The sequence below is a fragment of the Centroberyx affinis genome, unplaced genomic scaffold (assembly GCF_046629955.1).
Source record: "Centroberyx affinis isolate AG114_WGS23_722 - 3 ecotype Tasmania unplaced genomic scaffold, CSIRO-AGI_Caff_v1 ptg001951l_1, whole genome shotgun sequence".
NCBI classification, from domain to species: Eukaryota; Metazoa; Chordata; class Actinopteri; order Beryciformes; family Berycidae; genus Centroberyx; species Centroberyx affinis.
In genome coordinates, this window is record NW_027280308.1 from 72,536 (window position 1) to 133,483 (window position 60,948).

Sequence of the window (60,948 nt, forward strand, 5' to 3'; positions counted from 1 at the left end):
CTATAGCGTGGCGGGCTTCTATTTGCAACCCAGTCGCCAAAATGATACGCTCCACAAAGTTTCAATTTGGGGCTGGTGCCGCCTTCATTGCTTTCAACAACTCTTCAATGACTTTGTGGCTTCACAAAAAATATCTGGTCAATAGTGTCACATTATACAATGTCTTTTTACACTTTTGAATCATTTGTGTGCCACAGACATGAAATTTATAGCTTTACTGGCCATATTTCATAACCAGGAAACAGTCCGCTGTCTGCAGGAACCTCCACAGTACCACACGCAGATACTGTGCTAGGTAGATCACACTATTATACTTTGAAATGCAACGTAATTGGTAAACAACAAGACTAAGAGTCTAACAGCCCCATGACACTGAATTTTCTTCCTGCCGGGAATCAAACTCAGGTCTCCTGATTGAGAGTCTGCAGTCTAACTCCCTGCGGCACACTTTCACCCACTTGACCCATAAAGTGGTGAACAGAGCAACCGACTGACTGACTGACCGATGAAATCCATAGAGCCACTGCTGTCGTGGGGCTAAAAACGTACAATGTGAATGTATCATTATGGTACTAGGATGCAATTTAGGTCTGCAAATTAGTGTTCCATTAAAATACAGTGTCAAAGGTTTTTGTGTGTATATCAGGGTTTTTCCTCACCAGTTTCAGTGAGTTTCCCATGTTCTATTTTTGGTTGCTAGTGGAAACAACAAGCAATGTTCAGCAAGATGCACGAAACAAACCGCTTCAAAACGAGATGCGAGCAAAACAAAAATGTTACTCAACTTTGGACTAAAGTTAAATAGCAGACTCATCTGCAAAATGATGTTCTTACAAGAGGAAAGAATAGTTATCAGCTAACTGCTGGTCTGTTTGCTAAATACCTGCACAGAGCCTGTGTGTGTGTGTATGACTTAAGTCACTTTCAGGGACACAAACCAGACTTAAGACCAGTTGATTGGGGACGGCTTGTGCAATTGGGGACAAAAGCCGTGTCCCCAATTGGTAAAAAGCTGATTTTTGGGTCAGTGGTTAAGGTTAGGGTTAGGTTAAGGTTAGGGTTAGGTTAAGGTTAGGGTAAGGGTTAGGTTTAGGCAAGTAGTGGTTATGGTTATGGTTAGGGTAAGTCTCCAGGAAATTAATGTAAGTCTATGTAAATACCCCAAAAGTGACATAAGTAAGACTGTGTGTGTGTGTGTGTGTGTGTGTGTGTGTGTGTGTGTGTGTGTGTGTGTGTGTGTGTGTGTGTGTGTGTGTGTGTGTGCGCGTGTGTGTGTCCAGGTCTGAATTATTATCCCGTAATTTATAGGCAGTGTTCCAACACTAAATGTCAACCGAATATTTATCAAAACTTCTGTCCATTAAACCACTTAAAATACAATCGGTAGCATAATGATACAGTTAATCAACAAAAAACTGTCAAATCAATTGCTTACAGTCCAAATTATTCATATATTCTTTTATGCATTTAATTCAACATTCATTTTTTGTATATTTGTTAAACACCTGTAAACTATTTTCCTAGACCTTTTTCACAAACATGGCTGACATACTTCCGCAGGCATAGATCGGTTCCCACTGTTGCAGAATATGAAGAAGCTGACTTTATGTCTAAAGTTGTGTCCAAGTGTCTAAGTTCATGTATAGAGGGTCGACTGATTGAGTTGGCTGGCCCACACAAGTACCACCAAAGCCTTTTCCTGAGCCAGAGAAAACCCTGTATATATGTTTATGCGTGTATACATGTGAGTGGGGGTTTCAGTGCACATGTACAGGTGTGTGTTTGTGCGTGTGTGCGTGCGTAGGTGTGTGCTCCTGTTTGCACACATGCATGCACGTGGTTGCTTTTGTGAATGCATACATAATGCAAGCCGACTGGAGTGCCAATTACAACAACATTGTTATCCTGTTAGAGCTTGAAGGATGAAAGTTCAAGCTCTAGGCGCAGCTTGCCAAGCTAAATGTTACTGTTGTCTGTCTCTGTGTTTTTTTCACCAACTCTGTGTCTTCACTCCCTGACAAAACTACCTGCCTTCAACAGCCTCTATAAATTTGCTATTGGCAAATCAAGTGTTTCATTCTAAACTGAGACCCACCAATTTTACTTTGTAAATGATTCATTATGTTTTAAAGTAAAAGTCACTTTGTGTTATTATGAAGTTATTACCCAACTAAAAATGTGGTTTTAAAGGTGCATTAAGTCAGATTTTTACTGCCCCATAGCACAAAATGACCATAATATGGTCATTTTGGTATGGTGACAGTTTGATAGGGTTGTTGATCACTACCAATGACTCAACGATTACTTCAATTACGGTGCTATGAGCGAGCGAGCGGTGTCACAACATATTTCATTTATTTTTTTTTGCCATTTTTTGCCTTTATTAGATAATTTTAAGTAGAGAGAGACAAGACTGGGAGAGAGAAAGGGGGATGACATGCAACAAAGGTGCATTTACATGGTACGTGCCTGAGACAGCTGAACCACCAGGACGCCCCAACATATTTCATTTGCAAAAAAAAGCATACAAATCAGTATTATAACCTCTTCACAAGACATTCCTGATGGATCTCTGGATCTAATTAAACTAGCTTACTCATCTCCACTGGGAAAATGTGACTTCTATATTTCTGTCCATTATAGGCTACCGTAAAAGAGGTTGATTAAAGTCATAAATTACTCAATGCATATACAGTAAAAATACTCATATAGCGAAAACACCTTATATGATAACATCGGTTGTCTTCTTTTTAAACTGTAAGTAGTGAAAATAAGATGATTCTCTATTTTTTGTTTCCCCAAATTGTGTTTAGAAGTGAAACTCTTCAGTTGTGTAAAGGACCACTTCGCCAATTTTCAACCTGATCTCTATGTATTTGTCATAATGACATGCCTATACACCATTACGCTTGTTAATACTATCTGTATCTTATAGGCAGACTCTATTAACCCTCCCCCAAATCCTGCACCTGATGATGCAATCATGGGCCAAGCAATAGCAAGAAAGATTCATTTTGGCCCCAAGACTCTAGTAGTAACTCTAATGGTTCTCTTTACCAGATAAGAAACCAGGAAAACTAAAGCTGAAGTCTTTCTTGCTACTGCTCGGCCCATGACTGCATCATCAGTTGCAGGATTTGGGGGGATGAATAAAGTCTGCCAACGAGATCATACAATAATCAAATATTCATTCATTAATGTGATTTTACTTGTTTGCTTTACAAGTTATTGAAGGTGGAAAGATGAATATCCACAGAATATCCAATATCCCGTGTCAAGCTAACTTTAATCCGGTTACGCACAACCCACAGCTGAAATGCAACAAGTTCACGCTTGTTTAGAGCTGCCGCGATATTGATTTTTTCCTTACCGCACAAATTAGCGAAGCCATTCAAACGGTCGCGGTAACCGCCATAAAAAAAAAAAATTTAAACCTCAGAATGTGTTACAGTTGTTGTAAGTGCTCGACACTTGTTGCTGTCCCGGTTGTATTTAGTCACTCTGGCAAATGCCTCGGAGACTCCTAACTGACGTAGTGCCGAGCCGGTTCCTCCCGAGGTAGATGGGGTGCCTTTCATTGCATCGTGTAACGGGTGATGAGTGGTCCTAAGATGCTATGCTAGATTTGTCGTGTTTCCTCGCATGACGTTGATTTTCTTGCTGCAAATGCAGCACACTGCCTCATCCAAATTCTTTGGCTTTCCCTCTTCATCGGGCTCAAAGCCAAAATGTTCCCAAACAGGAGAAGTAAGGTTGGGTTTCGCTACAAGATCCATGTTTTTAGCCTAATTTGATGCGAAAACTTTCCGTAGCCAACAGTTGCAAAGCACGTTCTGGGTGGCATGTTCTCCGATCAGAATGTTAACCGCACAACTGTGAGTGGAAACTTTCGAACACATGGCGTGAAGAAAATAGGTTACACAATTATAATAATTATTATTATAATTTTTAAAAATAGTACTGCATTTATTTCAGATCACATAACTTTTACAAGCAAAAATTGGAACATAAACAATAGGCCTAAAATAAACGAAAAAAACCCAGCGATGAAGCAGTGATCAGCTTGACTCTGCGGTGGGCGTGACGTGATTGCGTTACCGCGGCAATGTGGTAACCGCGGCAGCTCTACGCTCGTTCTTTCAAAAGTCATCCTGGGAAATTTAGGAAATCATTAACTGAAGTAGAAGTAGATGAGGCAGGTTGAGGGATAGTTGGTATAACAAAAAGGTAAATTACAACACTAGACAAGGGTGTAATTTTCCTTTAAATGCTCAGTAACAATGTATGAAATAGAAATATACTAGGCCTGGCATGATTTCATTTGTCCAGATCTAGTGCACCAGTTAAAACTAGTCTCCAATAGGAAGCATCAAATCTAACACAATCTTCATGTCTGAAAGGGAGAAAAGGGGCTTAATCTTGTCAAACACTGCACAAAGCAATCAGTGGGGCTGATCTTCGATGAGGGAGATGGATTATAATCAAATAGAGGCTCGGAGCCTGGCTATCATCCTGTGGGATTAACTGTGGCACATCCCCGGACCACAGGAGGGTTACGGAAGAGAACGACGACTATAATATAGTCATTGTTCTGATGGTTTGATGCTTTCTCATATTATGAGAAAGCTTTGGTTGTGTATGAGATATCATTTTATTTTTAAGGACCCCTTTATGTGTTTCAGAAAAAATGCCAGGACTCCTTTCAATTATACCATTTTATAGGAGCAGCAGTAGCAGTTGAGGTTAGAGAAAGGTCACAGCTGAAAGGTCACTGGTTTGAATGCTGAGGCCAGCTGGGAAATTGTAGGTGGGGAAAGTGAATGAGTAACACATTCTCCTCCCTCAAAAACTACTGCTGAGCTGTCCTTTGGCAAGGCATCTATCCCTCAAATGCTCCAGTGGAGCTGCTCATTGGCCAAAACTGAGCAGTAGAAAATCTGTCTTCATCTGACTTTCCCTCAATCGACTTGCCCTGGATAAATAAAGGTTAACAAATACTTCTCAATATTTACCATAGCTTACAATGTGAATGCATGATGAACAATTTTCTATATAATAGTAGCATTGGTAAATGAAGAATCATAGAAAGAGTCACACACACAAAAAAAACCCAAAAGACACTCACCATATGTACTGTATCGTCCATCAACCAGGATAGAGCTGAGGAAAATGCTTTAGCTGCACATTGGAAAGACATGCAGAGAATCTCAGCACCGTGGATCAATCAGCATGGTTACACAGCAGGCAGTTTGATCGAGTTAAGCCCCTTGATAAGGCGTGTTGCATTATTTATGGTTACCTGTAGAAGCCATTCATTACACACCTCTCAATAGCTGAGAAAGATTGATGGATAGTTATCTTGTTAAAGGAAAAATTATTCAATGGGCACATTACACAACTTTAATGGATGGTTAGATAGTGCTGAGGAGCTGACTTGTTAGCTAGAAGCCCACTAATTAACATCAATATCAATCTGATGTGTCCGCAAACGGGGGAGGGGTGTGAGATCGTGTGCTGACAGAGGAGGGATGGAGAGATGGGTAATTCAACTGTCTCCCCATGTCATTCATATATGAAAATAAAAATACTATAGTGAGGACAAATTCCAAATATTCAGTATACCTGAACAGCATGTAAATCCAGTGCATGCATCTGACTGTATGTTTGCGTGCATATATCTGTATGTGTATATGTATGTATGTGTGCAGGGTGTGTGCCTTTATGTATACATATATTCCAAACTTCATTTGCATCCTTGCCTGTGTGTTTGTGGGTCCTTTCCCTGAGGCTTAAAGTAATTGTCACGGATGTCACGCTAAGAGACTGAGGCAAAGCAAAGAAACAGAGAACCGTGTCCAGGGAGGACACAGAGGACAAAGGCCCAGTCAGGAGCTGCCTTCTGGGGTTATGCCCACGATGGCTGGGCCCTTCTCCTCCACCAGCGATGAAGAGGATAGACCCTCAGTTTTCAGAGGGTGGTTCTCCGAGGCCTCTGGGTTTAAAGAACAAGCTGCAGGGGAAGCAAACACATTCTCTCCTTTTCTCCCACTTTCTCCTGGTCCTTCATGCAGAAAAGAGATGGGTATGGAGCTAGACATTGCCAGAGAGAATCACTGCACTGATCAGCCAGTGGAGAGGAAATGCTTACGTCTGCTCTGACTCAATCTGGGGAGAAAGGGACCACAGGATATAGGTCTAACCAAAGGTACTTGATTTTGTCTTCTGTTTTATGTGAGGCAAGCAAAAACTCCCCAGGTGCACATATATACATAACCATGCACACGCAACTGAATGCAGGACCCAGTACTGTTGCACAGGCGCGCACACGCACACAAACACAAACACAAACTCACTCACATACACTACAGTAAAGCCCTCTTTTCTCTCTTCAGTGCGCACACCTATGAGTAAATAGGAGATGGAGGACATGTTTGTGAAATTGGCTTTGAGCTTTGAGTCCCTCAATAAGTCATGGGTCGAGTCAAGGAATTTGGGGTCTTGGCTGCAGAGACGCGGGGAAAAAGATAAACATGCTCAGCGCTTTCCTTTTAGGGTTCATTACTCTGCCGATCCCGGGTGAGCCAGAGTTGAGAAGAGGAGTTAATTCCTAGCCGAGTGAGAAAAAACACATTAACTGAGACCTATCCATCTTCCCAGTGCTGACACCTCCATTTAAATCTCTTATTTCTAAAAGGATGCAGAGGGAGAATCGTCCTCTCTGTGTGTAAGCCCATGGTTGTGTGCACACAAGTGTGTGTGTGTGATGTCTTTTGCAGTAAAAATCTTTCATTATGATATTTTCAATTTAAAAAAGGCCAACATATCCTGCTCTTTTGAAAAATTAAGTGGCGTTTTCTGCGGATTAATTTTTGAGGTCTGAGAGTATATTCATAATGCGGGGTGTTGTGTTTTCATTTGCTCCAGGGGGGAAAATTGAATTTTGGGGGTGGTTCTTTATTAATCTATCCAAAGCCAATATTTTATACATGGTCCACATTAAAATTACACTTGACATTTCATCAACAAGAGGTCTATAATACCTTAAGGGCAAACTATAAGTAAAGATGAAAAATGACATTAATAGTTGCTAAGTCTTGAACATGAGACCAATCTTCTTGTGAAATCCATCAATGAGATAAGTTTTTATCTCTCTCCAACTTCTCACCCCCCGCCAATGCACACACACACAATTATTGTTCACTTAATCTCCCGCTACCTGGCTATTATATATGCTAAGTGGTCCTGTCATTGGGTCCCTGGTTGCCCAGTGTAATGAGCAGCCTTAGAGAAGGATCTGCTGGCTTTAATCAAATCAGCCCCGGGTCTCACCGGCTCCCCAACGAGGCCAGCTTTGTGCCAGGGCTGCCAATATTATGCCCCATTATGAAACAATGGCCAGCACACACAAACACACACACAGCACTAATCAGAGAAAGACTTAGAGAGCTGTGGGGCCCTGGGTCTACATCACAGGAGTGTTATTTGAAGTGAGGCAGAGTGATTGATGCTATTGGACATATGTCACATTTGGCAGGCTTGAATGAACTACAATCTATTGTGGCTTTGGTGTTTTGCGGGACAAAATAAAAGTTGAAGTACACCATGAAATACATTAAAAGCATACACTAACTCTATTGCCAAAACTTTCCCTTCTGTGTGTCCAGTATATAGTTAGTATGTTACATTGCGTGCCAATGCTTTACCGCACTGACAGTGGAGGGCACAAGCCAGCAGCATCTCTAAGCAGTGGACACATTAACAAAATGATTTGCTAAAGAATTAGTTTGCCAAAACAGTGTATTCCTTTATGGCATATATTAACAACAGTATAATTTGGTACTACATTTTTTTTTATAAATTTCTGAGTCTAATCTTCAGTCTAGGATGAAGCTTCACTGTCAGTGAAGTCATCATTTCTGACCCAGCAGCTACTCCGGAAATATCAAACCTAAAGGAATGCTAATGTAATTACCCAAGTTCTTGGGTTCCTAACAATAGAGAAAACATGATCAACGTGCTATCAAGTAACAAGTAGCATAATCTCCTTTTCCCTTTCTGCTGAGCCAGAAAACACCCACGGTACTTTTATTACTACAAATCTACTGTATATGGTGCAGCTCAAACTATACACACATGCACACACACATGCCCACACACACCCAGTAGACCTAACCTTCAGAGGAGTAAGACTTGCCTTAACAAAGTGGAAAATAATTTCCAATACATATTAATGAAGCGGAGTTGAATCGATGCCCTTGGAACTTTATGGGAGTGTGTGCCAATGCAATGCTGCGACAGCAACATAGTGTGTGTATGTGTGTGTGTCTTGGATGGCGGGGGGGTGTTTCTAGCTGGGCTCGACAATAAGAGCCCTCATCTATCATGCTGGGCTCAGAGTGTGATGGGGCCTCACAGGTCTGTGTGAGTGACCCTGACTGTGAAAAAGCCTATCAAGTCTGGATAGAAGGACTACCAATGTATGAGCACAGCACTATGTGTAAGCAATTTTAGATGATGGGTTAATGACTCAAAACATTGTGAAAGATTCCATGGGCGATTGTGTTTGGATGTGCACTTGCACATAATTACATATCAACTAGTAAATGTGCGTGCTGGCACACGCACACAAACAATAAAATCCTGCTTCTGCAGCAAATCCTCCAGCCCAGCTTGTTCATCACGGGGCGAGTGTGTGTGTATCGAACAGAGAGCGAATTACAACCCCTCCAGCACTAGTGGATGACACAGCCACTTACAGCTTGACCAATAGGCCATTTGCACTCAATGAATTACATATTTAAACACATTAATAACTAAGGCCACTGGCTACTGTACAGAGGAGAACAATAAACAACCAGCAGACAGGCAAGCGTGAACATGCACACAACTGTAATATAAGCTTGTGCATGTAGTCAGAAAAGCACAAATGCAAGCTTTTGTGAGCTCTCTGTAAGCTTCTTAGTAATTACACATTCAGATTTTGACACACAGCCATGTTTACACACACAGAATGCATTTTGAATCAGTTTAATGGGTCCCACGGTCATGTAATTTAGAGGATCATCAATTCTCATTCTATGTAAGAAAAGAAAGACACCAGAATTGGACCTGCAAAGTTCATGCTTCAGTAACGATAAGTCTCTCACACACACACACACACACACACACACACACACACACCGTGCAGCATGGTTAAGCTTGTTGGTATTCCTGTGCTGCGTTGTCATTGCATGACGAGGCCAATACCCTCGGGCTATTTTTTATGGACATGAAAGGAGTGGCGAAGGTCACAACGGAGACAAAGTGGCCAGCCGGCCTATCATCATCACCGCTGATTCAGCAGTTTAACACATATCACCTGCCGACACTGAGGAGCGAAAGGGACAGAAAAGATGACAAGTCAGGGTCAGAGTGATGACAAGACAGAGGTAAAATAGGCAAAAGGGGGGAAAATAAGGCAGGATGGTGGTCAAGACCATCTTACTTCAGTATGAGTCAAGACCAAGTCCAGATTGGTTTAAATTTTTAGTAGCGGCCAAGACAAGTCTAGGCCATAGAAATCTCAATTTGAGTCTATAAGACTGGACTCACTTGACCTACTACAGTCCAGGAAAGAGGAGTGAAGGAGCGTATAACGGCAATAAAAATCTTGACTCTAATTTCAGTATATGAACTCCAGGGTTTATTCAGCAGATGAATAATTTAAAATAGAAAAACAGAGAAGATTTGGGGCAAAACTCCTGTTTAACTCCTGCCATGACCCTGGCAAGAGCCAATCAGAAAATTCCTCAATTCAATAAATTCATTGCAATTACCCATAAAGCCCGATCATATATCTTTAAAATAATCAAGTGGTATTTTGCACAATCCACATCTCAATTGTCTCAAAGCTTAGAAATCATTCTCTAACTCGTCTGCTTCTCTATCTACATCTCCTCCTTTGTGATTGGTAGAGATTTAATAAGGAAAATCAATAAGGATAATGGCTTTTACCTGGATTCACCTCATCAGTGCACTTCATGAAAAGAGTGACCATCCCTAATTTGTTGTATATTCAGTGTAAAATATGTATTACAGACAAAAGTCCCTTTATTAACTTCATTTCATTTCATATGCAGTACTTGTAGTGCATGTTGTACCACTTAAAGCCAGGAAACGCACTAAACAAACTAGTGGATCATTATTGGTCTAAAGCATAGACCAGACATTTCTGACTGAATCAGGATATGAAGGATTATGGTATCTGCACACGCTGTGGCCCCTTTATCATTCTTAATTAATACACACAGAGGTGTCGCAACCCCTAAGTACCACTTCAACAGTCAGCCAAAGCTGGACAGATATGCCATGCTGCGATAACATTTCTCTGAAGTGGGATTAAATTAGCCCATCTTGTCATAAACTTGATATTCTGACCACAAAAACCCAATGGAAAGTTAAGCACAGGTGAATTGTTAAAACGTTTGACAGGGATAGAGTGACCTCTAAAAGGCCTTGGATGAAGTGCTAGGCTAATTGAAGCTCTTCAAGACAAGAGGGTAGGAGGGGATGGAGAGAGAGAGAGAGAGAGAGATTCTGAAGTTTGAAGAGAAAATGAAAGAAATGGAAAGACAGAGAAGGGGTGAGACTCCGAAAGAATCTGAGAGAGGGAAGATGGAGGGAGAGGAAGAGAGAGGAGGTATTTAGGTCTCTTTAGTGCTGAGTTGCAGCCACTACTTGATTGGGTGCTTTGGGAGGAAATGGAAAAGCTCTCCAGCCAGGTGCTTATCTCTGACCAGAGCTTACAGAGTCAACCGACCGCCAAACTGCTTCACCCTGACAGGCAGAGACTCGCAGGGTAAGTTCCAATCAGCCTGTATAGGGACCTGCGAAGAGCACTGTCCAGGAAAGATATTTCCACCAAGCTAGTGTAACTTTTCTGTTCCAGATATGTGCCTCCAAAGTTTTATATGAGTTCTATCCGAGTTCAAAATATTGACATTTGTGTTTCGAGCACCAAGAACTCCTTGGTTCTTGTTTTTCCCAAGTTAGCCACAGTGCTGGAAGGTATACAGGTGATATACTGATTGTAAAACATCACAGGGACCCATGGGAGGCTTCAGACAAAGATGTAGTACCAGAAATGGCCTCCGGAGGGCCACAGCCTGTTCACTTCACTCAATGATAATGCAGCCTAGGTTCAGGGGCGCAGCAAGCAGGGAGAGACGTGATAATTGTTCAAAGGTTCCCAAGCTGGATGAGAGAGATTTTGAATTAGTAGGGCTTTCTTATAGTCCTATCCTCTTACGTGCCTGTCATATCTTGTTGGGCAGACTGCAGCATCCTCAGCGTCAATAGCAGAGGAACTAATTAATAATGAATAAACATGAAAAAATAAGGCTTTCTTGCTTTGATATGGAACATCAAAGTGGTAAAGACAGGTGTGGTTAATATGCTCATTAATGATCAAACAGCTAAAGGGTAATGTGTAGTCCACATCTGCACTGGCGGAAGATGACTCATTGGAGCGTTTAGTGAAGCATGACATATTATTTAGCGACAAACAACAATGCTCAGCACCGGTGCATCAGAGTTGTGGCTGTGGATCTCGGCCTTATGTCTCTTTTCTGCTGTGGATACCTGTGTTGAGTCTTCGGTGCTCGACAAAGCCATTATCCCGGCATGTATGAGATGTGTTGACAATGGGGAGGACAGGGGAGGGAGGAGTGAGCCAGAGAGAAAGAGCTGCTGATAGTGAAGAAGAAAGAAAAAAAGAGAAAGAGTCCTGAGAGAGCAGAGGGAAAGAAAGACAGAAAGAGAGTGAGATAGAGGGGTAGTGTGTGGGGCTACGGGCCTCTGTGTCCTGCAGGGGATTACAGATGGCCCTCAGAATTAAATCAAAACTGTGCTGCCTGCCAAGGAATGGGCTCTGCGACACGTCAGGTGCCCACAAGAGAGGTGGGTACGACTGGCACCGAGGGAGGTGGGAGGGGCCTGGGGGGGGGGGGGGGGGGGGGGGGGGGGGGGGGGGGGGATGCTGCCGCAGAGTGAAAATCGCCTTCAAATGAGTTTTTGAAATATCTAAAAATAAATTGCCTTTGAAAAAGCTCGACGGACAGCTAATATAAAGGCTGGATGGGGGCCAAGTGAAAAGTTGCCCTCTCCCTCTATTTCTCCACCTCTCAGTCTCCTCCATACCTTAGCGTCCCTCTCATTCCCTCCCTCTCTCTCTCACACACACACATACACACACAGAAAAGCATGCATGCAGGTACTGTCCACACACACACATGTGGGTTTAAATAAAGGTCAAGCCTCTCATTTGGTTACCAATTAAAGACATGGTTGGATTATTTAATAAACAAAACACCTTCTCTTGGCTCATGTTATTTATGAAAGAAATATCATACATGGGGATTCCTTCATTCCAAGGGCTCAACAGATGGTAAGGTCTATTTTTAGAGGCAGAGATTGAATGATGTATAATTGCCTGTGTCTGCCCATCATTTCCTTTGCGCATGCTGCATATCATACACAGAGAAACATTGTTAGCAATGTACCTGGCACACAGACAGAGGTAACCGCTCCTGTAACTAACCCCAGGAATGACATCATGAAAAGACTTCAGAGGCAGAGATGTGGCATCATAATGTCTTGATCTCGCCCTTGATCTCACATGTCTATTTTCTATGGCAAAGTACAACCTGGAAAGTGATGGTCTAGCTTGATTTTGACAGTCTTGCAACTGACATCTTGCCTCATTCAGGTAGCCACACTACAGAATGCCATCTTCGAAGTGAGCCTGCTGTAGCCATTTCATTCCCAACCCCGCGGAGATTAACTCCCAAGCACAGTGTGACAATGAAAATGTGGCATCTATAAAATGCAAATGAGCAGACTTTAGGGACATAATAAGATTGACTTTTTAAACTCTGCAGCTCCCAACCTTCATAAAAGCAGACATACTATCATGGTTGATGATCCAGGTTGGTAAACACCGGCAGTTAATGTCTGCATTAAACTGTTGAGACCGGCTGAAATGTCAAGTGTACTGTAATATTCCCGCTTGGTATGAAATATTGTCATCATCTGACCATCATTTGTCTATGATTATTGCCAATAATATATGCATGAAAGGATACATTTGCGGTTCTTCCAAACATATTATGCTTTATTTCCTTCAGAGGAAACACATTAAAGATTTGACAATGGGTGCAGCAATTCCTCACATGGTAACTATGGTAATGGTAATTATGGTAACTTTAACTAGCTGCCATGGAAGGCAGTCATATTTGGAAACATGAAATTGGATCAGTATTGCGTCCTCTCCTGTGTTTAGCAGTGAGGCGATTGTTATTACATAACCACATAATGACACCTAAAGAATTGAGGCTCGGCTAGATGAAAGTGAAAGAAGAGGGCACACTATGCTTATTCTCATATATTGCATTACACCTACGGAAATTGCAGCCAATCTGCCAGTTTAAGTGGTCACTTAATGACTCACCCTTAGTTCATCTCTTACTTACAGTCCAATTTGGTCCATTTACTACATAGTGGTCAATTGTAAGGAGGTTGGGGTGGGTGCAAGAGGGACTGGAACAGCATAATACAGAAATTCTGGGGTGCGTTGCAACCTAAAGCTCCGCACCCAGAATGATTAGCGGAAAACACCCTAACTTTCCTCCGCCAATGAAAAACAAAGAACAGGTGATGCCCTCCACTGCTTATTTCCTGGTGTGCTTTTATAGGATAGAGAACTTCATTGGTACCAAGCCATCTTATTAACCTCAGGGAGATCTCCATTCTTTGGAAGTCTCTATCTCACCAACATCGCCCCTTCCCACTCCAATAGCCGCTTCTATCTGAGAACTAAATCTGTTCCAGCGATGCAGCAGCAGGGGGGCGGCAAACAATGTCTCAGCTTTCTCCCACCTCTGGCCTGACAAATGGCGATGCTTCATTATTTATTATTCACATGACTTCTTTTGCTGCTTCTGTATAAGCCGAGGAGAGATTGTTGAAGAGGATAACACGAAGGAACATGTCTCTGCATAGAGAGAGAGAGAAAGAACGAGGGGCTTTTGTGGAATCTGCAGTCCTTGGAAAGAAGTGAATGATAGAGCATTTCTGAGTAGGTGTAGGTGTAGAAAGATGCTGCATTTTTGGCATGTAGGCCTGAATCAGGTTTGCGATGCTGTTGTCCAATAATTTGCTAAAGGCTATTAAAAGGCAGCCCTGCATCAACCAAGTAGGAGAAGCTCCATTTTGAGCACTTGGACAATAACCTGAAAAGCACTTAAATATTCCAATTTGGAGACCTATAAATCTGTTGCCTGACATCAGACAGAATTGTCAACTCGTTACACTCCATTTCCATCTTCAGTCTGACATTGCCTCCACTCTAACCGATTTACGTGGGGGAGGGGGATTCGATTTTCCCTAACCAATCACTAGAGACCAACGTATCCGCCTGAATCTAACGTTATTTTAAGTCGACACTGATGCGTAGCCAACAACAACACGGAGCAAAGTAAAAACAAAGTACGATGTCGGGCGATATTGAGAAGACATGCCGTCTATGCCGTCTAAGCAGCGTCTATCTTGTCTATAGCGGTCGCCATTGTTGTTATTACTCCTCCTTGGTTCCAGCACACAGCTTCACAACGCTTGACAACAGCTTGACAATGGCGTTAGTCCCGCCCGTGGCACTGATTGGCTAATCGTTAGTCCCCCCCGGCGCTCACTGGACCGATCATTTTTCAACCGAGAAAGTTGGCGGATTCAAAGGTCTGGACCCAGGCAAATAAATCTGTGAAGAAATGGCGAGTCAGTTGACAAAGCTGCATTGTTCCAGAAAAATAAACTAACACTGTGATGGTTGACTTTGCACAGAAATGGTTATATGTGCTTTATAATTGGCCAACAGAAAACCGCAGCCGTCCTCAGCTTCAGTGTGGCTCGGTGCATCTTGGGCCTGAACAGCCAAGGCATTTACAACAACACAAATGAGGCTTTGATTTTTCTGGAAGATGGATTCACATTACTTACGGAGAGGGTGACTAGAGAACACTCAGAATGCCTTTCAGTCTGGTCTTCAATTAGAGTCGAGCATAGAGAGACCACGTCTCCCATGGCTGAGAGCAGGCTAATTCCCCAAGGGCACGTTTTTTTTTTAAGCGAGACAGACAAAAAACATTTAGATCCGTTAACGCACTTACCAGATCATCATCGCTCCCAACTTCAGAAATATAAAAAGGGGGGAGGGGGGCGGGTGGGGGGACAGAAAATACTCACAAATGGAATGCTTTTTATCTGTCTGGGATGATGATGACAGCGAGCGTCGGAGGATCCAAGCCGTTTATGAGCCACTTTGAGTTGTTTCTTAATGTGCTTCACTTCGATGCAGCTCCCCAGTAAAATAGCCTATTAAAGCTGATCATGAAGGCATGTCTGCCATCAAAATGGTCTCTTTTTGTGGTATTTGCCTGTGAGGGAGTCCCCCCCCCCTTCATTAAAATGACAACAACGATTCATCCTTTGCATATGCAAATAGCAATGCAAATCTGGATGAAAATGCAGCAGGCTTCCTTACACCGCTCTGTGTCTGGTTGCATTAAACAGACCTGGGAGAGACAAAAGGTGGGATTTGGGACAGAGGCCTTTGCTCTCAATCCTTTTGACAGTCCAGATGTACTTGAGATACTCTGACTTGAACCAAACAGAAATAAGATTTATTCAGGACTGAGCCTCCTTCTGGGGACCAATCCCAACTTGCAATAGTGTGAAGACAGATGCCTTGGCAGGGACAAAAAGCAGATTCGCAATGACCTCAAAGGAGACAGTGATCAAGACAATAGTGTAAAAACTAATGTACACTGTTGAAGGGCAGCACACAATTGCTCCAAATCCCTCCGGCTCCATTCGGCTCCACTGATAAACATAAAGCAGGGAGGGAGAGGGGAAAGAGAAAGAAAAGGAGAGGGGGAGAGACGGATGCTTAGAAGTGCACGTGGCCCAACAGGGCAGGCCTAATAACAAGATTAGCCATTTTAATTTAGATTATGTGAGACTTGTTGGCATGTAGAGGGCCCACTGTCGCTCCGACTAGTACAAAGGCGTAGTGAGAACATCAAAAAGATGAGAGAGTGACACGCTGTTCGCCAATGGCACTTCATTAAGCCCAACAGCTGGGGAAAACGCTTGGAGCTGGCGCAGCCCCCTCCGACGAAGACAAACAGAAAAAGGTCACTCATTTGGCGCCTGATCACACATGCTTTGGGGGGGTTACATGAAAGCAAACAAACCCAGCTACCAGCTCCACGCATTAAGATACAAATCTTAGCATTTGAGATGAGGTGCGATGGTGGTAAGTACACAGCCTCCACAGGGTGGCATGAGGGCCAAGGCGAGACATGGGGTTGGTTTTATGCACAGGCACACTCATTAACTTTTTTAGTCACCCTAAGCAGACGGTGTCGAGTCGGCCAAGGCTCAGCTGTAGCAGTGCAAAATCAACACACTGCTCATCAGTCTGTTGGAGCCACTGTGCGGCAGATGAGATCCTGCACAACTCATCACACGTTCAAGTGGCACAATTCATTCAGAAAGACTTTTGCCCTCACAGGAGAAGACATTGGGGCTTTAACGATATGTCTGTAATAAGAGATTATTCCATAGAGAACAGGTGAGGTGAAATCACTCACACAAGATTAAGAGTGAGGTACCAGCACAAATCTACTTGTAGCAGACTGCCATTCATTTTTACACTTTCACCATTTTAACTCATTTTATCATTACATCTTATTCTGTGAGCCTCAATTCATATGCTAACATGTCACAACCTATTCCACTCTCGTATCACAGCTGCTGAACAGTGAATTTTCATCTCTCACACACAAAATGTGGAAAGATTGGTTATCCCAGGGTGATAATCAATCTAACATGACCTTAGGCCTTGTCATAACATTGCCACAATATCCAACCAACACAGGGGCCATTGTCTATGAGTTATGAAAGCTGACACCATCTCAATTTCTCCAATTACACACACACACACACCACCTCTGGCAGGGCAGTAGCAACATTAATACCACATTACAACTGCATTTCTGAGACATTATGAATAAGCAGCGATTCACAGCAGCTGCCTTCATTACGCAAACGTGATTAAAGTGGCGGGCCCCTCAGGCGTCCGGGGGCCTAATGATCCCACTCTGCCTTTTGTTATTCAAGTCGGGTGAGGGCACGCCACTAAGCAGCAGCCCTGGGTGCCTGCTTGCGCCGAGTGAGGCCCCATTAATAACAGCCCATTCACAACCCTCCTGTTCGTACTCAGTGCCCTAGCATGGTAAATGAGAGAGAGAGAGCCCCCCGGATGCCTGCTTCTGCCCCTGCCGCAGATGGGTCCACCCGCCCTCCTCCGTGATGGCGTTGATGTCCACTTGTGTGTGTGACAAGCTGACATATGTTGGAGGGCATTCATCGCTAGCCGTTAAATTGCCCTCTTCGGATGCTCTATTGAGCCCCATCGGTGCACTCTCCCTCCGGAGACTGGCAATGCACATATTTACATAATGCTCTAATGCAATAAAACAAATGAATACAGTCCTGGCTGTGTGTGTTGGGCGGGGGGATTGAGTCAGACTGAGAAAATAAACAAGCCCATAGTGTTTGTATACTGTAGCAGCTTATTCCATGCGTTACAGTTGCACAGCACTGAAAGCAGTTGTGTTAAGAGGCAGGATCACACCGTGCCTGGATCAACCACTGGATCAACGATAATTATTGAGCTTTGAAATAGGTTCGGTCTGTAGCTCTCTGTCACTTATCTTATGAGACTTGGAGATAAGATAACACAAAATTAGGCTGAATAAGATCATTTCTGATGCCCGCCATGTACACATTGTTATCTCTGATAATCATTGGGGGATTTAGTCAAATCCAACATGTGGAATTGTAGAGAGGTAAACATTGCTATCCATCAGATTTAATCTAAAATCTATAGGTAACAAAAGGGATGTATTTAATGAGTTTTGTTGGCAAAGGTGTTGCACTCTCCCCTTCATCCCTTCCCAGAGCCACAACCTATTGACAGTGCCACTGTGGCACAGCATCTAACAGATGACACAAGCCAGTTGGATGCTAAAGTTATGGTCCTCAGCCCAGGTGTTAGACCATGTGATATCAGTGCCTGATTCTCATGCTCAAACAAAGCAGAACCATTGAGAAGTTGATGGTTGACATTTTACTCATTGCTCAAGACTTGCCCATGCCCATGACTATACTGCCATGCCTCCTGCTATATGTCCAGACCCAAAGTCCAAAAACCTGCCACTGTTGAGTCAAACATCCATGTAGTGCATTTCCATGCCCTTCCAAACTTCCTGAGTTGGATATACCCCCTGTGCTCTTTTTGCCCATCAGATGGATTCTGGATCACCCCTGCTGCTGACCGTGCACTAAATTATTCAGTTGAAAATAAGTCCACATTAAAAATGCATTGACTCGCAGTAAGACTCTGTAGAACAAACTGCAGTGCTAAGTATGTAAGAAGGGGATCAATGCACATGGATGTTTTCATCATTTGCATTTCGGACACGTTTTGATCAAGTGCTTTTAGAATACAGGTGGCAGAGGAAGATTTACAGTATATGACCTACTGTAAGTCAAACTTATGAATGTGCACTACAAAGAGAATGAGTGAGGTGTCAAGCCATACAATACTTCCTTCTGTGGAAGTTATGGTTCTATGAATGCAGATGGCTTTACAATTGGTGCATAAGTCAAGTGTATATACAGATGCAAATATAAAGCTGTATACAGGAGAGTGGTTACAGCCACATCCATAAACGTGAGAGGTGGAGAAATGCACACATGCAGTGCATTCTCTGCAAGAGCGTGTTGCACAATAGAAAGGCTACACTCTCATACAGTAAAAAAGACAAAGTTTATCCCAAATAAACTTCAGGCATATATGTATGGTAAAATAAAGACTCACACACCATGAGTGAAAGAGCTCATGAAACTGGGTTCTGAGTCATTATTTCTGACTCCTACATGCACATCACATCGAGGGAGATGCATGCACTCATACAAGACACATGCAGTCAACAAACTCTCTACACCGAAGTTAACTGACATACCAATAATTGAATACACAGCCACTACTAAGGCTCTCATCTGGTGTATAGGCCTGCTCATGAAGGGGTATGACACCTTTATTTATTCTCAATACAGTAGTACCCACCCGTCCGCCGTCTTAGCTGGGCAAAGATACAATAGCTGTCTGGGGCAGATTGCACATATTGCATGTTCCAAATGATGATCACATTTGTTCCTCAGTTGCCATCTAAATAAACCAATGTTACTGCATTTCTAAAGTCAGTCAACGCTCTTCCACAAATTCACAAATAATCATTGCCTGACAGAAATGCTGCATTTGCAAACTGTCCACTCTTCAAGATTTCAGAAATAACCTGTTTATTTTCCTTAGAGGCAATTAAATATGTCTGACATATTACAACGCATTGTCAATGGTTTGACTTGGCACGAGAATCATGCAACATTTTCTACAAGTAACAGAGAACATCAGCTTTTTTCAACTTCAGTGAAAATATAACCCGAAATTGGATAAACAAAGTTGCTTCAAGTCTGTGACTATACATTGTTAGGGATCAGCGTAGCAAGTATCATACATGATGAGGACGATAACTGTAATGATGAAGGTGCTACAGTGACACACTCACCCAACTGTCTCTGAAGGTTGCTGACAGGACCAGACTCTGACTTTGCTGACTCCGGACCTTTGGACCTCCCATAGACCCGTGGGGTGGGGTGTGGTGTGGCTCAGCAGCCTATTAAGCCAGGTTTAATGGCCTTGACCCCGGCCTCCAACCAGGAGAAGAATCCTGGAGGAAGAGAGGTCAAAGTTCGTATAACATTAGAGAGGAAGACGACCTCAGAGGTCTAGTATGCGTCTGGCTGCGTTCCAGCTTTTCAAGGACTATAAAACAGAATGCGAATTCTGTTAACGGAGTACTAAAAGATAAAGTTTTTTTTTTCTTGAAATTGTGCTTAAGCTTGCATTCCAAGCCAGCCAAGTTTGAAACTACCATATTGCGTGACCTTAGCTCACAGCTACAAGCAATTACAGATTTTTGAGGAGAACATCTAATTATGAGTAAACATTCATATAGTCCACCTGCGCCTATATTGTAGTCACTGAATTTGACATTCAAGAAACTCTGGGCATTTTCCATTTTAATACATGTCAACTGTGGGTAGAGCAACATTTTCTCGCATACTGCTTTTTTCATTGGAAATCTTTACCATTTCATTACAGCAATACATGTACGCCGGTATCGATCCCTGCACACTGTATGAAGTAGGTTCCCGGGGCAGAATGTGGTCCGTATGGTATCACATTTGATCTATAATGTAAACAGTTTTCATTGACTCTCCTTCAGAGAGAGAGGGGGAGAGTGCATCACAAAGTGCCAAAATACACACTCATCTCACCCTTCCCTCGCATCCAACACATCCATCCTCTGGCTTACTTTCTGCTCCCCTCAGTATCTCCCTCTCTTTCTTCTCCATCCATCTCTCTCCTCCACTTCCCTCCCTCTTTCATTGCCCTTCTCCTTCTATTCCCCCCCCTACCCACAAAACCCACGTCTTCCTCCACTCCTCCTCTTCAGAGGTGTTACGGACGGCTGGAACGGAAGGTACCAGCGAAGCAATAAGCCTGTTGTGAAACGGCCATGGGATCAATGGGGGTTTTAGGGAAGCAGAACACGTAGCCACAGCCAGTCAATTAGAGAAAGGACAGCACAAGCACAAGCGCACGCACACACACATACACACAGCAGAGTGGCTGGCCTTTAAAAACAGAGTTACTTTTCCCTCCTCGTCAGCTCTTTTTCTCCAGCTTCAAATGGATCAGCATCAGGGAATCTTGGCTGAGATAATGCCATTGCTTCTGGCGTGAAGCAGACTTGACTGTAGGTCAAATGGCTTGGGAGATACTGTATATTCAAGAAAGACAATTTTGATGCCAAGATTTGCTCCGTCATGTCAGTGCAGAGGAGAGTGCTGAATCGTATCGTGACAATATGCAGCAGAATATGAAAAAGGTAAGTCTCTATGCGGTATACACATTCATGGAGAATCTTAAACACTGCTTCGTAGCACTAGCCTATTCTACCTGCAGCATAACAACAAGAAAAACAGGAGTGTCCGTTACTGAATTTGCATCGAAACAAACCCCCCCCCCAAAAAAGACCCAAAACTCCAAAGACCGGTGAGTCAGGACTTAATGAAGCTCATTAAGTCAAAAAGAAAACACTGTGCCATTAAGTGTGACGAGAGTGAGTCACTGGCGTCAAAATATGCACTTCTTCCAAGCATTTAACCGTGCTCATTTGAGTCAAAATAGGAGCTGGCAGGTGAATCTATTACCACTTGTTTTGTATTACAGCTTGACAAGAATTAAGGTCATGGTGCTAGTGCACAGTTTGTAACTAATAGAATTTCATGCTGAGTATCTGGAAAATAAATGGAAATCCAACTAGGCTCACTAGGCTCCCGGAGCAAGTGAAAAACCTAACTGGTGGAGGGAGTCAGTGAAGCACCGCTCAAGGTCAGCAGACTCTTGAGAGGATGATGTGGATGTGATGTCAGGCCCTACAGCTCAGGTGTGGCCACAGTAGAGCTGAGCAATACATCGAAAAAAATCGAAATTGCAACATGAACTTCTGCAATCTCCAAACTGCAAAGACTGTAATTAATTTAAACAAGTCTAAACAAGGAGTTTTAGTGCTGCAGGTAGTCTTTAGTCCATCAATCAAGTACAATATTGGTCAAAACCTTTCATCACACTCAAACTCAGTAAATCCTGCACACACTGACATCTATTTTTTTTAACGAAATCACTTTTTCTTTAAACAATTTTAAAGTTCAAACAAATGTATAACAAGAAAAACATGATGTGAATTGCAGCTTAAATCACAATTGCAATATTCTGTCAAATAATCGCAATTACATTTTTTGTCAATGTCGTTGAGCCCTGGGCCACAGACAATAAAGACTTAAAATATGGAAGGGAGACAGAAACATTTGTAGAGATGGACCTTTTTTCTGGCAGCACAGGTCGTTTCTGTCTCTCTTCCTCTTCCCTGCCCACCAGGGTCTCTGGCTAGTTTCTCTCTCGTGGCCGTTGCCTGCAGTGCAGCTGAAATGTCACCTTTCTCCAATGCTAGCGGTTTGTTTCACAAGGTGTCCCGCTCCCCTCTATCCCAGCTGTGAAATCAAGCATTCATGGCAGAAGACGGGCAGACAGCGGTAACCAATTATCTTGGTCACAACAATCACCATGCACAGAAGAGACACCGAGGTACACCTGTGACATTTTTCTTTTTCTATCAAACTATATAGATTCATAACAGTGTTTTTTTCCCCCATCCACTTATCTCCATTGCCCTTCCTCGTGCATTCATTTGCTTCTGTTCTCCTCTCTCCTTTCTACTGCTCTTGTCCTGGTCCTCTGCATAATACCTTTTGCATGTGCTGAATGTTGTAATGATGAGTCTGTAAGCAGGTTCATTCCCTGCGCTACATTTCCAATTAGGCATGGGAACAAAGCCTGAAGGGTATGAAAGAGGGAAGGACAGAGGCAATTGATAGAGACACAGCGCACTGATAGTTGTTTCACTCCGTCTTGCCTTTGCTCTTTCCCCTTGCTTCTTTCTCTTTTTTCTGTCCTCCTTTACTACCTTCCTCTCTAAACTCCTGTTTCTATTGACAACAGGCTGTAGTTGGAGAGTAAAGGCAGAGCCTTGACTTGATGATGTATAATGAAAACACCTCTCTCTCCTACTCATATAACCTACTCACTCTTCTCCAACATTTCTTATTTACTCTGTTTTGAAGCACTGCAATGTATTCACCTTGTGTTCGTGCACAAACGACCACTGATTGATGAAGGGCCAAATGATGCAGGAAAAGACGGAGGGAGAGTGGGAAGGAGAGAGGGAGAGCGGGAGACTGGAGTGAGACTGAAAGACAGAAAGAATGTGACACCGTGAAGGAACAGATAAGTCTGGGCAGCAGGTTACCACAGAAAAATGGAGCCAAAATATGATATATCAATACTATACGTCTCACTGCTGTCCATCTATGTGAGACACTCCTGCTGTTCTCCATCTATTCACATTCCCTTCCAATAGAATGATAGGTTACAGAGAAACAACAGGAGCACTTCCGCTCCCAGATCAAGTTAAATTAAGGAGAGTATTCATCAGTGACAACATCCTCCACTGAATCCTCCAGGGAGGGGAATCTATACGGGGCAGCGTGACTTTGGCTCTGACTGAACCAATGACAGCAGCACTTTGAAGCTGTGTGATCACCTGGAAACTCTAGTCTGCTACATCAAAGTGGGTGATGGATGTCCTATCAATGCACCTATATCTATAAACCTAATAATTCTCTCTATTCATTCGGACTATTGAACCATTGCGCCCATTCTACTGAATCGCACACCTTTGGACGGACTTCTATATGCTCTTCAGAGAGGAATCAGAGGTTCTTTGTGGGCTAAATGATGTTTGGTAAAGTCTAAAAAACTTTCTGACATTACATAGAAGCTTTCTCTTATAAAGTGTGTAGGAAAAATGCTGTTCAGTCATGCAATCAGTTCTGTATTATGAAACTCGTTCTTATATCCCAATTTCTATTGAAGCAAAACGAACACTATTTCCTCAATCTTAGAACTCACACTTAGAGTATAACACTACAATGTATTTTGTACAGTACACACATAGTATCTTGTGCAGTGTACACACACAGACACACACACACGCACAAGTGGTCATGTCCCACACAACACAGATATGCCATGATTTGGTAGCTTTCACTGGTTTCACTTGATGCACCTTTCATTAAATTATTCAGTAACACCAAATAAATGCAGATGTAGGCTAACAGACAGTAAATTCAACTGCAAGATATACCTCTATTTCAGATATATCCACAGTAAGATAACACAGCATACATCTTGGGCGTATTTTGCTCCAAGCTCCTAGATGGAAATAATCTCTGACTATTCTTGGAGTGAAATATGAATGAATGTGTCATATCATTCAGCGAGCATGACTCTGCAGAGTTGCCATAAAGTTTCTACATCAGTTTGGTTTTGGTTGAATGCGTGGTGCTGCAGTGCCCCCTGCTGATCACAGAGAATACTGCACCCTAGCTGCTCCTCAAAAGCCTGGTAAAAAAAAAAAAAAACTACCAAGAGAGACAGCAGGCTTTGAACTCAGAGACCATCATGGGTTTTGGAAGCTTCTTCAGAGGAATGGGTAGAAATCAGTATTCTTTGTATTCTTCGAAATATCACCTGTTCACTGCGCGCACAGTACGGACCTAAGGCAGGTATGGATATCAAAGGAATGCTCACCAGGCCAGTTATCCAGTTACTGTTAACATCTTCACAGCAGCTCACACAACAACAACCGGCTTGCTTTTAAGTGGTAGTACCCTAGTGGTTAGGAGAGTGGACAGAGAGTCGGCTGTTTAAATCCTGACTGACTGGGAAGGATTTGGACGGAGAAATTGAATGGGTAAAGCTGCTCCCTCTCTTATTTACTACTGTTGCTCCTCAGTGGCCAACAGTAGAAGGCTGTGGTTCTACTGTTGTGAATGTGTGAGTGAATGAGAAGCAGGCTGGTACTGCATTGAGTTTTTTTTAAAAATGTGGACAGTTTGAGGATGATGGAGGTCGCTCAGAAAAATATTGCATACATGAAGGTTGATTTAAGATTTACGGCAAACTCTAGAGAGTTAACACAGACACAATTACAGCAACAGACCATCAGATAAATAAACTACAGACCAGAATCTACATTTAAAGCTGCACAAGGTAACTTTGTACATCGGCGGCTCCAAACTGTAGCGAGACGTAACCGTTTGAAAAGTTTTAACTTCAACACCATAGAAATCATCATTTTGTGGTTTTTACATAAAAGATGTTTACATAAACATCTTGCCTAGTGCAGCTTTAAACAGTAAGACAGACCAAGACACAGAGTGGTTGTGAGAAGAAATGTTCTACTCCACCCCCACCAGTTCTCCATCCTTCTCTCCTTTGTCCTGACCTCTATCCGAGGCTTGTGACTGTCCAGACAATTACCTTCAATTATCCTCACTTCCACCTCACCAATTACAGACATTATTGATTCCAGACCCCCAGGCTGTAAGCCTTATCTATACCCAACCATAGCCTGTGGAGGAGAAAGCAGAAAAGGAACAAATAATAGGACCTTGGTTCATTAACAGTCTCAAGCCTTTCACTCTGGCTGCATCACACCGGCACCTGTCGGCTACAAAACACTGAGAAAATACTGACAAGACTGAGATGTTACACAACCACTGTAATGCCCTTGAGCAAGACACTTAAAAATACTAAATCTAGCAGTGCCTACTATGTGGCTAATACTGTGCCAAAAACAACCTACACATCTGGATGTGAGGCAGCTATACCAATACATCCATCCTCCATGAATCTGTCAAGAATGGGTCACCACTATCAGCCAAAAATGCCAAACGCATGTCCCTCAAAAGGTAAATCCTGGCATTCTGTATGACTGCTTATATCAGTTCATGCCAATATCAAGCCTGGTAAAATACTGTTCTCCCAAAATCGGATTTAAGCAAAGCAAATCCAACAAATTCCTCTCAAACCCTCAACAGCATTCTGTCAGTAATGTGGATAGCAAGCATGAAGAACACCCATCTGCTTCTCTGAACATATAGGGCGCACCATGTAGCATTACAGCCACCATTACACCACTTATAATAACAACATCCCCTCTTCACATGTCCCACAGGGAGACAGAGGCAGGGTGTGAGACAGTGGAGTGAAGGTCAGTTACACAGTATGGAAGCTGTAAAATGCAGAGTCACACTCTGCAGCTCTCCTGCCAGCTTTTTGAATATGATACTTGCTGACATTTAGTGAGACACAAACATAAGCTGCTGTCACCACACACTAATGTAAAACATCCATCATCTTGAATACACGCCAGGGCACCTGCAGAGAGCCGCCATCAATGATGCTTTACTGCCATCTCCTGTTATGACAAACTTGAGAGGCTGAGCTCCAAGAGTGATTTGTAATGCAAGGCTGCCCCCTTAAGGCATGTTACCTTTGTGGTGGCCTGTGCTACGGCATTTAAACTTGTGACTCCCAATAAGGTTCATACTCCAGTAGTGCTGCTATCCATTCTTAACTGTAAGGTGTAGGTCTACACCATATCATGAGAAACGTACCTTTTCACCCTTTCGGTCTTCAGTCAGTTTTTCCATGTTATTGCAATTGACCATTGAGCTTTTCACCAGTATGGTATCATCAGTAGTTGCAAATAATCCTTAACTTTCTTTTTACCTGTTTGGAGTACAAAGATAGTAAGTAACAGGTAATCTGTCAATCACAGGAAAAACAAATACTAAATTTACTTTCAAATACTTTTCACCCAGGTCTATGTATGTGTGTTTGGGGGCAGAGGGGAGGTGTCCCTCTTTTTTGCTTACAGCAATGTTTATTAAAATTGTAAATTGTAATACAGATCAAAATGACCTAAGAGAGAGGGATAATTGATGAATGCTGAAATTGAGTGGTATTCCCCTTTAAAGGCAGTATATACAGTACAGAGTAGCCTAAATTGGCTCAGATTGTAAGCAAATTGCAGTGATATGCTGAGATTGTTAGGCTACTAACTTTCAAACTGCCCCTGACACCTCTTGCACAAATTTTGGCCTCAGAAATATTAACCTATAAACGAAGAGACAGATTTAGACAGTTCAAAGAGCTGAAGGCCAACAGGAGGCTTTTATCTTTTAGTGGTTGCGTGTTTATGCTACAAACAAGGTCACTGCCCTAACCTACTGTAGCTGCTGCCCCACACAGGTCATGCTAGGTCTGCCTAGCCTTGTTGCCTGATGGTCCCTACTGAACATGGCCTATCCATGGTTTGTTTGCACAATGTTAACTTTTTGATCAGTAATGCTAAAAGGAAAATTGATGCAGCTATGGTCTACCACACCAAGTAAAACATGTAAAAATCATTTTACAGTCCACTAACCTCTTAGTTGTAGTGGGAAGCAGCCCAGTGAGCCCATACGACACAGGTGTTACTAATTGAGGTAACTTGGAAAGCTTGTTCTGATCTAGGATCAGTTGGGGTTTCCAGGCACCAAAGTGAGGATGTCCCATTAAATAAACGTATCAAAAGCAAAGCACTAGCATAACAAATTAACTTCAGAACAGAAAAACAGAACCAAAAAATGCTCTTAATTCTCTAACTGAACAGGTCTATTCAGTTTGATTACATTTTGAAGAATTGTTGTCCTTTACTGTCATTGCATAAATACCCTTAAACTATTTTGTTGCTTTTGATGGATGTAACCCATTAGAGAGAAAACTTGAGGTTGGCAGATTTAGAAGAACTGTGTAACTGAAAAGGGGCGTGGTTTGGCAGCTATTGTGGGGCCTTCAAATGCTGTCGGAAATATGAAATACTATAGAGAGCGGCAGATGAATGATCCAACTGGATCCAACAAAGTGGCACATACACTATAACTGGAAAAGTGGGGATTTTCTGTGACACCAGAGCTGTCTAGATGTGATGTGTAGTGAATTGAAAGCATGGAAACTGTGCCAACAACTGATGGTAAAAGTGATGTATTTTATTATTATCCGTTATTGTTTTACATTTTATGTAAATAATCATTAATATTGTATTTCCATTTTCAGTCTTTGTTTAGCTTTTAGTTATGTATTTTTGTCATACATATAGGGCCTCCGTTCAAATAGTATTTAGCCTAGATTTAGTTCATATTTCCGCAAAATATATACAACCCTTGGCTAATAAATAATTAGAAATAAATAATTAAAACATAGTTTACATGCCTGATGTACACTTTGCACTGAACATTCTGTTGCGTCAGTACAAAGCAGCCGTACCAAATAATAAAATACAGCAAATAAAACAACAGCCACCAAGAAAAGCACCTTTGTTCAGTGTTTCTATTATATTTCCGACAAAAAGCACTTCAAAATGCACAATAAATATGATTTACAACTTCAGAAAGTCGAAAGGTTGGAGTTTAGGAGGAGCACCTGAAGGCAGCACTGGTGCAGCTCAGTATTGTGTGCGCGCTGAGTGTGCTGTGTTTCCTGCTGGTTCCTTTCTGTCCTCCATTAGAGCTCGGCTCCCAGCCCCTCTGTACGGCGCAGGCCCGAAGTAGCGCAGCCGCTCTGAGGTTAGTGCCCTACCGCGCAATCTCCATCTATTTCAGCCCCGGCGCAGCCGCATCATCGAACCCGGCAGCATTGGGGTGAAAGATGCAGATTGTTTAGGTGTTGACTGGAGCAGGGTTTGATAGATACCGGGCTTTTTAGGGCAATCATATTCTAGGCGCGTATCGACAACAAGCTCAGATATAGCAGAATAGCGGGGGGAGAGACGCAGGCCGCTGGGCCTGTTGTTGCGCTCTGTTTGTCTGATATTGCGCGGATTAACGTTATGCTAGCTGCTGCGTTTCCAGGGCTTCACTTTCAATGCACAGTCTATGAATTAATGTTCCATTACGGACACCAAGAAACAATTGCTCCTTCTGATAATAGTTACACCCCATTCAAATAACTAACGCTACACCGTCAGATGCTTAGCTAGCTAGCTAATTAGCCAAATGTAGGGCATTGCTAGCTTAGCTCAGCTGGCCAACCATTGCCAGCCAACCGGCCAGTCAGCTAACGTTACACCAGCTAATGCAATACCTATTTAATACTGGCAGCTTTGCCAGCTTACTAAATGATTTAGGGAGGCGATGTTAAACTACGGACTATGGATATGGCCCAGGCGTGTGCCGTCTGTCAGTCAGATGCATTGATCAGCATCCAGCCCAAGTAGCTGGTGCTGGTGATATCCAGAGTATAAGGGATGCAGATGGACCTGTCTCTTGTCTGGAATTTGACTCCATGCGTTGTTGTAACTGTTTTGATGGTTTGTCATGATGTTGCTCCTGGTCAGGTCTCGCATGAAAAAGAGATGTATAATTATAGACTTAATGGGACTAAACTTCTTAAATGTTATTTATTTATAATAATATAAATATATGTAATGAATATTACATAAAATAAATCAGCTGCCCACAGGCCCGAAGTGGTGCAGCCTTTCAGAGTTTAGTGCTCTAATTTACCGCGCCAATTTCTCTTTTATACCCAGTGGATAATCTTCCCCAGGGTTAATTTCATATAAAAAGCTGTTTTCAGGTAGTCCTTTGCTTAGCATTGTATCCTTATCTTTACTGTCTTATTTTATTCAGATTGAGTCGTGGATTTACAGATGGACAAAGCATAATGTATGTGAAAGTCACAATAACATGTCTAGTTGGACCTTGGTGTATAAATGAGCCACTTAATTTTCACCTTTTGAATGAATGAATGTTTCACCCCTTTATCAGAGTATCAGCCCTCTCCAGACACAGATGCACCAGACTGCTTGTTGCAACTTGCCATTGTACATGCAAACTTTTGCACCTGTACAGACCACAACTGTATTTTGACTCTCTCCCTGATCTAACAAGTTTATCCAGAATACTGCTCGTTTCTATTCATAATTGCAGGGGCTTTACATAGTAGATTTTTTTTTTACTGCCAGGATTTGAAAGCACATGTCATTCTCTCTTCTCATCTGTTGTGAGACATATGAATGAACACATAATAAAGGGGAAAAAATGAATATCAACATGTTTGGGTTACAACTATGCTACTCCAAATATAGCTTCATAATGATGCAATATGACGCCCTCTAGTGGCTGATCAGTAGTGCTAATATCAGTTTCCCCAGACTATAAGCCCAAAGGACTGATGACAGAGTGGCTGAAAGAACAAATTGCATTCGCTAACTGGCATATTTTCACACTGTTGATACACAATCATATCTACTCTATTTTTGGGCAGTAGTAAGGACAATGTATGACCAATATTGTGCACTGATGCACCAGAACCTACTGTAAACATGAGAGTGTGAATGATGCCACTGTGTGGTTTTCTCTTCAATTCCTTGAGTCTGAAGGTCTCTCATCTGTTCCATGAATTTTATTGTGCACACAAGTCTACATAAATAGGCAAAATAGATGCAGTGTCTGTACAAATGTGATACCTAGCATGTTCTGTTTTCAGAAACATTGTCTCTCCATATATTATCATCTGACTCAGCTTTATTGGCATTCCAGTTAGGCTTCCCTACACATTTCTGTAAGACTGAGTATGTTTGCGACCAGTATGACTAGTTGTTGCTGTTTGATTGCAAGCACATCTTCCAGTAATAGTAGATATCATTAACAGCTAGGCAGTGCACATTTTGCACATCCTGTGTACATGTTGTAACCCTGTAGATTGGTAACTGAAAACATATGTAAATGTAACTGTAGTCCACACATATCAGGAATTCTTCCTATAGGAGTTCTGTATTTGCGTGGTATTACGCTGCATGATGGAAAATACGACGGAAATAGTGGAATATTACTGGGACAAGACGGGGTCAAAACATTTCTTGTAACTATATTCTGCTGCATCTCTCTGTTTGTCTCTCCTCAGTCAGTGTACCGTGGACCCAGCAGTCTAGACTAGGTGGCAGGTAATGGAGGATCACACCATTCACCAGACAGAACACATGACCACCATCGAGGCACACGCCGTCAGCCAACAGGTCCAGCAGGTTCCCTTTTAACTATAGTGACCACAAAAAACTAGACAGTTGTAACCAGGGAGGATGAAGGAGGTCACTATCACCCTCCTTAGCACAAACAGACCTGTGGCTAGTAAATCCCATAATTCACTAGCCGCTTTAGCCATTCTACCAGCCAGCACTTGGCTGGTGGCTTGTGTTTTTCCCAGCCTGCTGTGGTTGAAGTTGCTAAATGCGTGTCTTCTTGTTAACTATAAACACTTACCTAAATGTTTCTGCAATTATAAGAATAACATTAATAATTTAATCTTTTTTTTATTACATGAGAGGGAGTGCTATTATATTATACTGTATATCAGCACAGCTGTGATTCGGTTGTAGGCGAAAGGTAATAAGATATTTATCAAGTAATAGTAATTTGAGACAACAGATTTTGATTTTTGTATTTTCTTTGTCTCTGGTGTTGCCAAGCAACACATAAACTGTTCATATGAAAACATATGTAAAGTGGAGTGATACATATAGCCACACGTCCAAGTGCTGTTATACTGTATTTCAGCACTCCAATCAAATGACTCGACCGGAACTAACTGTTGTATGATACTGTATATAGGTGCATGTGGCCACTTTCACTGAGACAACCATGATGAGCGCTGAGGAAGACTCCACTTCCTCTCCGGACGACGATCCCTATGACGACACGGACATCCTCAACTCAGCTGGCACCGACGAGGTCACCGCCCACCTAGCCGCCGCAGGTCAGTCCAGCCAATGGGGAGGAACTGAGTATTCGGTTGTTCCAAACAAACGGGAGTGGAATATTGTCGAGTTTTTCACAAAACATGAAATACATGCATATTTTTATTCTCTTTCATTCTGTTCAAAAGAAACCTGTTGCTTTGTTTCACGTGTGGGGAAAATGTGTATCTTCTCTGAGATAATATGTATCTCTTCCAAACATGACATTCCAAGAAAACCACTGCAGCAAGATCACAGCTGCCACTCACTGGGGGGGAAATTAGGGTTGTACTCTCTGTCCTTAGTCCCGGACCTCCTGCAGTTATTTTCACAGATTATGTTCTAATCTTATCTCTGTGGCGAGTTATTCTGCAGATAAGACAGCCATGAGGTCAGTGTAATGCTTGTAACTGACCAACAGATGGTGCCAGTAGACTTCTTAGCAGAGGCTGCGTTCCACTACTGTGTTGCCTCCTGTCCACACACTGTTTTCAAGTCCATGTTCCACACTCCCCTCTTTCCTCAGTTAACAGACAAAATTTTTCCCTTTTCCCTTTGAAGCTGAGTTGACATGGAGGCAAATGGTGCCAATGGGCCACAGTTTCTCCTCTGCTCCAGCTCCATTTTAAACCTCACTTTTTCCAATTCAGATGTATCTGCAGAGACACTCGAGTAATAACCATATAAATCATGATGAAGCATTTAAGAGAACTATTCTAAGCGCAATTTAGAACAGAAAACAAAAAAGGGGCAATAACAGCATTCAAACATAACCTAAAAGTATGTTGCTCATTCGGATTACCAGCCTGTAGTGCTGTGAACAGACAAACCTGTTGTTTCCCTCTCCTCTTAGGGCCAGTGGGCATGGCAGCTGCTGCTGCCGTGGCAACCGGTAAGAAAAGAAAGAGGCCCCATATCTTTGAATCCAACCCCTCCATCCGCAAGAGGCAGCAGACTCGTCTGCTCAGGTGAGCTAGAAACAAACCTCTCCTTAATTGTATAGTCCTTCAGCAGCTACAGTGACATTTTCAGCACCTGCAATTGTTGTTTATTCTGAAACTTAGTCACACCACTTCGTACTCAGTGTTGTATTTTGTAGCTTTTATTCTGAAATGGTAAGTAAATGGTGGTGTGTGTATACAGGAAACTGCGAGCCACGCTGGATGAGTACACCACCAGAGTGGGCCAGCAGGCCATAGTGCTGTGCATCTCTCCCTCCAAACCCAACCCTGTGTTCAAGGTGTTTGGTGCCGCCCCTCTGGAGAATGTGGTGAGTGCTACAGTCAGCCGGGTTAAGTGTCTTGAACACAGTCGGCCACTTAACTAATTGCTGCATGATGAACTGACCTCGCCTCGTCTGCAAAATCAGTGTGCTACTGCATTCTTGGCAATGCCACTTCCAGTTTTGAAAGAATAATCTCAACTAGAATAAATGGGTTTAAAAAATAGATGTTATATAAAACCTTTATTTGTAATAGAAGAAAAGGATTTTATTCATCACAAACAACTGCAGTTTTTTAAAGTTCTATCAAATAATTTTTACCCCAAAGGAATGGCAAAATGTCTTTCTTATTCCTTTCTTTGGGTTCTGTTGCTATAAAAAGAAAGAGAGCCTTTGCACACAGTGTATGCCTCTACAAAGTGTTTTTCTTTTTACTCATAAGTATGCACCTTAGATTTATATTTATATTTTCTTGATTGTGAATTTGCTGCATTGTTGCTTGCCGTGTCCTTGTCCCTTCTTTGCTTGGGCGCCATTCTCTCCTAAGTGCGCCGCCTCCAGTTGCCATAATCCAAACTATACTGTATGTTCCTTCTCTGTTGCAGGTGAGGAAGTATAAGAGTATGATGCTGGAGGACCTGGAAAACGCCCTGGCTGAACACGCCCCTGCTGGGGGAGAGCTGGCCTCAGAGCTGCCCCCCCTCACCATTGACGGCATCCCTGTCTCTGTGGACAAGATGACCCAGGTGAGGTCGGGCTTGGTGTGGAAAATCGGCACCAGCTACCAGACAAATACAGGCAAATTTTGAAAACAAGCGGGTGTGCTTTTATACTCACAGTTCTGTGTGCCTACATAGACCTCCTTCGGTTTCCACAAAGATTTTCACCAAGATACGACTATCACTTTGTAGATATTCAAATCTGTGAATATACTATGTTCAAAATGTGAACATTCCCAGCAGAGGGCGCCAGTGGGCAAAAAATCAAAATCCCCCCCTGAGATTGTGTTTTTTATTGAGTGTGAGCAAGAGCTTAGCTAACTATATGCATCAAGGTCAAATGCTCGGTTTTAGCTATTTTTGTGTGCCACCAATGTCATATGATCAGTTTGCCATTTTTACACAGTGGTCATTACTTTAAAATGAGTTCATGTCGATGATGAAGAGTTGCATCACCAGTAGGTCAAAAATGGAGTCCAGGTGTACAGCAGATAAGTAGATAGCGAGTGAATTTTAAAATGAGCTTAACGTCTCTCTTTACCAGGCAGGGTGTGGTACCACGGAGCAGTGAGGGGGAGTGAACAGTAGATTTCTCTGGGTAGGCCTCTCACTGCAACATTAGCACCGGTGGCAGCCCTCGCCCTCTCTCCTCCCAGGGGATGCCGGCTTGTTTACTCCGCCGTCCCAGTGCTGCTGACGCATTCATTGGATCATCGTCAGAGTAGTCAGCATGACAGTGGCCCTCGGAGACCGCGCTCAGCCCTGGGAGCCAATCCCGGGGCCAGATGGGTCCTCTGAGGGCAGGTGTTGGTTTGAACCAGGAAGCAACCAGCCGCTTGTTTTTCTGTAGATTGGAGGATGAGATTATCAGGAGTAACCTGTTGCCTCACTTAACTCTGCCAAGCTGGGTGGAAAGGTGTGGGGGTTGGGGTTTTTAGAGGGATGTGTGTGCCATTTGTTTAGACAAGATGCCTTCCAATCCCTCTGGGAAAGGTTGATCACCCTTGGAATTGGGCAGGAAATTGAGGGCTTTATATGGAGTGGGAGCTACTTATAATGTATTTCAAAGAAGCTTCTCCTGGTCTGTATATGGTGGTGGCGGGGGGCTCTGTTATCTTCTACGCAGACATCCAGGGTTTGCAGGGAGTCCATGACAGAGCTATCCCAGGTGAGGTTGCGCTGGCCGGGTGTGGTGACCCGAGCAGAGTCCCGGGCCAGCCCGGGATATGGAGCAGCTGTAGCAGGTGATCCCGGGCTCGCCTGAGCCCATAATTACCCCCTAGCAGGCCGTGCCAGGGCCAGGGACCCGGTAACATAGCTGCCTTCCTAGATGCTGATTGGACCATCGCATGGAGGATTAGGATTGGGGGTAGGGTGGTGGGTGTGAGGACAACATGCCACTTAACTCTCCAGCCACTGTAATTAGGCCATCTGCCCTAGCACGCATACATCCACATACATCCTACACATGGACCAGCCGCAGGTGGAAAGACGAGCATCTTGTTGCAACCATGTCTTCTTTCTGTGGCTAATCCAAGTAGTTGTGTCAGCAGGCCAGTGTTGCCTGAAGTGAACTCCACTGCCCTTTGCGTTTTTTCACTCCATTGATGCTTCCAGTAGTTTTTGTATTTCCAAACCTGGTGTAATAAGTTATTGTCCATCCATTTTCTATCAAGAACCATTTTGTCCCATCTCTGAGTGTAATGCACTGAGAAACTGTGTATGTGGTGTGCGTGTGTCAGAAAAGGGGGCTTGGGGGGTGGGGTGGTGGTGGGGGGGGGGATTTATTTCTCCCGGAACCAAATTTAGCCCGTGATGTCAAGGCGGGCAGACGCTGCAGTGCCTCATTGTGCAATATAATCCCCCGGTGATGCTTGCATATTACCAGGACACTGAGGACATTGGCACTAAACCCCACCCCAGCCTGTGAGTGTGTGTGTGTGCATGTCCTGCAAGTGTTTGTGCGCTAGAATTATACATGCGTGCACTTTTCCCAAAGCAGGTGAGTGGATATGCATGCGACTGCGTTCGCACCTTGAAGTGTGGGCGTGCATTTTAGCCGGTGGATGGGCCATAGCAGAGAGCCAACTCAGATTCGATCCCACCCCTCTCCACCCTCTCACCCCAAAATTCTGGAAGCCTCTCATGCAACATGGCGGACAGAGCAATCAGCACATACTTGTCTTCTCATTACAATCTTTGGTTCTAATGACCTTCACTGAAGAGCTCAGTCTGCCTCACTTTTATGGTTCATGAATGGTACACTCCACTTAAATATAGGGGACAAGCACTGATTCATTCAAACAATACACAATAATGAAATAATGATTTGGGTTTCTACAGAAATCCATAATATAACACACACCATGGATGATCAAAGTTAATGAAATGTTTTTGTTTGACATTGATTTTCTTTTTAACAATATGGACAGCTTGTCCTTATTAGTACCTGTTCTGAGTGTATTCGAGCCTTTGGTAGGATAAGTTGACGACCACTGAGTCGTGTCAGATCACCTTTGATGTTCCAGTGGTGTCTATCTGTTAGGTCAGGCTGGAGCCACAGCCATAGATTGGTCTGTTAATAGACATGAGCGGCTTGTTCTCCTTTTAGAAAGCCTGTTTCTATTTGTGGGCCCTGACCACCTCAGCACCAGCAGCAGGTACCTGATCAATACACACCTCCTGCTGCTCAAGGGCGTGTGTGTGTGTGTGTGTCTGTGTGTTAGTGTGCGGGTGTGTTACTGACTGCAGAAAGACTGCAGCACTCTACTTTGGAATTTTGGTGTCTGTATCACCTCTTGCTTCTTTCCCCTCTCCGTCTCTCCCCCCTCCCCAGGCCCAGCTGCGAGCATTCATCCCAGAGATGCTGAAGTACTCGACGGGCCGAGGGAAACCCGGCTGGGGCAAGGAGAGCTGCAAGCCAATTTGGTGGCCAGAGGACATTCCCTGGGCCAACGTCCGCAGCGACGTCCGCACAGAGGAGCAGAAACAGAGGGTGAGACACCTAATAATCCAATGATGTGACACTTTATTGATCCTCATAGGGAAATACTGTTTTGAAATTTGAATGTTGTCACCTTATTCAAATTTCTGTTCTAAGCTTTTTTAGCTAGCCACTAGCTAAAAACATTTCCTTGGCCAATGGGCAAGTGGAGAATTTGGCTTGTTATGTCTTCCATGGTTGTTGCTTCACTTGATTTTTGTGTACCATATCCTATGTCAATCATCCATATAAACAATCTGTAGAATTATCTGGCGTAGCAACTCCTATTTCTATCTCACTAGGTGTCATGGACGCAGGCGCTGCGGACCATCGTGAAGAACTGCTACAAGCAGCATGGCCGCGAGGACCTGTTGTACGCTTTTGAGGACCAGCAGGTAACCACGGTAACCAACACCCAGCACCACCTGACCACTACCCAGGGCATCGCCCATCTTGTGCCCTCACAGACCGTGGTACAGACCATCAACAACCCTGACGGAACAGTGTCGCTCATCCAGGTACGTTTTGCCCATTATGTAAAAATGTCCAAGGAGCTTCCTTCCGAATCAAAAAGAGTATATCAGAATGTGTATATGACAGGTCTTTTGTTTTTAGGTTTTTATGTTTTCATGTTTTCTGCTTTGTTTTCTGTGTTCCTGAACCCCACCTCTCCCTCAGGTGGGCACAGGACACACAGTTGCCACCCTGGCAGATGCCTCAGAGCTGCCTGGCGTAACGGTGGCACAGGTCAACTACTCTACCGTGACTGATGGAGAGGTAGAATATGCAAACACACACACACTCACCAACATGCACATCTAAAGATTTTTGCACCACATACTCTGTATTCATACTGCAACACAACACTTGCTCAAAATGAGTGCCATATGTACTGTACACCTTGTTATCCTAACTGTAGTGGTAAATCCTAAATCGACTACTACTCCATTCTTGTAAGTATTAAATTTGATAGATGTAACAAATTGTCATTTTTCTACATTGAAGACTGCACATATTGTCACTATTGCCTACTTGTATGTATACGTAAAGTGTTTTGGACATCGTAGTTGATTTGTGATTGATAATAGCACAGACTTGTTCTCCCACTTCTCTAAGCATTGTGAAATGGAGTTTTTACACTATGGCTATAGCAGCAGTAAATAGGATTTGCTAGTGTGATAGATGTGACATTACTAGAGTATAAATACTAGGCATGGTGATGGATGAATCCAGATTGCAGAAGTGAAGAATATGAGTGTTACTCCCTGTATTTCTCTGGAGAATGACAGTATTTTGTGATGCACATTCACACCATACACAATATGAAATATGAAATTCTCTTTACTCCTCATCAGATGATGTGTCGTGTGATACCAACAACGTCATTGCCACAGATTACTGTAAGCAACAGAGCTACATTTCCCTCTTACCGTAGGCTACGACAAGTGTTTGTGACAGGACCTCAGCACCCGTTTTTGCAACAAACATCTGACGTAGTGTAAAAATGGCCTTTTCCACCCATGTCTTCTGTTTTTTGTTCTTGCTCTCTAGTTTACAATTTCCTCTTTGCTTGCTCTTATCTTGCTGCCATTCTGTGTCTTACTTGCCTGGACTTATTTTTCTTGTACTGCCTTTTGAATGAATGTATGTATCGTTATTGCTCTAAAGGGAATTTGTCTTGCTTGAAGGGCATAAAAAAACACAACACACATAGGATGTAAAAACGGCAAACACATCGACAATTATCATGCATAGTATAAATGGAAAGAGCACAAAGTATGGAGTACAGACTTTGAAGTGCAGAGTGCTGCATTCCATGCAAAGTGCAGCAACTACAGTTCATACAAAATTGTCTTGCATCTCTCATTTTATCTCATCCTGTTTCACTCTTCTTTACTCTTTGTCACACATCCATCTCTCTCACACTCTTCTTTCCCTCTTCCTTGCATCTTACTTACCTCTTTCACTTCTTACCTCTTTCTTACCTGTTCTTTGTTCTCCACCCGTTTCCTCTGCAGGTGGAGCAGAACTGGGCCACCCTGCAGAGCGGGGAGATGACCATCCAAACCACCCAGGCCTCAGAGGCCACCCAGGCCGTAGCGTCCCTGGCTGAGGCCGCTGTCGCCGCCTCCCAGGAGATCCAGCCCGGAGCCACCGTCACCATGGCCCTCAACAGGTGATGCTGGTGCAGGGGAGAGGGAGGAAGATGTTATTTTTCAAGTTGTGGGGGGATTTGGGGTTTTAAAGTCGGCATTTCAGTGGTGGCTTTCTTTCGTAATTCTAAGTATTCCCGGTTGGATCAGGATGTTGGGTGGAAATTTAAACATTTTCCATGGAAAAGAGAATTTCAAATAAATGTTACATTAAGGCTTAGTAAGATGGGTGGTTTGGTGATGGAGAGAGTAGAAATTTTTCCAAAATATGTTAATTTTATGAATGAATATTCATGATTGTGTGCATGTGTATATTTAAGAACAGCTTGTTTTAGTCTGATGAACCCAAGCACAGCACATGACACCCTTTGAGCCCGACCCCTGCCCTGAATATTAATGAGAACATAAATACACCATTATAATGTATACTAAGTAAATGGATGGACTGCATTTATATAGCGCTTTTATCCAAAGCGCTTTACAACATGCCTACATTCACCCATTCACACAATGGTAAATGGACTGCATTATATAGCGCTGAAATCCAAAGCGCCCTACAACACGTGCCTACATTCACCCATTCACACACACATTCATACACCGATGGCGACAAGCTGCACGCAGGGTGCTGGCACGACCATCGGGAGCAATTTGGGGTTCAGTATCTTGCCCAAGGACACTTCGACATGCGGACTGGAGGAGCCGGGGATCAAACCACCGACCTTCTGATTAGTGGACGACCCGCTCTACCTCCTGAGCCACAGCCGCCCCATGTAGTAGATCTTGTTTGCATCTTCGCCTCGTGTCCTCAGGTCATAAATGTTGCTCCTCCCTACTTAAGAATGTGTAAGAGAGGTGAAACAGAGATTGGACAGTGAATGGTATTTTACTCATGCAAGGAAAGCATCAGTGGTCGCATTAAGCCGTCTCTGCAGAATTGCTTCCATTTTCCTGACTCCTTGTTGTTATAGCTATGGAGTGTAATCATTAAGGACCTCTCCATATGACAACACTGATCACTCACCAAAACGTACAAACTGGAAGTGTACATTTCGCATGTTGTGTGTAGCCTTCACCGACACAATCCCCAGCGGTCTTCAGTTACTAATGGCAGAGCCAGCAAACACTGTGTAGCGTGGTAGGAGTCCATAATTGCACAGGCAGCTCTAACAACTGGAAGGAGAGTGGGACAACTGTCGGGGCAGGTCACTGCAGGCCCTGGAGGGAAACTACCTCTCTCCCTGCTTCAGCACCTAATTAATTAGCCTGTAGCTTTTATAGAGGCAGGGCGCAAGGTGCGCAACCAATAAATTGGTTGTCAGCCAACGATCTGCATGTGCTAACTGCCTAGCATCATTTTGTTGATCAAAATAACAAGGCTAGTGAAGGTGCTAAGTGTTTGCTGATTGCTGAGTAGTGTGACTAAGTCAGTAAAGTTCTGAAAGTAAAATCTAAAAAAACTAGAACTAACAAGTCTTTTGAACTCTTATATTAAAAATAATTTTGTGTCATCTTGCAACCAGCTAGCTTCTTGAGAAGTGAAGCTACAATATATTGCACTTCAGCAACAGGTTGTCTTCAGGTCCTTAAAGTCTTAAGATGTTTTCAGTCTAGACTCAGTGCCTTAAAAGGTCTTGAATACAGTTGCATGTAGCATTTCAAGTCTTCAGTTTTAGAAGTGTTAAAAATGTTTGTTGGTGCACTGTTGCCCAGTCACACAGACCTGTATTCAGATCTACAGCAGGGTCTGAAACCATGTGCCATGGTACGCAGAGAGAGAGAGAGTACGCAGGTTTTCATTCCGACCGAACACTACATCAGGTAATTTCACTGGTTAGTTGGTTCTCCTCTCTAGTTGAAGATTTGCTAATCAGTGAAAACCACCTGGTGTAGCGTTTGGTTGGAATACAAACCTGCAGACTCTCTCAGCCCTCCATGGCACACGGTTGGAGGCTCCTGGTCTCCGGTTTGGATTTTCAGATGCATTCAGAAGTTGACCTTTCTAACTGCCATCAAAGGTCTTAAAAAGTCTTTAATTTAACTGGATGGTTTCATCAAGCAGACTCCCTGAGATATTGAGATGCTGTTGAGCTGTTGTTTCACTGCAGCAGCATCAAGGCAGTAATCTCAGTAGTGTATGGGAGTGTCCCAGGGGGGCTTGTTACCTGCACCCACCTGAGTCCCCTCCGCCCCCCCTCACCCCCACCCTCTTCTTCCTGCTGTTTACCTCTGGTTACTCTCGGCTCTCGGCTCTCGGCTCCACAGGCTCTGGAACATTCTGTCTCTGTTTGCCTCGCTCCGGAGGGGAAAAGAGCTTCTTTCTGTCTTGCTGTCTCTTCTGCTGCATTCACATTGTGACCAAAAATTAATCTGCAATGGTGAACTGCAAAACACAGCTGTAGAAGCCTTCTCCTTGCTGAGGTTGAACCATTTCACATTCATTGATTGGTTCATTTTTGACATTTCATTTCAAACTTTACCAGGTTATATTTTGCAGAAATTATTAAATATGGTTCACATGGCAAATTCTGCAATACAGATATATACAGAATTATAGCTTTATGGCGCAAAATCTTTAATGCTAAATAGAATAATGGCTATAAAATCAATTGGGTAACACTGCTAACGTTGGCTACTTTGCTGCAATGCTAGAGCATTGTCTTGCATTGCTAGATTTCTCAACACCCAGTTTGTTTTTGCTGATAAAAGGCAAAAATTTCAGCAACTTCAGTCATCAGGTAGGCAGCATTTTCTGCCATTGCTGGCAAAGTTTTCCATCGTTCTACTGAACAATGAACATGGAGTTGGCCGCATCCCGCCACAATGTGGATGCACCATTACTCTCTGCTGTCTGTCTGTCTGTCTGCATTCTCTCAGCTCCCCCCTCCTTATCTGTCTGTCTCTATTTCTATCTGACATGTGATTATCAGCTAAGCTGTGAACAATTCAATTAGTTCATACTGAAGTTGAAGGTGTGGCAGTAGGCTAGTGGTAATGCTGCTGGATAGATCTGGTTAATGAAACTGCTTTGTTAGGCCCTTAGCACCTGGCCACTGGGGAGATGTGACAGCTTCTCCATAAGACCAGACTAGCAAAGCTTCTTATAGCTCATACACTCCTGCCCCTTCACCCCACATCTCTCTAATAACTAAACCGTGTGTGTGTGTGTGTGTGTGTGTGTGTGTGTGTGTGTGTGTGTGTGTGTGTGTGTGTGTGTGTGTGTGTGTGTGTGTGTGTGTGTGTGTGTGTGTGTGTGTGTGTGTGTGTGTGCGTGTGCGTGTCTGTGTGTGGTTTTCAACTTTGTAGCAGAGATTGTGTCTAAGAGTTGAATGTGTACATGATGCTAGATTTGTCTGCATTCACTGATGCAAGACTTGATGTGTTTTCATTCTAAACTGTGTACAAAAAAATGTATGTTTGCCTCTATTTCTTCATTCACTACACTGTATCTAACGTGTGTGTGTGTGTGTTGCAGTGAGGCAGCGGCCCATGCTGTAGCAACGTTGGCAGAGGCCACTCTACAAGGCGGAGGGCAGATTGTGCTGGCAGGAGAGACGGCAGCTGCTGTTGGGGCACTGGCGGGGGTACAGGACGCCACAGGTACATATCCTCCATAACACTGTGCTAAACACACCGAACACTGAGACACCACACATGTCAATACACCACCCATGACACAGTATTTAGATTTAGATAATGAATGACAGCAAATGACTGCATAGTTCTTCATATTTCAGACAGAGGTGCAGGTATCAACAATATTCAAAACCAGTTGTCCTTGTGACATTTCACTTAGTGGATGTCATCATGACATTGTGACTGACAGTTATTTGTCAGTGCTGTTATTGCAATGCAGTGCTGGTTTAGGTTGGTTTAAATAAGATGCATACTACCTGTATGCATCTTATTTAGCTACTGAATTCACTATGTGGCTATGAGGAAAACCACTATCATTAACAGCCGCTATGTTGGGCTACTAAACACCCTGTCATGACTCAAAATAGCACAGATGAAATCCCAGCCATGGCTTCTCATTCAGAACAATTTTCTATTCATTCAAATTTTTGGCAAAGTAGGAGGGAGAGAGAATTATAACAATACCAAATTCCACAAAGAGTAGAGGGAAATAATAGAAATCTTTCAAAACTCTTTTCCAATTGATGGTACTTGGTAAATCCATGTCATTGGGTCATTATGAGACGGTTTCCTTTTTCTCAATGAAATGGACTAGTTTCTTTGCACTGTGATACATGGTGAACTCCTGTCCAGATCATTTTTCTATATCGTATTCAAATCAACTGGTGGAGAGGATGATTATGCAAATCATAAAACGGTGAAGACCGTTAGCTTTGGGACATCTTATCTATTTCCTCCTATTTCAGCAGTTTGAGACGCAAATTACCATTCAAGACAGAGTTAGGAATATCTGTGAAGGATTTTGTCTATTGTGAGTAACTACAGAGGGAAATACAGTAACAGACAACTGAATGCTTTTATCAAGAAGTTAATTTGGCTTCGTGTTAACACAGCATCCTTACTAATTGGCATTTGTCTGTGTTCACTAACCAATGGCATTTCTAATTTGCGTTATTGGGTGTAAGCTTCCCTGGTTACTCCGGTACCAGTGTGTCGTGGCCGGTGAGCTCATACACTCTAATCTACTCTGTGCCGGTGTGACAGATGGTGTGTGTTTGTGTGTGTATCTCGTAGCAATACTCTCCCTTCTTTTAATGATGCGTTAGCTGCATGACCCCGCTGTCAACCTTCTGCGTGCATCCTGCATGTCCTGATGTGACAGTGCCGGTCTGTTGGGATCGGATCCCAGTCCCAAGCCTGCAGTTTGTATGACAGCCTCACATGCTTGTTGGCCAGCGTCAGCAGCCATTATAAGCATATGTTCAGTCAGTATCCGCAGGGTGCAACTCAGACCTGCTGGCACAGCTACTAAACTGAAACTGATGATTGACTGATTGCCAAATGTAGAATGTAGGTAGACAGACTGAGAGGTGAAACTAAGCAGGAAAAACACTATTGGGATACACACCAATTTGTAGATTCCATCAAAACCACATTTATATATCATCTGTGAGCCAAATCACCCACTCCTATTGAGCATTTTTCTTTCACAATGATAGTCAAGACTTTCCTCTCTGTCATCATACTATAAAATGGTAAGAATGAATGACTTTGTTAGGTTAACAAACATAAAGAGACAGGTAGTATCAAGTAATAGGCCAAACGGACAGTGTATACCTATAGGCAGGCAGCCTGGACACACACACACACACACACATATCGTCAAGCTGTCAATCTTTGTCTTCTTTCTGATCTCTTCTGTTCAATACCATCCTATAGTGGGACACACACACACTCACAGTACACTAGCCTAGGGGTATGAGCAGGTCCCCAAGGGCCCCTCATAAAGAGCTTTGATCCACTCCATTATCAGTCCATGGTCTAATCACTGGGCCAGCTGTCAGCGCACTGGGCCAGGTTCTCCTGCTCGTCCATACACATGCACACTCATACACACTAAAAATCATATACATGAATAAAGACCTTCAAGCATATGTACATCCCTGTATGTATACTCTCTCTCACACACACACACACACACACCACCATCTCCTCTAACTGTCAGTACCCTGCATTGGTAGGATGAACGGCACAGAAGTGAAGCATGTATATAAGCACCAAAGCTGATTAGCTAGTTTTGCATCTACAGTTGAAGAAATGGACATCAGATCCCTTTTCTCCGACTAGTCTTAGCATTAAACCACAATATGGCCTCTTGTTTCCAATCGCTGCTTTGCATTTAACCCTACCAGATGCTTATGGTTATCCTATTTACTCCCATAAAAGAAAGGGCAAGGTAAAACATAGGTCGAGTGTGGCAGTCTGTATTTGCACGCTAGTCGACTACAGTGATTAATTTATTATCCAAATGTAAATGAAAGTTATTTAAATCTAAAGCTGCAGCCTTTGCGGTTTGAAACCTTGCTCGCCAAGCCATAATGAGCGAGGCATTGGGCTGCAGTAGCTCTCTTCAACAGCCAGTGAAGCTGCCAAAGCCAGTCCTACTCCTCACTATTGACCTTAGCTAATCACTATAGTGCTACAGAGGAGTGGAGAGCAGCGTTTGAAGTGCGCTGGCCCAGACGCCACTGATTGGCTTGTGTAGAGACCCTTCACTGACACAGGCATGCAGGCACACACACACACACACACATACACACATACACACACGGCCACACCAGGCACAGCCCTTAATGTCTTAGTAATGATGTTTGAGAGGCTGGGTGAGGCACTTCACTCAGTAACTGTGCTGTGTCCGTACCTCGCTATGCCAGGCCCATGCCCCGCTCCCTAAGCCCTCCTCCATAATCACTGCCGGCACAATTACCTGCATCAGCACAACTTCACCCTGTCGCCAAGCACTGGGCAAGTGGGCTTAGCAAGAGCCTGCGTTGGAGGGCCAACAATTACAAGCTAACCTGACGAAGGGGCCTGACATGGGATGTATAATAATGAAGATGCATCATGTATTTCTTTTTCTTTTTTTCACTTCTACATCTTTAAAAAATGTATTATTCACGTAGACTGTGGCTACCAAGTGTTCTTCAAACGCTGCAACAGACCTTTGTCTTTAGTTATATATTTGAAAGGGTTCCACGGGTGATGATGTGTGTTAAGTGCAAATAAAGTACCGCATCTTAGCTCACAGTAAATGGGAGCAGGCATGAGCCACCGCCATCCCCTACTCTGACCTTCTTGCCTTGCCTGTGACACTGTGACAGCTTGTAGGGTGGGGCAGAGGCCCACGTGACTGCAGCAGTAATCCCCAGGCAGAGACACACACACACACACACACACACACACAGCTGGGCACGGGGGAAGCGAGGGGCTGAGGTTCAATCGGACCATTGTTCAGAAATGCCGTCTCTGTAACATGGCTGCCTCCCTGTCGCACACAACTACCTGGACTCCACCGCCTGCAGGCCGCCGTCTCTCTCACACATGAAGGCAAACAAGCAGTTCAAGTATCTGTTGGAGTATTTGTTGGCACTCTTACTCCCCGTAACTGTTCTGCATGCTCAACCCACAAGCTTTGAATAAGATGAAGGTTTTTGTTCACAAAATAACAGCTGTATGAAACATATTGCGATATTACAATAATTGAGGTAATCAAATATAGTCCATTGATGTTGACCCTTGTTTGGCATTCAGCCATAATTAGGTCCTTTTCACGTCATCATGGTAACAGTTTCCATGTTGAGAAACTCATCACAACTTCCTGTGGCAAATTTCTTTTTGGGACTTATTGACAAACCAATCCAACAAAGACAACAAAAACAACAAAATTCTAATGGTTACTAGCAGACGAGGAGAAACTGAAGCCTATATAATGGAAGAGGGAACTTTAGGTGAAGAACTTGTAGCCTTTCTCTAGTTTAGATTCAGGAGTCAATGAAAACAGGTCAGCAAATCTTTGTACTTCACCAATGTCACCATTTTGTGCAGGTTGTGGAGCGATTTAGTGAAGGCCAGAGCTGGCAACAGGAAGATGTAATGCACCGGTTTCTCAACACGGAAGCTGTTACCATGACGATGTGAGAAGGGCCTGTACAGGCAGTATATAGATAGTTTTGTGTGTGTGTAAACCCAACATGTTCCCCTTCTTCTCCTCAGGTCTGGTCCAGATCCCAGTCAGCATGTACCAGACGGTAGTGACCAGCCTTGCCCAGGGTAACCGGCCCGTCCAGGTTGCCATGGCACCTGTTGCCACACGCATCGATAACACTGTCACGCTGGACGGCCAGGCAGTGGAGGTCGTGACCCTTGAGCAGTGACACTTGTTCCCCTGAAGCGACCCTGGACGGAGCAGGGGGGTTTTCCCCGCCGTTCTCCAAGACATCACGCTGTGTACAATGTAAAATATATTTTTAGATGTACATCTGCAGGGGAAATAAAAGTGACAGATTTATCAATGCATCGTGTTTACTATGTAAAGATATTGCTTTTGTTGAAGGTTTTTTTTTGTTTTGTTTTGTTTTTTTGGTTTGTTTTTTTTAGCTGCATTTTTTTGTTTTTTTTTTAGCTCTGTGATGTTGACAATTGTGTTACAAAGGTTAGAGTATTTAGTATTTATTTCTTTACGATTAACCTTTTCGTTAAAACAGAGATGAACCAAAAAGCCCGGGAGGAAAGCCACCACTGCTTTACCCTGCACCTATCACTGTCCTGACATTTTGTTACCGTCTGTGTGCTTGACCCTTTCTGTTTTTATAGAACGCATTTACCAATTCAGTGCCATAGCCACAAATCACTCTCTTGTTTCCCATAACCTGGATCCCTCTTCTCCATTTCACTATTTCCACCTCTCCTCACCTGGAACTGTCCTCGCCTGTGGAGCAGCAACCAAGCTGCAGACACTCCCAGACATTTCTCAGATTAGAAATTTCCCCCAATGAAATATTACTTTGAATGACTTGTCTTGTCTTGTGGTTTTTCCCTGTGCTGTTTTACTGTAGTCCACGCACATGCCAAGATTTGTGAAGACTCAGGATATACATCAAGGTGTTTTATACTGCTGGATTGCTGAGCTGGCTTCTCGAAGCGGCCATTTTGTCTACCAGGTCCGTTGATTTACAGTGCATGGATTGGAGCACCCCTTGGTATATTATTTTTTAAACATGAACTCCTTTGTATGTCACTTGTAGGACCGGGTGGTCTGCATCCTTTTGTAAGTCACAGGAAATAGGTTGTATATTGACAGGAATGTGTATTTGGGAAGTGAAACATTTCTTCAAATCGTAGGACAAAAAAACGTTGCTTGCCAAGAACCGTCTGACTTCACAGCTGTCGTGACAATTGGTTTGCATCTCACCAAACTCCTGTATTTAAAAAATCCCAATAAAATGGCTGCTGTTCACCTATCACATTGTCCCTCTCTTCGTTATTAGTATACATTTTATACAACTTTTCAACCTTCTCCCTTTTTGAGTTTTGCCTCATTTCTGAGCAGTTAGCCCCTTAATGATATAGTTACCACAAACCCCAATGACCTCCACACTCTCCTCTACACCCCCCACCCCCTCAACCCCTCCCCTCTCCTGCCCAGACAGGGCCCTGATTACATCATAAGCTGTGTGGGCCCGCCCCTCCCCCTGCTTTAAAGCCTGGGATTTGCTAGCGGGGCCCTTCTGTTGCGGAGTGGAACAGAGAGAGAGACGTTCAGGCCTTAATCTGTCAGGCGTCAGTGTATATCCCGCTCTTCCTCCAGATTAAAGCGGAAACAGGTTGCATTCACACAGATGAAAAGATCCCATTTCCCCTCTTGTTTTATGTCGACCCCTGTTATTTTCAGATGGGACCCCTCGTTTGTGCTGGAGGAAGGTTCAGAGAGCGCGGCATGTGTTTGCGTATATGGGTGTGTGTCGGTGTGTCTATTTAATTTTGTCCCAGCAGCTGGCGGGATGGGGTGGGGTGCTGTAGGTGCGTGGCAGACGAGGACGTCACACTGTCACTCCAGATTAACAAGGCCTTATTAACGTGCTTTCTTGGAAGCAGGCCTGCTCCTCTCCCTCCTCCATCTCTGTCTCTCTGCACCATCCATCCGCTCAGCCACACTTACACAAAGTGCAGTGAAACCTTTCAGCAGTTTCTTAAAAGCTGAACTCAATTGAGTTAGCGTGACTAGACACCGCTGTCAGCCCACTCTACTGGTGGAATGGCACAGGTTCAAAAAGGAAAGGACTTTAAAGTGTTTTAAAGTGATGTAAAGCCTGGCCAGTGAGGTGGTGCAGATGTAATGGGCCCTCAATGCCTTCAACTGAGTTATTCAAAGTTTTGCAAGGACTGAAATACTAATACTAATACTTTTTAATGTATTTTTTGGTACGCTACTTTTCTAGTGAGAAATCAACCTGCGTTTGAAGAGTTTCCTTCCAAAATGAGATCTCATTTGGAAACAGTATGTCCTACACTTGCAAAATGATAACACAAAATGATAGTTATGGGGCGGTTTAAAAGATAACTTAAATCCTTGGTTGACAAAATTACAACACTTTAACCTAGTAGATTCTCCCATTTTTTCCTAAACTGGATATACATTATAGCATTTTGGGATAGGTGTCACTGTTCACATTTTTCTTTTTAAATTTAACTCTGTTGTTAAAAAGGCCTTAAAAAGCTCCAAATGTAACCTGCAGACACTCTGTGGTCAGCTAATGGGCTGCAGCATGCTGGGGCCGATCCAGCATGTGGGCATGTGGGCAGATCCATATAGTGCCAGCCTTGGGACTGGACCTGGAAGTCTAAGGCCTCATTTATAAAAGTTTCTTCAAGCAACTGAAAGTGTCTGTTGTTCTCAGAATGTTGTGCTTATGGCCAAAACCAGAGTTGAAGCCAAAACTGCGCCAAAATTGCCCCCTTAAATTGATTTTTTCAAGCCAAAACTAATTTCTGTCATTATTCAAGGTAAAATGTAGCTTTTCTCCTTTTTTTTAATCACATTCTTTAAAATGATCATTATGGAATCACAGTGTCAAAGAACCTTTTTTTACTATGAGGCCCCTGGGAAGCAGAGAGCTCCTGTTACTCGACACATGGTTCCCTGGCCTGCAGTAGCGGCTGCAGGCTGCACACGCTCCCGGAAACAGATGTCATGTGACACTGGAGTCATTGCTGAAATCTGGTGGTGGAATAAGCATTCTGTTATTGGTTGAGTAGTTTACCTGCATCGGCCTCCATCTAGGTCTAGCAGCCGTGCTACTGAAGAGCGACAGCGTGTGCTTCACTGCAGTTGACACTGTATTACACGTTACATCACCGCACTCACACTCCTTCCATCAAGCGACTTTGAACCTGATTGGATGCCTTTAAAAACATCCAGTCCAGGCAGTCAGGCTGCGGTGTGGCTGCTCGCGCTCTGTCCTGGGGCAATATCATTATTGGAGGAAGATCACTGGGCAGAGGGGAAGCAGCGCTATTGATTCTCCCGGCCGGCGGACGAGGCTCTACCCTGGGCTTCAGTGCCAGGCTCCACAGGGGGCTGCAGGGTGGGAAGGGAGGGATGGGTCATTCTTGTTGCCTGGAGTCGTGCAGGCAGACTCTAGGGCAGAGCTTTAATCTCCACTAATCGTTTCTTAATACGTGCATCCCAGGCCCTACACCCCCGCACACACACACACACACACACACACACACACACACACACACACGGGCACACACACACACACACACACACACACGGGCACACACACACACACATATGCACACACTGCTTGGAGCCCAAGCCCCTGCTTGCTCCAACAGGAGATAATCTCCTACCCCTCGTCCTTGGCATGGGGTTGGAGCCACGGGTTGAGAACCCTCACACAAGGAGATGGGCTCCGTAACCCACCAAATTTAATTGATGTTTCTTAGAGATGAATACTTTCTATCTATCTTTCACTGGCTAAACATATGCAAAATAAATTCAACATTAAACCACGTCTGCCCCCACTGGTCTAGAACCAAGCCTTCTCTTCTGAATCTGTCTCCCTCTCTACTCTCCCACTGTCGAAAATAGTAAAAATACATCATAAAAAAAACAACAAAAAAGAAATCTAAATCTAGATGAAGACATCTGGGCCCCATACAGAGTTTCTCCCGATGTCTGTTCTGTTTTTTATCATCACCAGACAGGTTGCTGATGAAGCTGCCTCTCCCATAACGGTCTAATAATGGCATCCTCACCTTCCCAACTCACACCTCTGCCCACCTCCAGCCCAGACACTGCGTAAGAACGATGAGACTTAATCTCATTTCACTAATGCTCTGCAGCCTGCATTAGAACACAGGCACAGCACTGTCTCAGCCCGACTCTACCCACCCAGGAAACTCTGTGTGTGTGTGTGTGTGTGTGTGTGTGTGTGTGTGTGTGTGTGAGAGAGAGAGAGAGAGAGAGAGAGAGAGAGAGAGAGAGAGAGAGAGAGATGGAGAAAGGGGCCAGGGGGGCTGTGGGATAGGGGGAGTGGGGGGGTGGGGGGCTGAAAAATGCGGTGTAACCTGAGATGCTTGGCCCATCTGGAGAAGGCCTCGCATTGACAAGGGTTATCCCACAATGCACTTTGCTGCAGAGAAGATCGTTACAGGGAGTCTGACACAATGGATCGGTCTTTTGAAAGTATTTATTTGCATCACAGATATGTGGATTTGTATGATAAAACAACATGTCATTTGAGCAATAACAGGTCAACAGGTGCACAAACAGTACAAAGTGAAAGCCTGTTCACCAGTTACATTCACATGATCAAAACCCAGGCACATGCATGTGCTAATAACACTATGCATGTCATATGTGCGTGACATGTTCTGCAATATGAGACGCAACCACAGAGCTCAGTCAACCTGAATCAGTTGTCTAGTGAATAACAGCTTGAGCTGAGCTCCTTTATGTCGGCTAGTCTCACTGTGTATCGCCACAATCTCATCACTTACGTTCTCTTTCTATTTTAATGGCCCACCCATACAAAAGCAAAAAAAAGCCTCTGTACGGGTCCGGTGACAACGTCCACGCAGATCAAATATAGCTAGCCTGGGGGGGCAAACTAGTAACAATACAAATCATATTAGCCAAAGCTGAAGTGTAGGCTATAAAGCAGGATTTATGCAAAGGCAGATAAAGAGGTTTTAATCCCCAGATCCCCCTGTCACCTACATTAACAGACCCTGACCCAGATATATGGAGCTCAGTATGTAGCAGCTTTCCGAGCCATACTGTCGATGGGTTGTTACAGCGAACCAAACCGGCGTCTGAGAAAGACTCGCTCACTCTCCACCCTTTTCCCCAAGCACGTTTGGGAAGGGAGGAGGGGAAAAAGGCCGCATTGAAAGAGGAGGGTAAGATGACACCACACGGTTTGCCAATTATGCCACGGAGCCGAGAGAGGCACCCCCTGTTGGTTGGTGAAGGCAGAATAGGTGACCCTTTATACCTGGGACACTGGTGAATCACTCCAGTCCGTTCACTTCAGTGACTGATCAACAGAAGAATCCACATCACCATAATATAACAATAAACTATGAGCCATCAGTCTGTTTTCTATTGAATGCATAAACACTAACTCACTGTAGGTTGTGAGAGGAAGGTGAACCTGCACTATGCTGTAAGGCGGTGACACACAAAACAGCCTTTTGGGCAATGCTGACAGGCTTTTTGCATTGATTACATTCAAAACTCTTGTTTCAGGAAACATTTCAATACATTTTTGACCTTGGGTCTCATTTTGTTTCTTGTTTCTGGGGATGGAACCCAAAAGACGGCTTGTACTGTACATAATGGCATTTTACTATACCCTACCGTTTGGTCATGGTCTGGTATGTTCTATGTCCTTTAAAGAGCCACTGGAGCTTTGAGACTGGGGTGCGTAGGGGGGGAACACAAAGTCTCACCCCACCCTTCACCACCAACAGCCACTCACTCACTGACTAAATGCCCTTGGAGGTTTCTTCACTTGGTTTCTTCTCTTGAGACTGAAAAGCTGGTTTCTCCTGTGCACTGGGCTCAGCTGGTGGACGCTCTCAGGCAGTAGTTGGCAAGTCTAGAACCACCGGATCCATCTACCTCACCAGTGTGAGTTCTACCATTGCCAAACACCGCCAGAGAGCTGCTTGGCCACTTCAGGCCCATCTGAATCACTAGCACATGCAGTTTCTTTGGTTGTATAGACTGATACAAGGAATTATCTAGGATGAGATGGCATGAATCTGAGTTTGAAAGGGTAAGCAAGGGTAGTTATCTTCACAGAAATGTGTAGAGAGAGAGAAACAAGTGAAGAGCCAGCTGATTGTTTTATCATGCACACACTGGACTCAGGAGTCTTTTGCTCTGTCCTGCTGAAAGCGTCCTCCTGGACCGTGGTTTGAAACAGAGTGGTATATGAGACTGTAGCACAGGAACAGTCAGCAGAATGTCTTTAAAAAGTGGTCCACATCTATTGAATTTTCTGTTGGTCCAATCAGATAATGAGGTTCAGATTACATTGTGCAGGACAACTGGAAATAGAAAATGACCTACAAGGGGGAGCAAGAAAACCAATGAAAGGATCAATCATCTGCAACCCCCAACTGTCAGATAATAGTACAGCAACGACTGCAATCCAAGGCGATACGAAAGCGATGGAAGTCTATCTTGTCCTATATTGGCACTACACATAATTGCTCAAAGTATATATACAGAAGCAAAAATGTGCTAGTGCCAAAATGGGCAAAGAAGAGGAGTGGTCGGGCAGCCGTTGTTACAGAGACACATCAGGCCAGAGAGATGTCGAAGTACCCAGAGAGAGGTGTGCAGCTCAGCTCATGCAACCACACAAGAGCCATTACATCACATTCACCCCACCCACAAGCACAGGACAGGAGAGGGAGGCACAGACAGTAAGCCGCTATGGATGGGCATCATCAAGTGGTTCTTTCTCTGCTCTGTTTATGGCCCTATGGTAATTCACTGATAGTGAGCTTTCACAGTGAATTCTACCAGTGCCATACACAGAACAGGAGTCATCATCACCCCAACACCTACGCCAGCCTGTCAGGACAGTCAGCCCAGCGAAGCCAAACTACGCAGAGTAGACCACCGACCCAACAGAGGAGAGCAGAAAGCGAGAGAAAAAGAGAGTAGAGGAGTGGAAGAGAGGTGGGAGCATGTGGAGAAATGATCTGGACCGGGGAAAGGAGCGTCCACGGCCATCGATACGTCCACGCTGTTGCAGTGACGCAGCTTAGCCCGGGACGCACCGCACTGCAGTGGATTGATCCAGGCATTGAGTAACAGGTCAAAGGCTAGCGTGTCTCCACACTAACTATAAGTCCAGGCAATTCTAGGAATGAGCAAACATCCTCATCTAATTATTTACTGCTAATCGCCTATACTGCCTTCTTTAGATTTCTAGGAAAAGGATGGTTAACACTTAAAATCGAATGAAACTATACGCAAGAACTATTTAGCCATTAGTACATATTAATAAGCAAGTAATACGATTCTAAACAGATTAACTCTCTTTGTTTCTACAGCAATGCTCTGTCATTTCAGCTGTAATGGAAATGATCCTCCAGTTGAATATTTTCAGTTTAGTTGGACGCACTCACAACACAGCAAGAGGGACTTACAAGATTATTCTGCAATACAGTACAAGCATGCCAGGATCCAAAAAGGCCTTGGCCAAAGTCCTGAGATCTTGCCTACTCATCCTGCATCAAAGATCTGACTTTATGCATTTTGCTATCTTTATTGGATTTTGGCAATTTGTTTGGGCGACTAAAACACTTTAAATCTAAAGCATCACTGGTTCATTTCCTGCACTCCCAGCAAATTGGGACAAATTATAACCCCAGACCGAAGAGACCGAGAATAAAAAAAACAGGAATACAGTCAAATATTCTATATTTCATTCATACTGCATTCTTAAAATGGCTTTCCACTGGGCAAACGCTGAGTGCAACTGATAAAAAATACACCCAATTTACAGACAAATTACTACGTATAAATTACATATAAAGACACAATGAGGAACCAATCATTACTAAAGCCATCAATGCTCACCCTCCGTCTAAGAAGATGTCTGAACATAAGGTTGGTAGACAGACTGGTGGTCCTGTAGAACCCTTATGGTTTATGGGTAATCTCTTTAGGCCCCGTCCCTGCCCCCCCCTTGACACTGTCTATAGAATGACACCCTAAACTTGACCTCTCAATTGGCTCCACTGAGCAGATTAGCAGTTGTTACATTGACCCATCAATGTTCTTCATGCCAGAATGATGAGCGACGCGCCACAGCTACTTAACCTCCTGCTCAGGATACCTTCTCTATCCAGCAAGGCAAGATTGGGCTCATTTCATCTTTACAGATTCGAATAGAAATGTAAAGTACAAATGTAGGGGAGGAGATGTTTTTAGGGGAGTAAACCAAATGCTTTTTATCCAAAACAATTCTAAATAATTTCATATTTACTGAAAAGATCAATTGATTTAGATGTCTTAATTCCACGTTTTACGGCCAGTGAAAACCTTTTGTGTTAAACTGCTTGAATCTCTCTTCTCTTCTCTTCTCTATTGTGGTAACAGCAATCGCTTAACCAGCTGGAAGCATATGAAAATATGCAACTCTACACAAGTAAAATAAACAGCCAACTTGCAGGCTTTTGTTGTGCACTAATTCATTTGAAGCTAACCCACTGAATGTATAAGCTCAGTGGAAGCTGAAGTATTATTTAACATGATGTCTTTGTGTTTATAGAGAGCCAGTGGATCACAGGCATTTCTCTCTCTGCTACATAAACTACACACCCAAGAAAATGGCTGCCATCACATTGAGATTTGGACATTGTGGCAATTTTACCATTTCAAATGTCTCACCAACAAGCATGCAAGGCAAATCATATAAGAACTACAAAAAATATAAACCTGCCACTTTCCTTCCTAGATCATATTCTTGACTCCGTATGAATAATAATTCTATACAAATGATACTGCAGCTGATTAGTAACCTTCAGTTGATGTGTAGTGAAAAGCATCTTTGTGCTGAAGACAAGGTCCTGGTCTCTGTGCTGCCTGCCCAGGCCCAGCAGCCCCACCCTTGGTTCAGCCATTAGCTCTCTCACCCTGGCCCTGCAGCACCGAGCTCCCATTGATTCCAGCGATCAAACCATGTACTAAGTGATTCCTCAGACGCCCAAATGGCTCCCTGAGCAAGACTCCCATTGCCATTTCCTGGAGAAATCAATACCACTAAAAAGCCAAGTTGAAAAGAACCTGTGCTCTTTAAGGTTTGACTGTGTCTTGTTTTTCCATAACTTAATGAGTTAAGAAGGAATCAAAGTCTTTGGGATTTTTGCAATATGTCATGACTTAAGATCATGACATGATCCATGACAATAACACAGAGGCATTATTTCTAGGTGAAAAATTCTAGTTTACTCCAGTAATATGTTTTACTTAATTGATTCCAGTTATGTATTTATTCTGAGAGATGAAATTAGGTATATATTAGAGAAAGATTGTTCCTCTATACAAGGCCACTATAGCAAATATAACTGACAGAATTAGCAGGCCTACTGTGCTACTTCTATTTGATCCCTCTGTAAATAATCGTTTTCTATGGGGAATTATCTGGTTAATAGATGACACACAAACTCTTGTTCTGCTGGGCCAGCTGTCAAAATATAAAGCCCACCTGCAATTAGCCTATATAAGCCGGACCTTATTTTCACGATGATAATTTAGGAATTTATATTATCTGTGTAAAAATTGTTGTATTTTAGTAGTTTATACATTTTCATTAAATGTTTATCTTCGATAGACAATGTCAAAATATGGCTCTCGATTTGATCAATCCCCTCAAAAAGAACTATAGTAACCCATTGATACATTTTTAACGGATTTTATACAAATATCCTATAGTAATTTTATAGTGATACCAAAGAAAGTAAAATACTATAAAGTATTGGTCACTAGAAACTCACTACTGAGTACCGCAGACGCATTATAAATCCCTATAGGAATATTAAAGTGATTTTTCGTTAGGTTTAGTAGCTACTAACCATTCCCCCCCTCACCATGAAGCAGCATGTGAATTTACCAACACATTTGATCCTGTTGAAAGGACATCGCATGCCTCGGGGTGCCTTTTGTCTCTGGTCAGCCATCGTTAATTTAACCTCAGAGGCAACTCCAAAGCCCCTTCAGTTAATCGCATTTGTCTGAATAGGGAGTCTACAAGTCCTCAACTTCACGGTTATTTCTGGAGGATTTATCACTCCTGTAAGTCCTGCAGGATGAGCCAAACCAAGTATATAGACTGTTCTCGTGCGACCTGAAATATCTGACAGTGTGCCTGGCTTAAAGAGGAACAGGCCTGAATAAAGAAAAACTCAACGAAAAAAATCACTGCGATAGTCCCATAATATTCCGATGGGGACTAATAGTCTGTCTGTGGTTTCTACATAGCGACTTTACAGTGACCTTATCATGCTTTATGTTTTTTAATCTCCTATGGTATCACTATAATATTCCTACAGTATTCTATAGAGACTTTCTGCGTCTGTGGTTCTCAATAGTGAGTTTATAGTGACCTTATCGTATTTTATATATGATTTCTTTTTTTAATCTCCAATGGTATCACTAGAATATTCCTATAATAAGAATTTAGAGTTTCTGTGATATGTCCTTCTAAAATATATTATAGGATTACTGTAGTTCTTTTTCTTATGGGAAGAATGATAATAATCATTATGTGGCAGGTTCAGTTATTTCATCTTAATTCTTTTCTGCCGAAATGAAAAGAAAATTACAAGACACGGTAATCAGCATTCATCCTATAGGCTTAGGCTGCTAAAACCTGCTATTTAGTGAAGTAAAATGTAGAAACACATGAACAGGTGCAATGGGTTTATAAGACTACACCTGCCACCGTCTAATAGAACTGCAGCGTTAATCCGGAATAACTGACATTAAAATGGCCACAACATCGTTTAAATAATAGTGTTAAGGCTCGCGAAATTAATTCAGTGTTATAATGTTGCAATTCGTTTCTTTTGGTTTATTTTTTATTCCGACCAAATTCAACCGGATCGGGCTGCTTTATGGAACAAGTCAGAAGATGATAAAAAAAAAAAAAGTACGATTCTGCATTGGATTAGATTTACAAGACCATGACCTGTAAACTGTTGCATTTAAATTTGTTCTTTTTTTCATCAAATCCCCAAAACTAGGCCTACAGACCTATTTAGTCAGGATGAATGAGCCATGGCATCGAGGATTAACCACAGTCATGTTTTGTTATTTTAGGAAATAACAGCCTATTTTATGAAATCTCATTGCCCAGCCTACCTCTTGATGCGCAGCTTTCCTTGCTTTCCTTGAAGATGGTTTATAATCTATAAAATATTTCTACAACTAACAGCCTAACTGAAGCTAAAAATGTAAAATGTAGTTCATATCCCGTCCTCGATCCATCGTCGTGCGTCATATTTTAGGTTGATAAGCTACAAACTGGATTGAAGTCGGACCCGGCAGATATTATAGTCCTTAACCTATTATTATCATTACGCTTTTCCACTATTAAAGTTGTATTGAAGCGACACAAGCCTCCGGTCTGCGCTGCCCGCAGCGGCACTGCAGAATTACAATGAAACAAAAGAAATCCAAGCGCGTCCTGAACTTCCTGAGTATCAAATGTCAATTTCAGCCCTCTTCTCCTCTGCTCTCGTCTCCTCTCCTCTCTCCTACCGGTTCCCTCTCTCTCCAAACTCAACCGCCTTCCCTTTTACCTGCACGGCCAGCTCCACACTGTCAGAAAGAAAGGTGCGCCAGTCTACCTTTTTAAAGGTGCAGAGCCGCAGAGGTGCGGCGGGACAACAGCAGGTTACAGCAGAGTCTCCAAATGAAGTTACAGCCCCAGCAGCTTCAAAATGTAGCCACGGGTATGACTTTTTGTTTTTTGATGTTTTTTTTGTTTTGTTTTTTTTTTACCTTTAAATAGGCTACACAGTTACTAATGGTACAATGGAGAACCTGAATGCATATTTAAAACATTTGCAGGCCAATTTTACCCAAATGCATGGTGACCACAGTGGGAATTGATCCTCGACCTTTTAAATAGTAAAACGTGCCCTAGTCATAAAACTACAGCATACCCCTTTAAAGGCAAAGCCCCAAAAGGTCCAAAGGGTTCCATCGTGCACCTTTTTTTCTGACAGCGGAGGGTTTTCCACCGCCTGTGGAAGCGGGAACCAAACAGCCTTCAGTCCAGTCCAGTCTCCCTCCACCAGTTTCCTCTACTGGTTTGGGCTGCAAGTCCAAGGATTTGCCCAGTGGGAAAGATAATTAGTTTGTAAGCATCTTACCCCGGACCAGAACAGTAATCCAAGCCGCCTCTGTGTCTTCTGTTCTGCGGTGTTCCCGGCCTCAGGTGCCGGGGCGTCTTTCCCCTTTAAGGTGGATCTCCCTGGAGGCGAGGCCACCTTAAGAGCGGTGCTGTTTTAACCCGGGACTGTCGCAGGCTGGGCAGATGAGGATTGGTTTTGTCTCTCCGGATTAAACGATTTCCTGGCGAATAATTTGGACCAACCCCCTTTTTAGTCAATTGCTCCAGTTAACAAGACAGACGATTTTCTCGGGTTGGGACATTCACATTAGGCATGATTTCCACAATAAATCATTTTAAACATTTCATGTAAATTCGGCCCATTAAAGAAGCTAAACGAAAATAAAACGTTAAATAAAACGTAAAACGTTTTCAGTAGGCTACTTGTATTTTTACCCTCCATTTAACTAGCCTATAATATTCCTACAATATTCCAATATATATTTATAATGTGCAGGGAGTTTATAGTTAGGCTACCTTTATTTTATTTTATTTTAATATTTTTTATTTATGGTAAAATAGGCTATTCATATAGGGGCTTACAAATTTACTGTGATGGTAATGTATGGTTGGTTATGGTTCTTCTTACTGAAGTAAAAGCTAGCCGCTTTTCTAGCAGCTTTTGCAAAAGGCCTTCACACGCAAACAGAGGCCTGCAGGCCCGTGGTTTCTGTACAGGTCAATGTCTGGAGGAGGATTAGATTTTACCTTGGTAGGCTACCACCTGCAGAGAGAGAGAGAGAGACAGAGACAGAGAGAGAGAGAGAGAGAGAGAGAGAGAGAGAGAGAGAGAGAGAGAGAGAGAGAGAGAGAGAGATCAAAGCTGGGGAAAATGAAGTATTGCTACATAGGTTATATATCCCAAGACAAAAAATATTTCCATCTATTCCGCAGTTTTAATTGGTCTTTATGGACATCTGATTTCCCATGGTGGGTTCTTTGCTCTCTCCATCAAACAAATAGCAGAACAAAAAAAAGAATAGAACAAATACTGCTGGAGCAGCCTATATAGAACATTAGGCTAGTCACTAATGATCAATACAATATAGACTAGTGCTGCATTTCCAGAGATTAAACCCAGCATATAGATACACTGTTGGCGCATCTTCCCAGCCCCCATCCACCAGGATTAGTTTGAGCCGGCTGATGCTGTTGAGGCTGCAGTTCTTGGGTTGAAATGCTGCAGGATCAAATGACCACGTCCAGATGGCCAATGATTATCAACCACTCAAATGCTGCATTTCATATATAAAGCCTGCGGTGGTTACTCCATGCAGTGCTGAATTGCGTAACATTTCCTGTCCGAAGCAGACAGAACACCTTTGCTATGCCACACCGAAATGCAGTGTAGGACATTTTGTCGCCTGCCAGAAAAGCAGGTTGCCAATGGAATCAAACAGTGTTACTCTCCTTTCCGATGGTCTTTATTGGGGTTTGATCTACGCGTTTTGGCTACTTTCCTCAGTTCTATATTCTGTTACCAAACACTATATACTTAAAACCATACAACCTGCGGTGGGGATGAGATGGAGGCCTGGTGCGTCGTGTCCCGGCAGGCAGCAGCAGCTCTCCGGGCCCCCGGGGGCCTCAGTGTGGCTCTTCATCCTCCATTACAGGCCCAGCCCGAAGCCCAAAGCTCTCCTCGGGTTTTACGCAGAGCTGCGCAGCACCAGAGGGGCCTCAGCTGGAGGGAGAGCCCAAGGTATGGCTCCTATTCACCTTTGGACGCCTAATATATGAGGCCGACTGCTACCCATGCTCCTCTCCGATGGCCCGCCAGAGTCCATTTACCTGCTGTTGATAATTAGGCAGATAACTAGGTGGACAAAACTCGTCTAATATTTAGAGGTGATGTGAATGGGTTTGGTTACACTCCTTTCACAGTGAATAGCGACAGTGAAATCAATCCGCGGTGACTCGTCGCGCCGGTCAGCGTGGAGAGCCGGAGCCCGCAGCTCTCCAAACCTCGACTTGGTTTCCACCTGGAAAAGCTGAAACACGAGCCGCGGATCATCTGTGTGAGAGGCGGGCGTGTATAGGAGATGAGTAGCCCTCGATGAATATTTAAAATACTCATTTGGCCCGGTGCTGTCGCGCCCGGATCCAGATGAAGCAGCTGCCAGCAGAGGGATCAGATGGACGGTGTGCGTTTGTGGCACCGCGGCTCCTGTGCAGGGGATCCAGGCAATGTGATAGGACACTGGATGAAATAATAATGCGCTAAGATTTAGTCTACTGCTCCAAATGAAAGGCAAAATGCTAACAATAGGGAACATTTTATTGAGGATGCTAAAAGGATCAGGTTTGGATCAGTGTTACAGAACAAAATGAAGATGCAGAGAAAGACCTCTTAACCCGGTCCCATCATAAATCCAAGCAATCTGTTGCCAATACATTTGAAAAAACAAAACAAGCTTATTTTACATTGAAGAGTGCTTATGAATAACAAAACAGATAGGAATATAGTTTAATCAAAACCTAGTCTACAAATATTC

At 43.3% G+C, this 60,948-nt stretch overlaps 1 protein-coding gene across 4 annotated transcripts; it reads left to right on the forward strand.

Moving 5' to 3' along the window:
- The first annotated feature begins 28,225 nt into the window (after positions 1-28,225).
- nrf1 (nuclear respiratory factor 1) lies at positions 28,226-47,474 on the forward strand. 4 transcript variants are annotated; one of them, XM_071530650.1, is made up of 13 exons: positions 28,226-28,299; positions 30,641-30,761; positions 31,345-31,489; positions 32,323-32,437; positions 32,613-32,739; positions 33,297-33,437; positions 36,247-36,405; positions 36,696-36,911; positions 37,072-37,170; positions 37,749-37,793; positions 38,412-38,569; positions 42,022-42,146; positions 46,236-47,474. In XM_071530650.1, the coding sequence occupies exons 2-13, from the start codon at positions 30,684-30,686 to the stop codon at positions 46,394-46,396; spliced, it is 1,569 nt and encodes a 522-aa protein (XP_071386751.1). In that variant the 5' UTR covers positions 28,226-28,299; positions 30,641-30,683; the 3' UTR covers positions 46,397-47,474. The 4 variants fall into 4 exon arrangements, with proteins under 4 accessions (XP_071386751.1, XP_071386753.1, XP_071386752.1 ...); XM_071530652.1 differs by having other exon boundaries at positions 30,641-30,752; XM_071530651.1 differs by lacking the exon at positions 28,226-28,299 and adding an exon at positions 28,317-28,396.
- Positions 47,475-60,948: the final 13,474 nt, after the last annotated feature.

Excerpts from the sequence above, each read along its gene's own strand:
- nrf1 (XM_071530650.1), top strand. The coding sequence starts at position 30,684 with ATGGAGGATCACACCATTCACCAGACAGAACACATGACCACCATCGAG. Across the intron at positions 31,490-32,322 it reads CGCCCACCTAGCCGCCGCAG|GGCCAGTGGGCATGGCAGCT; the intron begins GTCAGTCCAGCC and ends CTCTCCTCTTAG. Across the intron at positions 37,171-37,748 it reads CTACCGTGACTGATGGAGAG|ATGATGTGTCGTGTGATACC; the intron begins GTAGAATATGCA and ends ACTCCTCATCAG.